The sequence below is a fragment of the Trachypithecus francoisi genome, unplaced genomic scaffold, assembly GCF_009764315.1.
Source record: "Trachypithecus francoisi isolate TF-2019V2 unplaced genomic scaffold, Tfra_2.0 Contig00295, whole genome shotgun sequence".
NCBI lineage: Eukaryota > Metazoa > Chordata > Mammalia > Primates > Cercopithecidae > Trachypithecus > Trachypithecus francoisi.
This window is the reverse complement of record NW_022680551.1, coordinates 18,198-90,286: the sequence shown is the minus strand read 5'-3', so window position 1 is coordinate 90,286 and position 72,089 is coordinate 18,198. Positions and strand designations below refer to the sequence as shown.

Here is a 72,089-nt window from a genome sequence, read left to right as displayed (position 1 = left end):
TTTGTATCATGTCATTCATAGGTTATGGTGTCCTCATGGTCGTATATGTCTTTGAGTTTTTTCATTCGTGTTAAACAGAGACCATTTGACATTCTACAGATGAATGCATTCAAACACTTGTAACTTTTGAGAGAATAGAGTTCAGTGACAATCTACTATTTTTACTATAAAGAGGATAACACCAAGAGTTTGAAGTATGCTTTTTAACCAGGGTCCCCATGAACAAACCAACTAAAACTAAATAGATCAAATAGTTAGATAAATGTTCTACTCTTTTCAACAAGGCAGCTTGTTTATTATTCCTCTGCAATTTAATCAATATAGTACCTGATGTATTTCTGCATGTGCAACTACAAGTATTAGTAACTGCCATAGCCATTACAGTAAAATCTGCTATAGAGCTCATTATGGAAAATACATTTCTAATCATTGCCTCATTTGCTCTACTCCATGTGGGGTAGGGGGTGGAACCTAACACATAATGCCCATTTAGAAGTCGAATGGCCTCTTGGCAATGTTCTTTAACCTATTCTGAAGAAGTTCTCTTTAAGTTATGAAATAGGTTAAGAGCAGTAGACCAATATTCTGTTTCTGATATTATGAGGCAGCAAATGCCCCATTAAAATTTCTTTCTTAATGTGGGCAAGAAACCTCATGTATAAGGTTGGCTTCAAAATTCTCTACATATAAAAGAATACCCCCATGAGTGCACAGAAGAGATTTCTTTTTGATATCTGTTGTTTGTGGAGCCATAAGAAAAAAAAAAAAAACTTGTCAACTAAGAGTACCATAATAGCAGAGATGTCTTCATTTTTGATCTTGTAAAAAAAAAAGCTATCTAAATCAAAGTTGCCATTTGTTTTTGAGGAGAAACTTCTCTGGTTAGCTTTGCCTTAAGATCTCCAAAGGGTATACAATTGCAAGAGTTTAGAGGAGTTCTTCTGAGTTGTGAGGTTGTAGACCCAAAATTCAAGGGCCCACAGTCTTGCTGCAGTGTAGGTGGCAAGTAGACTCAATCTCTTGGTTTCAGATTATAAAAAGTTTTACTATCCTCAGTAAGTCGACTATTAAAAACTTTCTTGGTCCAGTGTAGTGGCTCATGATTAGAATCCCTGCACTTTTGGTGGCCAAGTTGGGTGGATCACTGGAGGCCAGGAGTTTGAATCCAGCCTAGCCTGGCCAACATGGTGAAACTGTGTCTCTACTAAAAATACAAAAAATAGACAGGAGTGGTGGTGCATGAATGTAATCCCAGCTACTCTGGAGGCTGAGGAATGAGAATCCTTGAACTGGGAGGTGGAAGATGCAGTTAGTCCAGATCATGCCACTGCACCTGGGTGAGAGAGTGAGACTGTAAAAAAAAAAAAAAAAAAAAAAAAAAAAAAAGCAAACCAAAACTTTATTTACCTTGTGAAAATATACTTTGTCATAATGAATTAGAGACTTGCTGCATTTAGTAATATTAGACTTCAGTAGCAGAAGATACATGAGGTTCTATTATTACATTTATATGTCTTCCAATTACTATTTTATAAAGGTCAACACATTTTTTCCACTCTTAATAGATCTGATTGTCATCAATCTGCAACCACAAAGGCAATCCAGTCAATTTAGTTTTGTTCAATAATATTGTATCTATAATGCCTTATTTAACAGTTTTATGACTTGTCTAGTGAAATAAGTATCTTTACCCTATGAGATGTTTTCAGAAATGTTCCATGAGGAAAATGAATTTTCTAATATCCTTTTAGCTACTGTTGTAACACCAAACTTCTTGCATGAGAAAGCTTTTAACAATTGACCAGGTACGGTGGCTAATGCCTGTAATCCCAGCATTTTGGGAGGCCAAGGTGGGTGGATCAGCTGAGGTCAGGAGTTCAAGACCAGACTGGCCAAGATGGTGAAATCCTGCCTCTACTAAAAATACAAAAATTAGCTGGAATGGTAGCATGCACTAGTAATCTCAGCTACTGAGGAAGCTGAGACAGGAGAATCGCTAGAACCTGGGATGCAGAGGTTGCAGTGAGCTGAGATTGCACCACTGCACTCTAGCCTGGGCGACAGAGCAAGACTCTATCTCAAAATAAAAAACAAAAACAAAATAGTGACAATTAACTAAATGTTTCTGTATAAATGTTTAGATGGCCCTTCAGTTGCAGAAATGTACATAAAGTTTTCATTGTCTTCTCAGGATTATATGTTGTACAAAAAAAAAGTTCTTAATCTATTTTAGTAATTTATATTAGTCACTGTAAAAGTTAAAGAAAGAGGAAAGAAGCATGAAAAGCCTCTCAACAGTCAAAGACAGGTCTATTTTGGATAAATAAACCTGAGAGCAGTTTCTGGCTGATTTTGGTCAGGAGCACTTTCTCTTACAGACTAATATTATTTAAGGGTTCAAGGTGAGAGCTTATCACACGCTTGCAGTGTTTCTGTGTAGGGGAGAAGTTTATGGCAAGGTTAGAATGTCTCTGGTCAGAGGGGAGGTTATTTTGGGGCTGATATCTCTCTAGCCAGAGAGGAGGTTATCTCAGGGCTGGCCTGTTTCTGGTTAGAGAGGGATTTGGAGTTTATCTGGTCAGAGATGTTATTTGTGGTTCATAGTCATGCTGACCTTAACCATTAGGCTGATTTTGATCAAGGTGAAAAATGGCAGTACTTGTCCAAAATGATGATGCTCCTACTCTGTCAATCCAGACCCCATAGTTATAAAAAAGGTGAGGAGCAGTATGTTCTTTCCGGCTACTTCTTGCTGACAAGGGGACCAGAAGTTTTCAAGTCTCAGATAGACTGCAGGAGTAATGCTGTCTGTAGATGTTTTTGGGTAGTTGTCTGTCAAATGGCCATGATCCTGTCAGTTAAAAATCTTTGAAAAAGGTTAATTAGGCAGGGTAAGAACATGAGTCCTAGGCATAATATTAGGAGGGGGCCCAGGAAGTGGATGACCCATGCTATGATTTTGTTCCCAAACCAAGACTCTATTTGGTTGTTTTGGTATTCCCTTAGCTTTTTGGTCCTTTAAGTTTTCAGCAGCATCTCTTACTAGGCAAGATTGGTTGAGATAGAAACAACATTCGATACCTAATGAGAGGCAGAGGCACATGTTTGGTAAGACCCTTGTGTTGTTTTCTGTTAGTAACCATTATTCCTGCTATGAGGATAATAATTAAGCAAAATGCTATGGTAATTTATATTCTCTGTCCAATATTCCACCCTGAGGGTGCTACAGCATGTAGTCATACTGCAAATAATAGAGTAAAGCAATTTGCACAAGGTGGCATAGTAAATAATTTTCATGGCCAGGCACAATGACTCATGTCTGTAATCCCAGCACTTTGGGAGGCTGAGGTGGGTGGATCACCTGAGGTAGGGAGTTCGAGACCAGACTGACCAACATGGAGAAACCCCCTTGAATCTGGGAGGTGGAGGTTGTGATAAGCTGAGATCATGATATTGCACTCCAGCCTGGGCAGCAAGAATGAAACTCCATCTCAAAAGAAAATAATAATAATAATTTTCATTAATAAGTTTTAATGTTGTCATAAACTGAGGAATGGAGAGACCAATATGGAATACGGAGGATTGTTGTTTATTTTAGGTATGCACTGGCTCAGTGGACTCAAATCCAAAAAGCTGAGCATTGAACAAAGACAAAGTGGGGTTTTTATAAGCGGCCTTACAGAAGCAACACAAAAGCAGTTCATTATACAGTGACAGGTCACGTAATCTACAGCATAACGAAACTTGTGACCTTGCATAGCCAGTGGCCTTGTAGCTGCATTGAAAGAAAAACAAGAACTGGCTAAAGACAGACAGTTGTAAAACATAATAATGTTAAGAAGCCTGGGAAAAGAGTAACAGTAAAAGAATGTGTCTTTCTTTTTTCCCCTTCAACCTTGCTCTGGAAGGGCGTGAGGGGGTGTCTGGAGCCCATTGCTTTGGCCCTGGCTATTCAGACAGCGTTATCTTCTAACTGTTCTTGAAGCGAGCTTGCTAGTCAGAGGCAAATTTGTTCTTTTTCTTTTTAATCCTTGCCTTGCCACATTCTGAGATTTAGCTTTTACTTTTCTTGGAGTGAATAAATGCAGTAATTATTGCTATTTTTTAAAATTTCTGCTTCATTAATATTTGAAGTAGGAATGACAAAAAGTATTCGGTGAAGTAGGGGTGAGACTAAGATGAGTAGTTCTCACTCAGTTACTTATTTTTTTATGATTTTCAGCTTAAGATTTCCTATGTCTTTACGTTGATATTTAGGACATTCCTTTGGACTATCAGGGTTTGCTTCCTCATCTTTCCAGGCTTTGACTTACATGTGATGTATACAGGAGTTGATTCCTTTAACAGATACTCTGAATTATCCTGCGCTCTCTGGACTCATTACTTGCGGGGGAGAGGGATTCTGGGCATACTCAGTTATTAATAGTCAGTGCTAGCAGTGAAGAGATTTCCTCCTGTGATGATCCGGGGACTTAGAGGCAGCACCTGCTGAAACATTTAGTTTTCAGTTCATAGGGCTTTAAGAAAAACAGCTTATTTTGGAAACTTGTAGCCAGAAAAATTAGAATTTAATTTAAACTGCAGAAAATAACAAAAATTGAAAAACATTAGGCAAGACTAGAATTTAACAACAGGCATGTTATAGGTTTTGAAACAATTTTCTCTCTCCAGTTTCCCATTTTTATTAGAAGACAAATCATGATAGGACTGGTTTGCTTTATTATACTTGGCTTAGTTATTTGCATACAGTGCAGCAAGTATAATTATTTGTTACACAGGCCTTTTAAACTGACTTTGATGGAACTTTGTTTTGTAGAGGGAATCTGAGATAAGACCTTTTTACAGCTAAGCCCAGCCATGGATTCATACCATCAAATACCTGTGAGTTGATGAATTTCTCTCTTCTAGAGGTTCTAAGATAACTTGGGCTACCTGGCCTTCTAGAAAGTGACATTCTTTACTCACCACAGATCAGAAACCCTGTACTGGGACTGTGTACACAAAATATGAGGCCAGTTTCCAAGAGATTCATTGGTTTCACAAGTCAAGTTTGATTCCTTAAAAGAAAGCACATTCCAGTCAAAGCCTTGGTAAAAAACCAGGTTTTCCAACTATGTAACGTCACAAAAGAAAACAGATTCTTAGACTGGGCATGGTGGTTCATGCCTGTGATCCCAGCACTTTGGGAGGCTGAGGCTCGTGGATCACAAGGTCAGGAGTTCGAGACCAGCCTGGCCAAGATGGTGAAACCCCATCTCCACTAAAAATAAAGAAAAATTAGCGAGGTGTGATGGTGGGCACCTGTAATCCCAGCTACTCAGGAGGCTGAGCCAGGAGAATCACTGGAACCCGGGGGGCGGAGGTTGCAGTGAGCCGAGATCACGCCACTGCACTACAGCCTGGGTGACAGAGTGAGACTCCATCTGAAAAAAAAAAAAAGAAAAAGAAAAAGAAAAAGAAAAAGAAAAGAAATAGAAAACATATTCTTATGCACTTATGCAAATAATTATACTGACATAACTTAAGAATACTCACAGATGGTTTCCAAATTCTGGAGAAAATCAAGTAGAGAGAAACAAGTGTGCTTCAAATTTTGTTCATGGAAGTAAATTGTTATAAGCTGTCAATCACTCAAAAGAAAAGTTTCTTTGATTTTGAAAACCAAAACAAAGGTTTAACAATATTTTAAGGAAAATGTCAGAAAGATCACTCCAGTATCCTATTAGTTCAGTTCATGAGGTTAATTTCTGTCCTGCTGAATATTAATTAACATTTTAGCTTTTCAAGATTAAAAAAGAAGAGCAGCGCTGGGTGCAGTGGTGCATGCCTGTAATCCCAGCACTTTGGGAGGCCGAAGCAGGTGGATCACGAGGTCAGGAGATCAAGACCATCCTGGCTAGTATGGTGAAACCTAAAATCTGAAGGAGGAGATTTTACTCTGCGAAAAATACAAAAAATTAGCTGGGCGTGGTGGCAGGTGCCTATAGTCCCAGCTACTCAGGAAGCTGAGGCAGGATAATGGTGTGGTCCCGGAAGCTTGCAGTGAGCCAAGATTGTGCCCCTGCACTACAGCCTGGGTGACAGTGAAATACTCCATCTCAAAAAAAAAAAGCAGGCTGCTGCTGAAAAGGCTGTGACCAAGGAGAAATTTCAGGGTGAATGGACTTCTCCAGCTCCTGAGTTCACTGCTACTCAGCCTGAGGTTGCAGACTGGTCTGAAGGCATGCAGGTGCCCTCTGTGCCTATCCAGCAGTTCCCTACTGAAGACAGAAGCACTCAGCCTGCAATGGAAGACTGGTCTGCAGCTCTCACTGCTCAGACCACTGAATGGGCAGGAGCAACCACTGGATGGCCCTAAGCTGCTTTTGCACAGGCTCTTAAGCAGCATGGAAATAAAGTTGTTTGAAAATAAACATCAGTTTCTAAAAGTTGGTATTTTGGCTTCATATTCCAGATAAAAAATACCTAGGGTTATATACCAAAGGATAATAATAAATACATGTCTTGACATGAGTTGTACTTCTAAAGCCCACTGTAGATAAATAATATTGCTTTTCAAAAAAAAAAAAAAAAAAGGCGCTGAGCAGAAGTTCACCACGTTGCACATAAATGCTTTCCACATGCACCTATTAGAATGTTGACTTAATTGAGCTGTCATTTGCGTGGCTAGATACTTATCAAATCTAGGCATACTATTTTTTTTTTGTCAGTTAATGACATCATTTTGTTACCTATTAGTTTTATACAATTATTTGCTTGACTAAAATACAAAACTTTTTATTAATTTACTCTAAATTGAGAGTAGATTTGCAATCTTCAATCTTTTAATGTTAAAGCAAATCAGAGAAGAGCAATGTGCGTATATAAAATGCATTTTCCTGCCTATCAAAATTCTTGTATTGCCTTGTAACCCTAAGAAGTCACCTAAATCCATTAGCCAGAATTTTAGATTTTAAGTGGTCAAGAACTTAATCATTTGGCAAAGCCACAATTTTGTCTTTGCTTCTTGTTAGTAATCTAGCCATTTCAAAAAGTATGACAATTATGCCAAGCCATTGAAAAAATGTGGTTTTGATAAATTTTATTCCATTCTAAATGTTTTCTCTAATTGCTATTTTATCATGTTAATCTAAGAGAAACTATCTGCCTAACTGTTCATGAATTCAAGACACATTCATATTAAGGTGTTTAAAGTTCAGTATTGTATGACAATATAGTAGAATCTTCTAAAATTAGCATTTATTGTTATAAACACCTGTATTAATAAATTTTTTGTATAAATTCATCATGTTTTCAAGGTTTTTCAGTTGTGAAAACAAACAATAAGATATTCTTTTTCACAATCAGCTTAATTCTAGGAGGTTACCCACTGGTCTTCATGTTATTTCTGTAATGTGTAGGGTAAAACTGGGCCTTCCGAATGGTGCAGATATGCTCATTTAATCAGTATAAGAAAGAGTGTAGACTTCCTGGCAGGCTATTGCTATCCCAGAGGCTAATCATTTGCTATGACTTAGTAAACGTTGCTCCATCATGTCAGTGAGCCTTTCAACCAGGTTGCCTTTTTCCTCTCATTGATGTGCTCATGTTGTGGTCTCCTCTGTTTATATTAAGCTTTCCCAGATTGGAGGTGATTATTTTTTCCATAAAAGAGACCCCCCCCCTTTTTTTTTAACCTGTCATGGTATCCTTTTTCTCTTCCTACTGGAAACATCATATGAAAGGCAGGACTTCTGGCAATATACAAATAGATTTCCCGCCATGGGGTCACCATAAGCAGTTTACAGATTGATCGACCTAGAAGTCACTTACTTCCAGGTCAGCAGGGGTGTTTTTCTATCACGTGTGTTTTTCTCTTAAAGGCACGTCTGATTAAGTTTAGTCCAATCAGGATTATCTCCTATTGATGAACACAGAGTCAACACATTAGTAACCTAATTTCATAAGTAATTTTCCACCGCAGTGAGACACTTGTTTTTTACACTTCAGAGGTGAAGATTACACAGCAGGTGTGCAACAGACTGAAAAACCAGGTGATCATCTTGGAATTTTGCCTACCCACCTGAATAGACATTTAAAGTAGTCTTGTAGTTTCTTTTGTTATCTAAGTAAACAAAGATATCATCTAAAAATAATAATTGACTATCTTTCCATTTTATTCATAATAATTATTAACATCTTTAGCTTAAATTATTTCTATTTTATGTACCATTTTATACATTTACACACATGTAACAATGAAAATGTATCCAATTATTCAATTTGTATTAGTTTTTATGAAAAGTAAGTGTTGAAAGTAATTTTGTCTTATCCGTTTGAAAGATTTTTATGGTTGTACTCAAAAGAGTTATCTCTGGAGACAAAGTTGCCTATATTTTATATGGTCTCTGCTATTGTGAGTGAGTCATTTCTCTCAGTGTCTCTGTTTCTTCCACTGTGAAATAAAGATTATTAATATACTTATGTTATTGAACTACTGTCATAATTAAATTTATTAACACATACAATGTTATGGTTAGTGCTTGGTACAAATAAGCTATAATTAACAAAATATTTATATGCTAAATTACAATGATACATGCTTTAACAGAGAAATATTTTCTCATAACACATTAGTTTTTTAACCAAGGGATAAATATATATTTATAAAAATACTAAATTAATATTAGTTATCAATTAATATACATACATTTAATTTTTTAAAGTTTTGATATAGATACACCATGGAACACTAGTTAACCATAACAATGTATAAATCCCATCATTTAAAACAATCTAGTTAAATTTTGAAGACATTATACTAGATGAAAAAAGCCTGACACAAAAAGACAAATACTGCATGATCTTATTTATTTGTAGAATCTAATAAAGTTTAACTCAAAAAAGTAGAAAATGAACTAATGGTTATGAGAGGTTAGGTGTGGTGGGAAGTAAATAGGAAGTTGTTTATCAAATGGTACAAAGTTTCAAAAAGGCAGGATAAGTAGTTTTGAGATCTACTGCACAGCAGGATGATGATAGTAAATTATAAAGTACTATATTTTTTAAAAAACTAAATTTCAAATGTATCATAAGAAATGATTAATAAGTGAGGTGATAGGTATGTTATAAAACTTGACTTAATCATATTATATGATATGCACATGTTAAAACCACATTTTACCCCATACATTTATACAACTCTTATTTGCCAATCAAAAATACTATTAATACTTAAAAAAAAAAGAGAAGCCTGGGTGTGATGGCTCACGTTTGTAATCCCAGCACTTTGGGAGCCAAAGGCAGGTGGATCACCTGAGGTCAGTAGTTGGAGACCAGACTGGCCAACATTGCAAAACCCCTCTCTTCTAAAAATGCAAACATTAGCCTGTTGTGGTGGCAGACCTAAAAGCCCAGCTGCTCCAGAGGCTGAGTCAGGACAATCACTTGAATCTGGGAGAAAGAGGTTGCAGTGAACTGAGATTGTGCCATTGCAGTCCACCTGGGAGATAGAGTGAGATTCCATCTCAGAAAAAAAAAAGAGAGAGAGAGAGGCTGAGTGTGGTGGCTCATGCCTGTAATCCCAGCAATTTGGGAGGCTGAAGTGAGCAGATCACCTGAGGTCAGGAGTTCAAGACCAGCCTGGCCAACATGGTGAAATCCTGTTTCTACTGAAAATACAAAAATTAGCTGGGTGTAGTAGTGGGAGCCTGTAATCCCAGCTACTCAGGAGGCTGAGGCAGGGAGAATTGCTTGAATATGGGAGGTGGAGGTTGCAGTGAACTGAGATCACGCCACTGCACTCCAACCTGGGTGACAGAGCAAGACTCTATCAAAAAAAAATTTTTTTTCTTAAGAACTTGGACCAAAGAATAAAGTGTTTGCTCATTTTTAAATTTCAGGAAACATTTACATTTTTTTTTTCATGTGGCTTGCTCATGTAGTGATGTAAGTAAACTGTTAATATCATGATTAGTCTGAACCTAACACTCAGAAATAAAGCATGCTGATTTTTAATGATCCAAATAATACCTTAAAAAACAGAATCTAAAGCAATGGTTTAGAGTAAAATTCTCTCTAAATTTCTAAATAAATGATTTTCTTCATTTGTTAGAGAAAAACTTTATTTGAATATATATTTTCAAACTACATTTAAATGTATCAAATAAAAATGAATAAGATATATATTAAACAAGTACATAAAGAAACAATTTGCCTCATTCTCTAATGAATAAAACTGACAAACACTCACCATTTAAGTGCTTCTTTATCCATTTTCTGGAGTGCTAAAGAGCAGTACTCAATGATAAAACTTTTAAAAATATTTATATCCATGCTCTATGTGAATATATGGGAATTTGTCAAGAATAGTATTAAAAAACATTCAACTACTATTATATCACCAGATGGACAAATTAGAAGGAAGATGGGTTAAAAACCAGTGGTATGGCCATCTTGTTTTCAGGCTTAACATTTGTCATGATCTAACAGAATCAACAAATAAGAGCTACTAAATTTCCTGTACACTTACAATGTGCTGGGCATTTTTCAGATACCTTTATTTGCATTAATTGCTTTAATTTAACCAAAACCTTAGGATTTAGGCACTATTATTCTCACAGTACTGCTTTAGGGTCAAGCACAGAGAAGCAAGAAACTGTATTTAGGTCATACAGCCCATAAGTGGGAGACTGGCACCAAGGGAGGAGACGACTCCCCATATTGTCTTATGTCCAATTTCTGCCTCCAAAGAAAGAAGTAAAAACTAAAAGGCAGAAATGAAATCCACAGGCAGACAGCCCAGTGCCGTGCCCTGGGCCTGGTTAAAAATCAATCCCTGACCTAACCAGTCATGTTAGCTATAGATTCCAGACATTGTATGTAAAAGCATTGTGAAAATCCCTGTCCTGTTATGTTCCATTCTTCTGATTACCGGTGCATGCAGCCCCCAGTCATGTACCCTCTGCTTGCTCAATGGATCACAACTCTCTCATGCGGATCCCCTTAGAGTTGTAAGCCCTTAAAAGGGACAGGAATTGCTCACTTGTGGAGCTCAGTTGTTGGAGATGTGAGTCTTGCCAAAGCTCCTGGCCGAATAAAGCCCTTCCTTCTTTAACTCGGTGTCTGAGGGGTTTTGTCTGTGGTTCATTCTGCTACATTTCTTGGTTCTCTGACTGGGGAGTGAAGTGATTAATGGATGGTCAAGGCAGCCCCTTAGGCAGCTGAGGCCTGCCCTGTGGAGCGTCCCTGCGGGGGACTCCGGCAAGCTTGAGTGACATGGATCCTGAGAGTGCTCCCAGGTAGGTAATTGCTCTGGTGGAATGCCTCACCAGAGCAGTGTGTGGCAGGCCCCCATGGAGGATCAATGCAGTGGCTGCACATTGGGAAGGAACAGGCACTTGGAGTCCAGATATCTGAAACTTGGTAAGAGCAGTCTTTGGAACTTGCCTACTCCATTTGTGTGGAAGCATGGCCTGATCACCCATGATGTGCCTGTACCAGCACTTTGGTTTTTGTTTTTCATTTGATTTGTATTGCTTGATGCTTTGTTTTTGGTTTTGACCTGGCTTGGATTTCTGGATACTCTGATTTTGGTTTTGATTCTGGTTTCGTGTAAACTTTAAAAGTGTGTGTGTGCCCTTTTTAACTGTTCTTTGTTTTGTGGTGTGCATGTGGTGTGAGAGTGGTGTTTTGTCTCGAAGAAGCATGGGTCAAGCACAAAGTAAGCCCACCCTACTAGAACTATGTTGAAAAATTTCAAGAAAGCATGTAAGGGAGATTACAGTGTTACTATGACACCAGGAAAACTTAGAACTTTGTGTGAAATAGACTGGTCAGTGATTTGCTTTATGTGACCACTAGAGCCGGCATCAGAGGAAAAAGGCAAGTAGGCAAGATAAAAAGGAAACCTTATCACGTAGCCAATGTAAAGAAAGAGGAGGCAAGGTTCACCAGTCTCCGGTGGCAGAGGCCGAGGAAGTCGCTCTGGCGTTTTCGGGCGAGGTTCCTGGGTCCGCATATGAGGAGGGGCTGAGGAAGTTCACGCCACGCCACGCGCCTGCTGGGAGCGGCTTTTCTGGGAGTGGGAGGGCAATAGGCGGGACACGGGCGTGTCGGGGGGTGTTCCGTAGGTGCGGCCAGGTAAGTCTTGGTCTCTTTGGATTGATGTCAACTGGCGCATGCTCAGTTGATCTGCACCTTCCCGGGCACCAGCTACATTTTTGCATGCGTGGGAAAAGTTGGTGATGAAGAACCCGGAAGTACGCCATCTTAGTCACCTTTGTTCTTTGTTTCCCTCTCCCTCCATCCAGACAGTCCAACCTTTTATTGATTATGATGATTGGGGGCGTTGTTGTCTGCCTGACTACTTCCTGCTGTCAGGGGGCATTGTCATGAGGGTCCATGGTTGGTACCTGGACGTAGGGATGTAGGAGCATCTGGTTGAAGGCGACATGGGTGATCTCTTGAATTTTGGCTTGGAGAAATTTGATTAAAATGGGGGCAAAACATAGGATAAGACAGAGAATTAGTATAGGGATGAGGAATGAGAGCATCTGTTGCATTACCAGTAATAACCATATAGGTGGACCAGGGGTTAAGGGAGTGTTGTAGTTCTTTAGTTCTGTTTTAATCCGGTTTAGGGTTTGGATATTAGTGTCAACTAGACTTGATTCGTTTATGTAATAGCAACATTCTTCTCCTAAGAAAAGACATGTTCCTCCTTTTTCTGCTGTGAGAAGATCTAGTGCTCTTCTGTTTTGTGCTGCCACCTGAGCCACTGAAGTGATTTGACGTTGTAAAGAGGCTAGACTTTCAGCCGACGCCTCTATAGCTTCTTGAATTTGGGCAGTTAGAGATTGAGTAGATTGTACAGAGTAGGCAAGAGCCTTAGTTCCAAGTCCTGACGCCACTAAGGAGGAGGCTAGGGAAATCCCGATGACTAAGGGAAGGAAGACGGCAAGTTTTTGGAGATTATTAGGAGGAGAGTTAAATTGTAAGGTGAGTTCAGCCATTTCTGCTTTGCTATATAGGGTTAAACTAGGTACTAAGGACACTGGGACACAGAGGGATTGGCTAATGGATGTATGGTTAAGGACCTTGAAGAGGGTTTTATTACACCAGAAATAACCTCCAACAGGGGCTCTCTGGGTTTTCTTGGGCGGTTGGGTGTAATTACACCAGGAGGAGTTTGGGGCAGAGAAGCAGAAAGGAAGGATGGATCTTCTGGGTTTTGGTATAGTGGGACTTGGAGCAAAAACGGTTTTTGGGAGGTGCTTGTAGAGCCAGTTGTAGCCTTGAAAGCAGTAGGTAAAGGGACTGCCACTAAGGGAGCTTCTTTAAGGGCTGCACAGAGGAAACAGTGGGGGAGATGTGTTATGTTAGCTGCCTGTGTTAAGTTTAACCCTTGATGGACTAGCTTTAACCATGAGAAGGGGTCTGTGTTGGAGGAGTGTAGTTGATCCTGTATGGAGGAGTGTAGTTGGTCTTCTATGGAGGAGTGTAGTTGATCTTGTAGGGCCTGTTCTTGTGATTGTATGGCTAAGGTTAAATTTTGTAGGTGTTTTATATTTTTAGGGAGGGAGTTTTCTTTTTGGACTAATGTCCTTTTGATTAAGAGGGTGGCAGTCGGATATGAAGTTGACCATCTAGCGTAGAGTCCTCCTTTTACCCCGTCTGCCCATCAGGGGTCCTATGGGTCTTGAATATTTAGTTGATATTGATAGGGTACAGACTGTACATTTTGGGTGAAGAAGTGATCTCTGTCATATGCATAGTGGATTTTACAATATTGATAGGGGCATCCTAGGTTTGTTTTTTGCTAGTAGTTTTTACAGTTATATTCTGTTTGGTCATATAGAAAGCAGAGAAACGGGTTAGGCCATCTATCTTTGCAAGAAGCGAGGGTGAAATTTATGGTGAGGAGGGACTGACAGCCTTGGGTTGGGCAGTCTGCAGTGCCTCGTAGCTGTGAATGTTGTTTGTTGTTGGTTTTTCATGTCTCAACTATAGAGAATCTCCATACAAAAGTGGGGTTAGTAATGGACGTTGAAGTGTATGAGAAGAATAGTAATGTAAGTATAAAGTAGGACTTCATTTTGGTGTTTTTAAGGGGGGTGGGGGAGAAGGACGTTGACTTAGTCAACAGCGGAGAGTTTTGTAGCCGATATAGAAGAAGCAGAAGTATAAAGAGAAAAGAATTTAGATAACAGTAATTGTCTTACCTGGTATTAGATAGGCAACAGTGGTGACGTAGTGGAGGTAGTTGCTAGGAGACGGTATTGTCTGCTGCCGTTTAGATATAAGGACACCGGTTTGCCTAATGTCTGGAGTATTGTTTGGTTTTAGTTAAGACTAGGCCGGAGATCAGACACTGATTTGCCTAGTGCCTTGGGTGCCTAAAGATCTAAAACAATTATTAGAGGAGATATAAGAAGCAGGTAATAGAATGATGACAGAATAGTTAGGAAGGAGCCGAGGAAGAGGAGGGCAGGAAGAGACTGAAGAAGGCAGAATGAGAGTAAGGGAGAGCTACTGATAAGGCAAGAATGAGAGGGAGTGTGGAAGGTGGGTAGGCGGAAGTGCTGAGGGATGGAAGGAGGGGCAGCCTTAACAATGGTAGGCAGGACCGAGGAGGAGGGCGGAACTACAGCGGAAGTGGGAGGGGGAGGTGGAGCAGAAAGGGAAGGTGGGGCCGAAGCGGGAGGGGGAGGTGGAGTATATGGTGGGAGTGGAAGGGAGGGGAAGCTGACACAGGCGATTCAGACAGGAAAGATGACTTTTTTCTGACTTTGCTAGATCCGTGCCTTAGCCAACTTGACTTGGGCAAAGGAACACTGGCTACACAAGTCTGGTCGAGAACGCAAGTCTCAAAACTTTTGTATATAATTTATTTTAGACTACTTGCTTAAGCACTGGCAGAAATTACTGAGGTCAATTAAAATGTTACAGTCTAGAGTGCCTTCAGGCGGCCATTGAGACTGGCTGTCTAATTTATATTGTGGCCACGCCACAGTGGAGAGGAACACCCGTTGCCTTCGCCTAAGATCTTGTTCTAATTGTAAAGTTTTGAGATTTTTTAGAAGACACCCTAAAGGGGAGTCTCTAGGTATTTTGGATTGGGGGTTTCCCATTGTCTTCCTCTTGCCTATGGGCAGAAACGGAAACCGAACTCTACCTGGCTACAAAGCGTCCTTTGGAGCAACTAGACACCTGTGGGAGGCTCCTGGAGCCTGAATGGAGATTACCTCCAGGCGGACGTCTCCGTCCTGGATGGGTCTCCCACGGAACAGAATGGAGTTCCTTTGGGCAGACGTCTCTGCCTTTGGGAACTCCCCTGTGGGTCACCTGGTGACTGGAAAAAACCTTGGGCCTGCGCAGGACTTCTGGCCAAGGAGTATGAGAGGGAGGCAAGAGGTACTCACCCCTAGGAGACTTAGAGGTGCAGAAAGCGATGTCTAGGTCCTGGTCCGTCCACAGCGTGGAAGGAGGAGGCTCCTCGGACCTTGGGGGCCCTGAGGAGGGATCTCCTCCCGGGTTTGGCACCACCTGATTTGCTTTATGTGACCACCAGAGCTGGCACCAGAGGAAAAAGGCAAGTAGGCAAGATAAAAAGGAAACTTTATTACGTAGCCAATGTAAAGAAAGAGGAGGCGAGGTTCACCAGTCTCCAGCGGCAGAGGCTGAGGAAGTCGTTCCGGCATTCTTGGGCGAGGTTCCTGGGTCCGCGTATGAGGAGGGGCTGAGGAAGTTCGTGCTGTGCGCCTGCCAGGAGCGGCTTTTCTGGGAGTGGGAGGGCAATAGGCAGGACACGGGCGTGTTGGGGGGCATTCCATAGGTGCGGCCAGGTAAGTCTCAGTCTCTTCGGATTGACGTCACCTGGCGCATGCTCGGTTGATCTGAACCTTCCCGGGCACCAGCTACATTTTCGCGCGTGCGGGAAAAGTTGGTGATGAAGAACCCGGAAGTATGCCATCTTAGTCACCTTTGTTCTTTGTTTCCCTCTCCCTCCTTCCAGACAGTCAGCATTAGAGGTGTGTTGGCCATCAGAAGGAAGCCTGGACAGGTCCATTGTTTCAAAGGTATGGCACAAGGTATCCTGTAAGCCAGGCCACCCAGACCAGTTCCTGTACATAGACACTTGCTCACAGATGATTTTAGACCCCCCTCCCCAAAGTGGTTGAGAGAACTGCAGCATAAGTGGCTGGCAGAGGCAAGGAGAGACCAGCAGAGAAAGAGGAAGGGTGAGAGACAAAGAGGGAGTAAAGGAAAGAGAGAGAGAGAGAGAGGCAAAGAGAAAGAAAGAGACAGAGACAAAAGGAAAGTCAGAGAAAAAGAGACAGAAAATCAAAGAGAAAGAAAGAGCCATATACAAGTAGTTAAGAAAAAAACCCAGTGTACCGTATTCCTTTAAAAACCAAGGTAAATTTACAACCTATAATTGATAATTAAAGGTATTCTCTGTGACCCTATAACACTCCAATTTCACTTTGTTGTCATTGTAAACAAGGGAGTATCCTGAAAGAACTGAGGTCACTGACAACCTGTGTAGACTTCCTATCAAAAAACCTTAATCTACTAATCTGTGGATGGCCCAAATGCATTCAATCTGTAGGCAACTGCTTTGCTAACAGAAGAAAGTAGAAAAATAACTTTTAGAGGAAACCTCATTGTGAGCACACCTCACCAGTTCAGAAGTACGTTAAAAGAAACAAACAAACAAAAAAGATGATTTAACATTAACCACTGAAAACTCCCTTAACTCAGCAGGTTTCCTAACAGTGGTCTAAATCTTAATTACCATTCAAAGGTCCGACCAGACCTAGGAGGAACTCCCTTCAGGACAGAAAAATATATAGTTCCTCCCAGGTAATTAAAGAAAAAAAAAAAAAAAGCCGTCTATACCAATTCTAAGTTAACTTGGACTTAATAAGGTCTTATTAATAGCAAAGGATAATTGAAATCCCAAACTTACAAGGTTTTCAACAAAAGCAAAGTTTGCTAAAAGTTAACAGTGTAACATATATTATAGTAACTTCTAATCTTGTGGCCTTAGACAGTCTAGTCCACAGAAATAAAAGTTCATTTTGGAAAAGAATGGTTATCATCTTTGAAAAAAAAAAGGTGGGGGGCAGAATTTATGTAAAAATAATGTTATATGGTAAACTCTTGTCCTGAAACAAATTAACTGGTTGTTTAAAGAAAGAAATGTTTGTAATAAGTCAGAAAGTTGAGGCATGTGGAAGAATTGTCTGCAAAAGTCGTGAAAGAGAAAAACGTTTTAAAAAATTTTATGCAAGAAATGTATAATTTAAAAGTAATAAGGCCTCCTAAGTACTATTGAAGAAACAGTTTATGTGCAAGGTGTATAGGGAAAGTAAAATATACCTGTGGTAAAAGAATTATAAGGAGGAATAAGCATATGGAGTTTTACCTACATTAAAAGCCTAAAAATTGTTTTGAAGGTTTAAACAAGTTTTGAAATGTTAATTGTAAAGAAAATTCTGTGTGTAAACATATTAGCTAAAGATAAAGTGATGTTTTTCTGTGAACTGGACATTAAAATATAAACACAACGAGTTTTTCTTAAAGCACTAACCTATTCTTTAACAAAAATTATAAAAGGTTAAAAAGAGTCTATAAAAATCTTACTTGGTGGTCTGACATTAAAAATTGAATAAATATGTCAACGAAGTTTTATTAAAACTAAGTTTAACATTAATAGCACACTAATATAAAGGTGAAATTTAGCTTATCTGGTATAAAAATCATACAGGAAGCAAGCATTGTCAAATATAAAATGATGTTTGGCTTCTTTGGTCTAAAATCTAACTAAAAAACTGGGTGCTAAAGAAAATTTCTCAGTAGAAAGGCACCAAGGACCATAAAGTCCACTGCTGATGTCCTCACATTTAAAACAAAAGGTCAATTTCTTAAAAATTATATACCTGGTTTATCTTCCACTTTCCTTTCCCTCAAAACTAAAAGTCTTTTAGCACATATACCATCTCTAGAATTTCCAATAAACTAGCATGAGCCTGAAGATCACATTCTTATCAAAAGGTGAAAAAAAAAAAAAAGGAAACTCAAACCAGCCTAGGAAGGACCCTACCTTGTGCTGCTAACCACTGAGACTGCTGTTCGTACAGTGAAAGAAGGATGGGCTCATCACATCCAACTCAAGAAAGCACCACCCCCTCCAGAGTCATGGGCCATAGTCCCAAGGGAAAACCCTACCAAACTAAAGCTAAGAAACATTTAACACTTTCACCTATTCTATTACTTTCTTCTTTCCTCGCTCTATTGCTGACCATCTAGTTATTAACATAACCAAGTCAATTTTGCCTCAAACTACTGCATTTCATGCTTGCCTTGTTATACAATGTGGGGACTTGCCAAGTCAAACACAGATCTCTACTTGAGAAAAGTACGTCTGTCCCTCCTGACTCTCCTCAGATTGGGCATTAGTAAATACTGAACATTTAATCTGGGGAAATTTCGATAAAGACTCCAGCGTCAACCAGGATTCTTGTCCCCCATTGTAGAGCTTTTATGCCATAGTTGAACCAACATTCTGTGGACCACTAAAGAGCAAGGATGGAATGCCCTAACTAGTTTTCATAATTTCCTAAAATCATACATTTATTTTACTAGAAGATCATGGAAGTTAAAGATTTAAAACAAACTTTGGCAATTAAGAGAGGATACCAAGATGCAAATGACTGGTTGGAATGGATTAAGTATTCCATCTGCATGTCAAACTAAAGCAATTGTTATGCTTCTGTGCATGGCAGGCCAGAGGCCCAGACTGTCCCCTTTCCACTAGGGTGGTCCTCCAGCCGACCAGGCATGGGCTGCATGGTAGCTCTTTTCCAGGATTCTACAGCCTGGAGCAACAACTCATGCTAAGCTCTCTCTCTGCTATATCCCAAAATACAGTACCCTGCAGGTCAACCCCCGAGGGCCATCTAGCTTCTGTCTCCCAACACTAAGTTCACTTTGTGTCTCTCATGACAGTGAGGAAACTTAGCTTTCCTTGGAGACCTGAAGGAATGCAGTGTGCCTAAGAATTTTCAAGAGCTTATCAATCAGTCAGCCCTTGTTCATCTCTGAGTGGATGTGTGGTGGTATTGTGGTGGACCTTTACTGGGCACTCTGACGAATAACTGGAGTGGCACTTATACTTTAGTCCAATTGGCTATCCCATTCACCCTGGCATTTCATCAACCAGAAGGAGGAAAAACAAGACATCATAAGGCAAGAAAAGCCCGTTATGGGTCTTTTGACTCTCACATCCATTTAGATGCAATTGGAGTCCCACAGGGAATACTGGATCAATTTAAAGCTTAAAATCAAATAGCTGCAGGATTTGCATCAATATTTTGGTGGGTGACAGCTAATAAAAATGTAGATTGAATAAACTACATATATTACAGGCAACAGCAACAAGCTTTTCATGAGTTAAAAGAAAAATTCATGTCAACCCCAGCCCTGGGGTGACCTGACCTGACAAAACCCTTTATACCCTATGTGTCAGAAAGAGAAAAAAATGACAGTTGGAGTTTTAAACCAGACTGTGGGGCCCTGGCCAAGGCCAGTGGCCTATCTCTCAAAACAACTAGACGGAGTTTCCAAAGGCTGGCCCCCATGTCTGAGGGCTCTGACAGAAACACCCATTAGCACAAGAAGCAGATAAACTAACCCTTGGGCAAAACCTGAATATAAAGGCCCCCCCATGCTGTGGTAACTTTAATAACTACCACAGGACATCATTGGTTAACAAATGGTAGATTAGCTGAGTACCAAACTTGTTATGTGAAAATTCCTGCATAATTATTGAAGTTTGCAACACCCTAAACACTGCCCCCTTGCTCCCAGTATCAGAGAGCTCAGTTGAACATAACTATGTAGACATGTTGGATTCAGTTAATTCTAGCATGCCCAACCTCCGAGACCATCCTGAACATCAGTAGACTGACGGGAGTAGCTTCTCCAACCCCTGCAAAGTGACTCTGAAGAAGACGAGAAGCCCTGCTCCAGTCACACCCAGAAGCTGACTGGTCCATGCACAACTGAAGCATGAGAAAACTCATCACAGGACTGATTTTCCTTAAAATTTGCACTTTTACGGTAAGGACTTCAACTGACCTTCCTCATACTGAGGACTCTTCCCAGTGTGTACATCAAGTCACTTAGGTAGGACAAAAGGTTGCTATGATCCTATTATTTTATGGTGTTATAAGTGTACTGGAACTCTAAAAAGAACTTGTTTGTATAATGTTATTCTATACAAGGTATGCAGCCCAGGAAATGACCAACCTGATGTATATTATGACCCATCTGAGCCTCCCATGACCGGTTTTAAAAATAAGATTAAGGACTGAGGACTGGTGGGGGCTCATGAATGATACAAGGAAAGTCTTAGCCAAAACAGAAGGAAAAGGGGTGCCCAAACAAGTCACCTTGAAACTTGATGTCTATGCTGTCATTAATAGTAATCTTAGGAAAAGGATACGGTTTTCTTAATTTTAAAAAGTGACCATATGGCAGAAAATAAGTACATTTGCCATGAATTAGGACTGTGTGGAAATAAACGTGGATACTGGTCTTGTGTCATTTAGGCTACTTGGGTAAAAAATGAAAAGAATCCTGTCCACCTTCAGAAAGGGAAAAGTGTCCCTTCCTGTACCAGTGGTCAGTGTAACCCCTTAAAACTAGTAATAAACAACCCCCTTAATCCTCGCTGGTAAAAAGAGGAATGTGTAACCCTAGAAATTGATGGAGTTGAACTGGATCCTCAAGTAAATATCTTGGTTTGAGGAGTTTATAAACACTCTCCTGAGCCAGTATTTCAAACCTTCTATGATGAACTGAATGTGCCAGCACCAGATATTCCAGGAAAAACAAGAATTTTGTTTTTGCAATTAGCCGAGCATGTAGCCCAGTCTCTCAATGTCACTTCATGTTACATATGTGGAGGAACTGTAATGGGAGATCAATGGCCATGGGAAGCCCCAGAATTGGTACCCTCAGACCCAGTTCCTGATAAATTCCCGGCTCAAAAGAATCACCCTGATAACTTCTGGTTCCTAAACACCTCAATCATTAGACAATACTGTATAGCAAGAGTGAGGAAGGACTTCACCCTTCCTGTGGGAAGACTCAGTTGCCTTGGGCAAAAACTGTATAATAGTACTACAAAAAGAGTCACCTAGTATAGTTCAAACCATATTAAGAAAAATCCATTTAATAAATTCCCAAAGTTACAAACTGTGTGGACCCACCTGGATTCCCACCGGGACTGGATAGCCCCCACTGGATTACACTGGATGTGTGGGCATAGACCTTATACAAAATTATCCAACCAGTGGGCAGGTAGTTGTGTTATTGGCACTATTAAACCATCTTTATTCCTACCGCCCATAAAGACAGGTGAACTCCTGGGCTTCCCTGTCTATGCTTCCCACCAAAAGAAGTACAGCTATAGAAAATAGGAAAGACAAAGAATGGCCCCCTGAGATAATCATACAATATCATGGGCCTGGTACTTGGGCACAAGATGGCTTGTAGGGATACCCGACCCCCATTTACATGCTCAACCAAATCATAGTTACAAGCTGTCTTAAAAACAATCACTAATAAGACCAGCAGAGCCTTGACTATTCTGGCCTGGCAAGAAACTTGATGAGAAATGCTATCTATCAAAATAGATTGGCTCTCGACTACTTGCTAGCAGCTGAAGGAGGGGGTCTGTAGAAAATTTAACCTTACTAATTGCTGTCTACACATAGATGATCAAGGGCAAGTAGTTGAAGACATAGTTAGAAATACGACAAAACTGGCACATGTGCCTGTGCAAGTGCAGCATGGATTTAGTCCTGGGGCCATGTTTGGAAAGTGGTTCCCAGCACTAAAAAGATTTAAAACTCTTATAATATGAGTTATAACAGTAATGGAAACTAGCTTACTGCTCCCTTGTTTGCTACCTGTACTTCTTCAAATGTTGGAAAGCTTCATCGCTAACTTAGTTCACCAAAATGCTTCAGCACAAGTGTGCTATATGAATCACTATTGACCTGTCTTGCAAGAAGACATGGGTGGTCAGAATAAAAGTGAGAACCCCCACTATTGAGAGATATTCTCAAAGGGGAGAAGTAAGGGAGGAGACCACCTCTTATATTGTCTTATGCCCAATTTCTGCCTCCAAAAAAAGAAGTAAAAACTAAAAGGCAGAAATGAAATCCACAGGCAGACAACCCAGCACCATGCCCTGGGCCTGGTTGAAGAACAACCCCTGACCTAACTGGTTATGTTAGCTATAGATTCCAGACATTGTATGGAGAAGCATTGTGAAAATCCCTGTCCTGTTCCATTCCATTCTGATTATGGGTGCATGCAGCCCCCAGTCATGTGCCCCCTGCTTGCTCAATGGATCACGACCCTCTAATGTGGATCCCCTTAGAGTTGTAAGCCCTTAAGAGGGACAGGAACTGCTCACTCAGGGAGCTCAGTTGTTGGAGACATGAGTCTTGCCAAAGCTCCTGGCCCAATACAGCACTTCCTTCTTTAACTCGATGTCTGAGGGGTTTTGTCTGCAGCTTGTCCTACTATAGCACCACCTAATATTGAGTTTCAATTTTAATCATTACGCTTAACACCATTTCATGCAATGTTTGTTTTTATTCCTAACATTTTGGCTTTTAATTTTTTAATGTAGTAGAAATACATAGGAATTTTAAAACTACTTCTTTTTTACCCTTACATAGTAGATAGAACTTAACTTTTGGTTTAAAGTACTTACTACTAAGTGTAACACACTTTGGTAAATGGATTCTAACAATGGTATTCCTCTCATGACTTAAAAGAGCCAGACACCAGTTTTACTTTTGAAATATGTTGCATTTTTTATATTAAAATCTAGAATGGGCCAGGCGTGGTGGCTAACGCCTTTAATCCCAACACTTTGCAAGGCTGATGGGGGTGGATCATGAAGTCAGGAGTTTGAGACCAGCCTGACCAACATGGTGAAACCCCGTCTCTACTAAAAATACAAAAAAACTAGCTGGGTATGGTGGCATGCGCCTGTAGTTCCAGCTACGTGGGAGACTGGGCAGGAAAATCACTTGAACCCAGGAGGCAGAAGTTGCAGTGAGTTGAGATTGTGCCACTGCACAACAGCCTGGGCAAAAAAAAGAGAGCAAGAATGAGCCTATTATTATATAGAATATTTGTGGTCCTCATGTACATTATCATCCATTGAGTTGTCTAGTTTCTGAAAATTTCAGAAAGAGTAATATAAGAATACTTATTTTGATTAAATAATTTGTCTTCTCAGTTAATAAAATGAAATAGATTGAAATTATCGATCAGTCACTTAAAATGTTGGTTTCAGAAAAAAAACCTATTAACATTTATCTTACTTACAAACCTATGAATTTTATTCAAATCTACACATGCTAATCTTAAAAGATCTGTATGATTAGGATTATAGAAAGTCTTTTCTCTATTTACATGTAGAAGCTAAATAACTGCTTTCCAGGAAGCCCAAAGCAGCAAATGTGATATACAATTATAAGCTATTAAATAGTAATACTATCATCTAAATGAATCTTTTAGGTATCTGCATGTTCAAGTTGTTTAACATATAATTTAGAAACTATAAATTTTTATCAACTAAATGATAAACTAAAAATATAAAGTTATCAACTTCTTTTTCTCAGTTTTGAAATGCTACATTATTCATAGTTGACATTATACTAAATTTCAGAGGCTGTGGCTGTTGAAACTAGAAAACTCATGGTTGACTCTGCTTTACTTGCAGAGTCAGACTTGAATAAGTCTTCTTATTTTAGACAAACATAGCAGCACAAGGAGGATAATCAATGCTCCACATTTATTGTAAACACAGCAGTATCTTTCTAGGGAGAATATATGTGTGAGCATATTAGCTAGAAATTCATGGCATCTTTTGCTGAAGTACAGACTTCTATATAGCAAATAAAGACAAATAAAAATTTAACACTGAGATAGAATTTTTAAAAAGTATTCTAAAAATTCCTTCTGACTCATTATTATTACTTTGTTTTTACCAGAATGAGTGTGATGAAATGGTTGCAGCAGTGTGGTCTTAATCCACACTCTGTTTCATCATTCTTGGGGTTTGGCTGTAAGACTTTTATGCTTACGAAAAATGCTTTATTTTCCTTATTCAGTAATTTAACATGATTTTCACAGCCTCATGTTTTTAGAAAATGATTCATTCTAAAAATAAAAGTGATTAAACCACATACCATTTTTCCCCAAAAAGAGTGGAGTAACTAACTATATATTCTTGTCTACACTTAATACATAAAAAAATAGAGATAGTCATTTACTTCGGCTGCACACTTGAGAATAAAACACTTCTTGGGCTATAGGCAAAGAGCTTTCAGAGAGGATATCTTACAAAATATGGGAGATCTGGTACAAAAACATTTACCCCTATGCCGTAAGAGGTAAATACTTCTAACACTGCTGATTCCAACCATTAACTTGGAGCTAAAGAAACATAATATTATACCACAAAACATCTTATTTCTGTTTTAGATTCAGGGAGTACACATGCAGATTTGTAGCATAGGTATATTGCATGGTATTGAGGTTTGGATACTTAATAATCCCATTGCCCAAGTAGTGTACATCACACCAGAAAGTAGTTTTTTCATGCTTGTCTCCCTTTCTTCTTCCATCTTTTTAGAATTCCCAGTGTTTATTGAATTTTTCTGTGTTTCCACGTGCATCCAATGTTCACCTTCCACATCTAAGTGAGAGCATACGGTATTTGTTTTACTGATCTATGTTAATTTGCTTAGATTAATGGCCATCTGCTGCATTCATGTTGCTGCAAAGGACATTACTTCATTCATTTCTGTGGCTGCATAGTATTGCAGGGTGTATAAGTACCTCATTTTTGTTATTCAATCTACGGTTTATAGGTACCTGGTTTAATTCTACGTCTTTGCTACTGTGAATCATGCTAGAATAAATATGTGAGTGCAGGTGTCTTTTTGGCAAAGAAAATTTATTCTTTTTGGGAATAATGGCACTGATGCGTCAAATGGCAATTCTATTTATAGTTCTTTGAGAACTCTCCAAAATACTTTCCACAGTGGTTAAATTTTATTGCATTCCCACCAACAATCTATAAAGATAGGTATTTCTCCATGACTTCAAATCTGTTATTTTCTAGCTTTTAATAACAGCTATTCTAACTGGTGTGAAATGGTATCACATTTTCATTTTGACTTACATCTCTAAGATGATTAGGAGTGTTGAACATTTTGGGCATGTTTACTGGAAACACTTATGTCTTCCTTAGAGAAGTATCTATTCACATCATTTCTTTTTACATTAATTTTTAAATAAATTCTATATATTATTTGTTGTATGCAGTTTGCAAATATTTTACTTCATCTTGTAGAGTGTCTATTTACTTTGTTGAGTTATTTCTGCTGTGCTGAAGGTCTTTAATTAGATGCCATTTTTTATTTTTATTTGTTTTTTGAGATGGAGTATTGCTCTGTTGCCCAGGCTGGAGGGCAGTGGTTCAATCTCAGCTCACCACAACCTCTGTCTACCCGGCTCAAGAGATTCTCCTGCCTCAGCCTCCTGAGTAGCTGGGATTACAGGTACAAGGCACCATGCCTGGCTAATTTTTTCTATTTTTAGTAGAGATAGGATTTCACCATGTGAGCCAGGCTGGTCTTGAACACCTGACCTCAGGTGATCCGCCTGCCTTGGCCTCCCAAAGTGCTAGGATTACGAGCATGAGCCACTGTGCACAGACGTTTGATTTTTATTTGTACTCACTTTTAAGGTGTTATTCATAAATTTTTACCAGAGGCCAGTGTCTAAGAGTATTTTCTACATGTTCTTCTAGAATTTTTGTAGCTCCAAGACTCACAGATAAGTCTTTAATCCATCTTGAGTTATAATTTTTATATTTGAAGAGACAGGGATCCACTTTTTTTCTGCACGACTAACTAGTTTTTCCAGTACAATTTATTGAATAGGTGTTAGTTCTCCTTTATTTCTGTTGACTTTGTAAAAAATAAGTTGATTGTAAAAGTGTAGCTTTTTTTCAGGGCTCTCTCTTCTTTTCCATTGGTCTATATGTATATTTTTGTACCAGAAACATGTTCTACTGTTGCAGTAGCTTGTAGCACAGTTTAAAGTCAGGTAATGGGAGGCCTCCAGGGTTTCTTTCTTTTTTTAATGTCTAAAGTTGCCTTGGCTATTTGAGCTTTCTTATTCTTCCCTATGAATTTTACTCACTTTGTCACCCAGGCTGGAGTGCAGTAGCACGATTTCAGCTCACTGCTACCTACTCCTCCCAGGTTCAAGCATTTCCCCTTCTCAGTCTCCCAAATACCTGGGACTACAGGCATGCACCACCACACCCAGCTAAGTTTTGTATTTTTAGTAGAGACAGGGTTTCAACATGTTGGCTAGCCTGGTATTGAACTCCTGACCTTAGGTGACCTGCCCAACTTGGCCTCCCAAAGTGTTGGGATTACAGGCAAGAGCCATCACACCCGGCCTAGAACTTTAAGAACTATGTTTAATAGAACTATTTAGAGTGGAAATTCTTGTCTTATGTTTATTTTTATGGAGAATATATCCAGATTTTGCTTGTTCAGTATGATGTGGTTTGAAGATTTGTGATGGATGGCTTTTATTATTTTGAGGTATGTTTCACCAATGTCTCGTTTGTTCAGAGTATTTTCATGAATCAATATTAAATTTTCTTGAAAGTTTTTTCTGCATCTACTGTGTTAATTTTTGACTTATCTTTACATGGTGAAGAAAAGTTAATGACTTGTATGTGAAAAAACATCCTTACATGGAATGAAGCTCACGTTTCTGGCAAAATAACTTTTGGATTTACTTATAATCTCAGTTTACTATTATTTCACGAATATTTTTTCAACATTTATAAAAATACTGGCTTGTCGCTTTTTCTGTCTTCACTATATTTTGCTATCAAGATGATACTGATTTTATTTAACAAGTTAGGGTGGAATCCCATCTTGATATTTTGGAATACATTTAGTAGGCTTAGTACCAACTCATCATTGTATATATGGTAAAATTTGGCTATAATTTTATATCACACAGGGCTTTTTATGATTTTTTATTATTCAATGTCATATATTTTATATATTTTTGCTCTGGTCAAGGCTTCTGTTTTTTACTGGATCAATGTTAGCAAGGTCTGCATAGTTAAAACTTTATAAGTTTTCTCTAAATTTTTTAGTTTGCATATATAGAGATGTTCATAGTCTTTGAAAATTTTTGAATTTATGTAGAATTCATTGTGATTTTACATTTATAAAATTAAATAGATGCAGAATAAAAGCTTGATAAAATTCAATATTTCCTCATGATAAATCTCTGAAAAATTTAGGTATAGGAAAAAGGCACCTCAAGTCAATAAATGTCACATATAACAAAATATGCAGAGCTAATAACATATTAAACAGGAAAATGTAAGATTTTACTCTAAGATCTAAAACGAGTCAACAATGTGCCATTTCTTCAGCCTTACTAAACATAGTACTAAATGTCCAAGAAAGACACATTGAAGAATATAATTGAAAACAGCAGTTGAGAAGAAAAAGTTAAATTATTCTTATATAATATTTTATCTCTATACATAATCAGAAGCTTAAGAGTTTACTAAACCCTATTTGAATGAATAAACAAATTTATTAAACTTGCAGAATACAAAAGCAACATCCAAACGTCAGAATTTCTATGCACTGACAACTATCACAAAATGAATTTAAAAACAATTCCATCTACAATAATAACTACATTTTGAAATAAATTTAACCAAAAAATTGAAACTCCTTATATCATACTCTAAAGAACATTAAAGAAATTAATACATGAATAAAATAGATTACTTATTCATGAATTGGCATTAATACTGCTAAATATTTGTATTACAGAAAATAATCTACAGATATAATGCAATCTCAATGAAAATACCACTGACATATTTAAAAATACATCTACAATTTATGTAGTACAAAAGACCCTGAATAGCCAAGTAAAACAACAACAACAACAACAACAACAAAAACCCACACTACCTGTCTTTGGAACATACTATAAAGCTATGTAACAAAAACAGTATGGTACTTGAATAAAAACAGACACATAGGGCAATGGAGCAGGAAAAAAAAAAAAAAAAAAAAGACCAGAAATATATCCATTTACTTACAGCTAACTGATTTTAAATAATGGTGACTATTTCTTAGAGACAGGAGAGTATCTTCAATAAATGGCATGGAGAAAATGTTATAGCCACAGGTAGTGTAATAAAATGAGACTATCATCTCACACCATATATAAAAACCAACTTATAAAACTCATAAGTTATTATTATTATTTGAGACAGAGTCTCACTCTGTCATCCAGGCTGGAGTGCAGTGGCACAATTTCAGCTCACTCCAATCTCTGCCTCCTAGGTTCATGTGATTCTCCTGCCTCAGCCTCCTTAGTAGCTGGGATTAAAGATGGGTGCCACCATGCCTGGTTAATCTTTGTATTTTTCATAGAAAAGGGGTTTCATCATATTGGCAAGGCTAGTCTCGAGCTCCTGGCCTAAGGTAATCTGCCTGCCTTGGCCTCCCAAAGTGCTGGGATTAGAGTCATCAACCGCCATGCCTGGCCACTCAAAATAAATTACTTAAATGAAAGGCCTGAAAACTGGAAACTACTACAAAAAATAGAGTAAAACCCACATAACATTTGTTGGGCAGTGACTTTTAAAATCTAACCTCAAAATCCCAGGGAAGAAAAGGAAAAACAAATGAGTCAGATTACTACAAATTAAAATGCTGTTGCACAGAATCTGACACAATCAAGTCCACTAAAAATTGGAACGAAATATTTGTAAATCATACATGCGTCAAGGGGTTAATATCAAAAACACATAAGAAACTTAAATGACTGCACAATAAACAACAAATAACTTACAAATGCATAAATATTTTTCACAAAAGTACATACATATGACCAACAGACACATTAAGAAATTATCAATGTCGATTATTATTACAGAGATGAAAACCTCTGCCTCCCAAGGTGCTGGGATTACAGGTGTGAGCCACTGTGCCTGGTCTTACATAGACTTAATTTTGGATTAAATTTCTTTTCTATTTATTGCATCTGCAAAAATATATTTTAGTATAAACTCTCTGAAGTTTTCTAAGCTGTAGTTTTTGAAAACAAAAAAAAAAAGTGTTTTCCAAAACTATTTCATTTGGAGAATTTTTCATTAATATAAATTCTCTAATGTTGAACAAAGTTGGAGCAATGGCTTCAGGGTTTCCCTCTAGTACAAAATGAGTACAGTAAGATTGTGACACAAGTAAAGTTACTATAACTCTATATTTTAATGTTTGTCTTCAAAAGAAATCATCTTCTGAAGTTTAAAGGCTTACGTTTTCTGAAAAATCTTTGAACAGTGATTGAACTTTTAATGATTTTATTAAGTATGAACTCTGATGTTGAGTCAATGTGAGCAGATGTTAATAGGGTTTTCACTTTCTTTATATTTGTATATTTGTTCTCATGTATAAATGTCCTGTGCAAAATGTGAGCATTGGTTAAAAGTTTTGCCACTTTGTTCACACTAGTAGTTTTCTCCAGTATGAATCACCTAACCTACAATTAAATGTGACAACAATTTAATGGCTTTGTCACATTCTTCATATTTCTAGAATTTCTCACCAGCATTTCTTCTATATTTGGAAAAGTTTTAGGTGTTGTCAAAGGCATTGTTACAACTTTCAGGTTTTTAGTTTCTCTTTAGTATGAACCATCTTATGTCTGTTAAGAATATAGGATTTGTTAAAGGCTTTGCCACATTCTTAACACTTGTAGGGATTCTCTCCAGTATGAATTACCTTATGTGTAGTAAGGTGTGAAGACTGGTTAAAGGCTTTGCCACATTGTTCGTATTTGTCGGTTTTTCTCCAGTACGAATTACCTTATGTTTAGTAAGATTTGAGGATTGGTTAAAAGCTTTGCCACGTTCTTCACATTTGTAGGGTTTCTCTTCAGCATGAATCATCTTACATGTAGTAAGGTATAAAGATTGTTTAAAAGCTTTGCCACAGTCTTTACAATTTTATGTATGAATTGTCTTATGCTTAGTAAGGTGTGAGAACTGCCCAAAGGCCTTACCACAATCTTCACGTTTGTAGACTTTTTTTCCCCAGAATGAATTATTTTAAGTGTAGTGAGGATTGAGGACCGGTTAAAAGTTTTGCCACATTCATCACATTTGTAGGGTTTCTCTCCAGTATGAATTCTTTTATGTGTAGTAAGGTTTGAGGACTGGTTGAAAGCTTTGCCACATTCTTCACATTTGTAGGGTTTCTCTCCAGTATGAATTCTCTTATGTGTATTAAGGTGTGATACCTGGCTAAAGGCTTTGCCACACTCTTCACATTTGTAAAATTTCTCTACAGTACGAATTATCTTATGTGTAGTAACAGTTGGGAATTGGTTAAAAGCTTTACCACATTCTTTGTATTTGTAGGGTTTCTCTCTAGTGTGAGTTATCTTATGTATATGAAGGTTTGAGGATCGGTTAAAAGCTTTGCCACATTCTTCACATTTGTAGGGTTTCTCTCCAGTATGAATTATTTTGTGTTTAGTAAGGGTTGAGGACCACTTAAAAGCTTTGCCACATTTTTCGCATTTGAATGGTTGCTCCTTAGCATGAATATTCTTATGTTCAGTAAGGTTTAAGGACTGGTTAAAGGATCTGCCACATTCTTCACATTTATAGGGTTTCTCTCCAGTATGAATTCTTTTATGTGTAGTAAGGTTTGCAGATTGGTTAAAAGATTTGCCACATTTCTCACACTGGTAGGGTTTTTCTCCAGTATGAATTCTCTTATGTGTAGTAAAATGTGAAAACCAGTTAAAGGCTTTGCCACATTCTTTACATTTGTAGGGTTTTTTCTCAGTAATTCTCTTATGTGTAGTACATTTTGAGGACTCACTAAAGGCTTTGTCACATTCTTCACATTTGTAGGGTTTCCCTCCAGTATGAATTTCTTTACTTTGAGCTAAGTATGAAAGAATGCAAAATAATTTTCCACATTCTATACATTTGAAAGGTTTCTTTGAAGTATGGCTTATCTTCTGTCTGTTTGAATTTGAAATTTTATGAAAGACTTTCACATATTGAAATATTTTGCTATGGGTAGTTGCCAAACACTGGTTATGTCTATTATAACCTTTTTTGCGCATCTTAAACTCATCTACACTTTTACAGCCTTTTCTTAACAGTAAATTCTCATGTCCACATTTTTTATATTGTCTCAGTATGACTTCTTGGAAATAATCTTTTATGCCTTGCTCTGGCCAAAGTTCTTGGGCAATATGAGAACATATAACTGAAAGAAATAAAAATCACAAATTACTCCATGTACTAGACTGAGTATAGTTTATAAACCTAACCTACAAAGTTACACAAACTACATAACAAGATGGCATAGCAAAATACCACAGGCCCTAATTTCTTCATAAATATATAAATATAACAAAAATCCAACGTACATTTGTAAAAAAGTAAGTTGACTGTGTACGGTGCCCCAGGTGAGCACAATGCAAAGAGCAATAAAGAGGAAAAGAAAGTCTGTCACATTTTACCCAACAGAGCTCTTTCTCCTCTCCATTTTAACATAGTGACTTTCGAAGTAAACTGCCAACTCCTGGTTTCTTTTTTAAAAGACAAGTAAAATGCTGGCACATACATCTTTATTTCTGGCTTACAGGGGCTTTTCCAGACCCTGGTTTCTGTCTCTTACAACAAAAGGTTCTGAAAGAAATGGTGGTATACTTTAAAATGACAGTTTGAGCCTGCTGAGACAAAAAAGAAGTTTTACAGTATCAGAGAGACTGTTGTATCACAGAGAAGAAATGTAGCAAGTGATTACCAATAGTTTGTTTGGTTTTTTTGAGACAGAGTCTTGCTGTGTCACCCAGGCTGGAGTGCAGTGGTGCAATCTCAGCTCACTGAAACCTCTGCCTCCCGGGTTCAGGTGATTCTCCTGCCTCAGGCTCATAAGTAGGTGGGACTACAGGCACATGCCACCATGCCCAGCTAATTTATTGTATTGTTAGTAGAGATGGGATTTCACCATGTTGACCAGGATGGTCTCGATCTCTTGACTTCGTGATCCGCCCACCTCAGCCTCCCAAAGTGCTGGGATTACAGACACGAGCCACCACACCTGGTTTACTGATTTTTAAGAAGAAACACAAATAAACTCCTCTAACTAAAAGCAAACAAAAAATTTTAGACAAGACATATTTTAAGAACATGTTTGAGAGACTCCTAGAATGTCTAGTCAAAGTGATTGTTTTTAGACTATGTCAGGACAGAACTACATTATAAAGATTATGATGGGTAGCTTTTCTAAATGTCCAAATCTCAATTAAAGATTACAATGTATACAAAACAGGGCAATGTAATTCCATCAAAAATACAAAATTTTCAGAAGGAAACCACAGAAAAGATGTACACATTAATTTTAAAAATTGATTAAAAATTGAATATTCAATGAATGAAACAGGAACACAGACAACTACAGAAAATCAAAAATGAAGATAAGAACAAAAATATTGAAAATTAAAAAAAATTGAAATTATGGGGGTAAAAAATACAAGAAGAAATAATAACTGAAAAATCCCTCAGTAAGGAAAATAATGTAAACACGAAGAAGCTTAACAAACAAACTAGGATACATACAAAGATATTTATAACAAATACATGTATAAGCACAATTTCAAAACTCACAGACAGAAAGAGCATTTTGGAAGTTGCAAGATAAAAGTGATATGTCATATAAAAACATGGTCTTATGATATAACCAGTGAATTGTCAACAAAAATTTTGCAGGCCAGAAAGAAACTGTGAGATGTAGTCAAATTACTGGAAAAAAAAATAGTTTTCAAGGAATACCATCAGCAAATCTGTTCTGAAAAATGAAAAAACGATGTTCCAAAATAGCCAAATTCTGAAAAGGTATATCGGCACTGCATAAACTTACAAAACTGCATAAACATATAACAGATGCTGAAAGCAGTTCCTTAAATGGAAAATAAAAGTATTCAAGAAAATACCACATAATCTAATAAAAATAAATTATTTTTTGAGAAACATATGCACATACATAAAAAAAGGATTTTGTAGCATTATCATAACAGTGCAGAAAACATTTTAAATTATTCTGTAAAATCTGAAAGACAAAAGCATAGCAATTATTATAAACATCTGTTAATGAATACACCACATAAAAAGATATGATTAGTAACATCATTTACAAATTTCAGGGCAGATGTAATAAGGAAGAATTTTTTATTCAGTTGAAGTTAATTTTTTACCAAACCAAATATATATATATATATATATATACACACACATATATATGTATATATATGTGTATATATATATATATTTGTCTTTTTTGAGACGGAGTCTTGCTCTGTCACCCAGGCTGGAGTGCTGTGGCACTATTTCAGCTTACTGCAAACTCTGCCTTCCGGGGTTCACACCATTCTCCTGCCTCAGACTCCTGAGTAGCTGGGACGAGTGCAGTGGCATGATTCTGGCTGGCTGCAAGCTCCACCTTCCGGGTTCATGCCATTCTCCCGCCTCAGCCTCCTGAGTAGCTGGGACTACAGGCGCCCACCACCACGCCTGGCTAATTTTTTGTTTTTCTATTTTTAGTAAAGACGGGGTTTCTCCGTGTTAGCCAGGATGGTCTTGATCTCCTGACCTTGTGATCCGCCTGCCTCGGCCTCCTAAAGTGCTGGGATTATAGGTGTGAGCCACCGCTCCCAGCCAAGAGACATACTCATACTTTCAATAAATAGATTTATTAAACATTTTAAAAACCAAGATCCTACTTGCCTTTCTACAAGAGTCGGTTGAGATCTAATGATAAAAAGAGACTGAAAGTGGCAAAATGGAAGTAGAGGTTTCATGCAAATATTAATCAAATGAGAGCAGAAGAGGCCAAAATAATAATATGCAAGCTACATCTTAAGTCAAAAACTGTCATATTTTATAAAATGGACTTGAAGTCAAAACTCTAAAGAGACAAAATAAGACCTTAAAAAAATTATAGATTTATTTACTGGGAACCTATGACACATTTGTATATAAATGTGTGTTTCTGTGTGTGTGTGTGGGTGTGTGTGTACATATATCTCACATTAGGGCTCCAAACATATGAAGCAAATATTGACAGAATAAAAGAAACACACAGAGAGCAATATAATTATAGTATATTTTAATATTGTGCTTTCTGTAATAAAAATAAAGACAGAATATTAGTAAGAAAACAGACAACTTGAAGGCAGTATAAAACAATTATTCCTAACAAAGGTATAGAGGGCACCCCTCAACAACCTTAGGATACACATTTTTATCAATAGCTCATAGAACACTTTCCTTGATAGACAACTTCCTAGGCCAAAAAAAAATTTACCACATTTTTAAACTAAAATTTTATAAATTACTTTATATGACCAAAATGGAATGAGACTATAAATAATAAGAGGAAAAAAATGAAAAAATTCACAAATATATATAAAAATTAAACAACACACTCTTGAGCGTGCTCTTGTGGAAAGGCTGAAATAGTTAATATTGTAAATATGTCCATCCTGCTCAATGTAATCTACAGATTTAATGCAATGTTTTTCAAATTTCTCATTGTATTTTTGAACAGCAACCCCTCGAGTATATAGAATCTCAACAGACAATAAAGTACTTCACAATCTTCAAAAAAAAAGGGAACAATGTCGGAGGCTTTATAGTTTCTGATTTAAACACACATCACAAAGCTACAGAATTAAAAAAATTGCTGGGCACGGTGGCTCATACCCGTAATCCCAGCATTTTGGGAGGCTGAGGCAGGTCGCTTGAGCCCTGGAGTTCTAGACCAGCGTGGGCCACATGATGAAACCCTGTCTCTACTAAAATCACAAGCTGGGTGTGGTGGCAGGTACCTGTAATTCTAGCTACTCAGGAAACCATCCAAAACTCTTCCCAACCAAGGTCTGGAAGAGGTCCTGCCTTTTCAGAGGCCTGGAGAAAGACACTCATTTATAGCCAGACAGACAAGACTGCAGACCTTGGTCGTTACTGTCTTCTCGGAAGCACTTCCATGACTCAGTTCCAGCTCTTTGAGCCACAGTTCATGGTCAGTTCTACCTACATGGAAATCCACACAGAGACTTGGGGAAATCCTTTCTGGTACCCAGTGAAAGCCATTTTCATCTACATTTTGATATAAAGTCCACCATAGATATATAACCAACTGCAGAAATCTGCCCTAGTATCTACCTTACAGAACAAAGTCCTAAAGGATATTCACTCTGCCAAAAATATAATGGGAATTACAACTACCCAAACCCCTTGTAACAAGTCAAATAAAGTTGAACCCTAGTGAAGACCCAGCAGCCTTGTAACCAAGCTACAACCCCTCTCCACTACAAGCCCAGAGGGCATTCTATCACCCTGGGCACACAACAAAATAATATCTTTACATCTTGAAGCCAGTTTATAAAAACTTGAAGAGGTGTTTGCTTCTTAAAATTCACAGAGAACAATTCAAAACTATATTGTGCCCACTCTCAATACTTAAACATAGCACTGAAGGTATGTGGCAGAAAAATTAGTCAAAATAAAGTTTTAAAGTCACTGAAATTGAAGACAAGTAAGAAGTTGCTGTTGGCCGGGCGCGGTGGCTCAAGCCTGTAATCCCAGCACTTTGGGAGGCCGAGACGGGCGGATCGCGAGGTCAGGAGATGGAGACCATCCTGGCTAACACGGTGAAACCCCGTCTCTACTAAAAATACAAAAAAAACTAGCCGGGCGAGATGGCGGGCGCCTGTAGTCCCAGCTACTCGGGAGGCTGAGGCAGGAGAATGGCGTGAACCCGGGAGGCGGAGCTTGCAGTGAGCTGAGATCCGCCACTGCACTCCAGTCCGGGCAACAGAGGGAGACTCCGCCTCAAAAAAAAAAAAAAAAAAAAAAAAGAAAGAAGTTGCTGTTTATAGAGCATTTGACTTTATATATAAAAAACCACAAACAGTACATTAAAACCTGATTAAACTAATAATTACACTCAATAAATTAGCAAATAGAAAATTAACATACAATTATACATTATGGTTTCATACACTTAAACTATCCGATAAAATATAGAAAGAAAGCAATCTTATTTACACTAGCACTAAAATAAATTTCTAAGAACAAATTTAATCAAGCAACTAAAAAAATACTTTAAATGAAAGATACATCAATTAAAAAAATTAGAGAAGACGCAAGTAAATTTAAAAATATTTTGTCTATTAATTGAAAGAATAAATATTGCTAAAGTGCCTTATTTTTTATTTTTATTTCTTTGACAGAGTCTTGCTCTCTTGCCCAGGATCAAGTGCAGTGGCACAGTCTCGGCTCACTGCCACCTCCATTTCCCAGATTCAAGCAATTCTCCTCTCTCATCCTCCTAAGTAGCTGGGATTAGAAACGCCTCCCATGACGTCTGGCTAATTTTTTGTAGTTTTAGTAGAGACAGGGTTTCACTATGTTGGCCAGGCTGGGCTCGAACTCCTGACCTCATGATCTGCCCACCTTGGCCTCCCAAAGTGTTGGGATTACAGGTGTGAGCCACCGTGCCCAGGCTAAAGTGCTTTGTTATCTAAGGTGTCTCTAGATTCAATAAACTCCCATCAGAATTCCAGTTACTTAAGGTAATAGAAAATATGGTTTTAAAATTTACATAAAACTACAATAAACTTTGAATAGCCAAAGCAATCTTGAAAGAAAAAAAAGGGCCAGGCATGGTGGCTCAAGCCTGTAATCCCACCACTTTGGGAGGCCAAGACGGGTGGATCACGAGGTCAGGTGATCGAGACCATCCTGGCTAACACGGTGAAACCCCGTCTCTACTAAAAAATACAAAAAACTAGCCAGGCGAGGTGGCAGGTGCCTGTAGTCCCAGCTACTCGGGAGGCCGAGGCAGGAGAATGGCGTGAACCTGGGAGGCGGAGCTTGCAGTGAGCTGAGATCCGGCCACTGCACTCCAGCCTGGGCGACAGAGCGAGACTCCATCTCAAAAAAAAAAAAAAAAAAAAGAAAGAAAGAAAACAAAAAAGCAGGATATCATACTGTATAATTTCAAACTATATTTCAAAACCATAGTAATAAAACAGCATGGAATGTGCAGAAAATTAGCAATAAATAAATAACAAATGAAACAGAAACTACTACTCCCACATATTCCAGCCATAATGCAAAAAGAGAAGTTAAAAAATAGTTTAATTAGCTGGGTGTGGTGGTGCATGCCTGTAATCCCAGCTACTCAGGAGGCTGAGGCAGGAGAATCACATGAATCTGGGAGGCACAGGTTGCTGTGAGCCAAGATTGCACCACTGCACTCTAGCCCTGGCGATAGTGTGAGATTCCATCTCAAAAAAAATAAATAAAATAAAAATAGTTTGACATAAAGTTTCTCAAAATTATGCAAATATCTGTGTGCTTCCAGAAACAATGGAAAGGCAGTCAGATTGTACAGTCTATTATATGCCACGTAAAGGACTTTGGTTCTCACTGTAAACTTAAAGTAATATTACCAAAGGGAAAGAAGAATTTTTAGAGATTTAATGAAGATAAAACAAAAGATGCTTCTATGTGAGAGGAAAAAAAATTTAAAAAAAGCAAAATAAATAAAAAGAAACAGACACAATTTCCTTTGTAAAACAGCTTCCCAAATTACTTTAAAAACTGGCTTTTTTTTTTTTTTTAACTATAGATCTCTTATCAGTCTTGTCTATTGTATTTACTCTCACCTACCTGGGGGTTTGGCTACCATATCATGCGTCCTCACATTCCAAGGCTCTTTTTCTTGCTCCAGACAGGTGATCAGGTCTGGCTTTGAGACAGCAATACCTGTTTTATGAAAAATAACATGAATTTTGCTCATATTCTCCAATTACCAACTTAGTAATACTCTCAGTAAAGAGAATGTAATGGAATATTCTAGTAAATTAACCCCAAAATAATAATTTATAACAAATTTCTGAATATATTGGGAACAGTGGCTCATGCTTTTAATCCCAGCACTTTGGGAGGCTGAGGCAGGAGGATCACAGCGAGGTCAGGGGTTCGAGACCAGCCTGTCCAACATAGTGAAACTCTGTCTCTACTAAAAATACAAAAAAATTAGCCAGGTGCGGTGGCACATGCCTGTAGTCTCAGCTACTGAAGAGGCCGAGGCAGGAGAATCACTTGAACTCAGGAGGCGGAGGTTGTAGTCAGCTGAGACTGTGCCATTGCACTCCAGCCTGGGTGACACAGTGAGACTCTGTCTCCAAAAAAATAAAGAAAATTAAAAAAACAAAGAAAAATTTCTAAATATTTAAAAATATTTTAATTTTATAGGTTCTTAATTTAACTACCTTGTACTAATTCAAAAATTGGTGGTGGTAATGAAATTTTAAGATGTGGGCAATAATAAGTTGCAACTAAATTTCTAAAACTAACCCTAATCTAGAGTGAAGGAAACAAAACAGCTCAGAAAAGTGGAAAATAAACGTCAAAATAAAACATTTTGAAATTCTTTTCTACATGGACAAATCCTGAAGACAAACAAACAAACAAACAAAAAACCCATGATCTGAAAGTATAACATTTTTACAAAAATAAATAAAACCTATAGGGTATATCAGGAATTATGTATGAAGGTTATCCTCACCCAGGAAGACCAGGTTTCTGTAGTTATCTAACATCACATGTCTATATAAATTCCGCTGTTCAATGTCCAGACATTGGAACTCCTCCAGAGAAAATTCTATGGCCACATCTCTAAATGTCAATGCTTCCTGAAAAACACAAACACACATATTTACCAAGTGGCCATGGGCAGAATTTTAAATTTGACTCAAGGTGAAATAAGAGTAAAGATAACTGGGTCTTACTTATAGGGGTGACTGAAATTATCTAATAACTTTCAACACAGAAATATTCTCTCATGTATACTCTAACTCCGAGAAAAGAGAGTGGCATAAGATCCAAAATATCAGTGTGCATATACTTTTTCCAGATGATGAAGTAGGACATGAACAGTAACATGTACATTTTTGAGTGCTGTATTTACATAATACAGAAAGAGTTGTGCAAACTTTTCAGATGGAAAAGTCATACTGAGTTAGAAGGTACTGCACAAATTTTAATGTGTATAATAAACTAAAGATCTTGTTAATGCAGTCTGTGACAGAAGGTCTGGAATAAAGCCTGAGTTTCTGGATCTTGGTGCGGTGGCTCATGCCTGTAATCCTAGCACTTTGGGAGGCTGAGGCAGGTGGATCACCTGAGGTCGGGAGTTCAGGACCAGCCTGACCAACATGGAGAAACCCCGTCTCTACTAAAAACACAAAATTAGCCAGGCATGGTGGAGCATGCCTGTAATTCCAGGTACTCAGGAAGGCTGAGGCAGGCAAATCACTTGAATGTGGGAAGCAGAGGTTGTGGTGAGCCAAGATTGTGCCCTTGTACTACAGCCTGGGCAACAAGTGTGAAACTCTGTCTGAAAAACAAACAAACAAAAAACAAGATCACCAGGGATGCCAATATTTATGGCCTAAGAAGGCTATTTTTTCAAACATGGAGTAATTGGAAGAGTCTATGGTCTTTTTCTCCAGTTTTTCTGGCCTGCAACAAACATTAGAGCTTTCATTTTCTAAGGCAGATAAAGGCAAAGGAAACATGAGAAAGAAGGGCAGCTGCCAGATTAAATGCGATGGTACATCACATCAGCTGCATAAAGAAACTTACTAATGAAGAGAGAAATAATTAATTCCATATTGAAGAAATCTGTCAGAGAGCTTCATTAATCAAGTGAGTTATTAATATCAACTGGACTAAGACAATTTTTATGATGTGCTGATGCACACAGGACACAGCATCACTGTGGTAATACTGGCCCTCCAAAAGTAAATTACAGCCTGAATTTAACTATAAAGAAACATCAGTTTATGCAAAGTTCAAAATACAGATATCTCCCATGTTCTATAATTGTTAATAGTTAATAGTTATTTTAAATAGTCTTTCTTTAGCACCCTGGAGAACAAGTATCTCCTAATAATTTTTTTCAGAACTTACTGGGTAATAAATGCCATCCTGTTTAAATAAGCATTTTCTTCATCCTTTTCTACACAGAACTGATGGAGAACAGAGACAGAAGCTCAACATTAAATGGTCTTTATTTTTATGAAGAACCCAGCCTTTCCCCAATAGGAATCTTGAGCATCCACACCGTCCCATGTTCAACAGCCACAAAGGGAACATTTTTAATGATGCAGATTATAAATTCATGGTGAGAATACTGCATGGCATATAAGAAGCCATGATGTACAGAATGTAGAGAAGGCTCTGGTACATAGGAAAGAAATATTTTTCAGAGATCCTTGACAATTATAAGAATTTAAAATGTAGCTACAACAAACTCATTTAAGAGGAAAAGCACAAGTAGAGAATTAAAGTTTTTTAAGTACTAAAGGCATGGCATTCTAGCAGGCAGAATGGACAGAACTCTTACTCCGAGGCATGTTTAGCTGAAAAAAAATCCATTCTTTATCTTCTCCTCTTTCTCTGGAATTTCTTCTCAGATGAGATTTCTGAAAAAAATTACATCTGCATCTGGAGAATATGCCTTGAAAGATGTAAGCACCACATCTTTACCTGCTACCACCACACTCGTAGGCAGGACCAATACAGAAAAATTCTACCCATTTCTGTCCTTTATAACAGAAGATAATCAGGAACAACAAGCTGCTCCACAGATGTAAAAATACAAGTTTCTCCTTTCCTGTCCTCAGGTGTCCTCCCCTGACAAAGACAACAGCAATTTCTGCTACAGTAATAAAAATGTGGGCCACACTGCCCGGTTCCTAAGAAACCCAAACAGAACAGGTTCTGGGACCACCTGTTAATGCAAAGGTGAGAATTAATTATCATAAATGTATCTTGAACCCTCATATTTGATTCTGGCCTCAACTTTGAGTCACATGATTCTAATTAGAAGCCTGGGATTATAACCATTTAAGCATTGCCTCCCCAGCTTTAACAAGATTACAAATCACTTGGTAACTTTGACCCTATTCTATGAAATGTGATTCTGCAGGTTTTGAAAGGGTACATGAATGGGTGTTATAAACAAGTTTTCTATCAATGCTGATGTTTCTCCACCTGGGGTCATTATTAGCATTAGTTAGAGCAAGCAGGCACAGCTCCAAGTTCCTTACACTTAGCAGTCTTGTGACAACACAAATACTTTTGGTATAAATAAGGACAACCAATCTCCACCTTAAAGTATTATAATCTTTGCCAGCTTTAAGTTTACAGAAGAAACAAAGCAACAATGTTTTTTGTTTGTTTTTTTGTTTTTGAATTTAGAAAGCAACAATGTTTAAATCTGCATTTAGAAAACAACATGTACACATGTAGTAATGCAATGTTTATTATTCAAGTACTACATGCTCAATAAGATGCTGCAGGGCACTGTGATAGCACATTACAGGATTTAATCTTAATAACACACTGTGTATTGATACCAAGTGTTCAATAATTCCCAGTATTTAGAAAAATGACCCAGATTTTTTTTCTGTTTCACTGTCATTGACCTTTTTAAAAAATGTGTAGAATAAAAGCTAAACATAAACAGATGAGAGGAATAGAGAAATGAAGAGTATAATATAACTTACAGGAATTTTTATTGTGTTTATATTTACTTCTTGTGGCTTGGGGAGCAACTACTAGCTCTGCAGGAATGGAAAACAAGTTGCTAAATAAAATGTCTCTGCAAGCACTGGTTTTTTATTTGTTTATTTTTTATTTTTTATTTTTTATTTTTTGAGACAGAGTCTCGCTCTGTTGCCCAGGATGGACTGCAGTGGCGCGATCTGGGCTCACTGCAAGCTCCACCTCCCGGGTTCACGCCATTCTCCTGCCTCAGCCTCCCGAGTAGCTGGGACTACAGGCGTCCGCCACCTCGCCCGGCTAGTTTTTTTGTTTTTAGTAGAGATGGGGTTTCACCGTGTTAGCCAGGATGGTCTCGATCTGCTGACCTCGTGATCCGCCCGTCTCGGCCTCCCAAAGTGCTGGGATTACAGGCTTGAGCCACCGCGCCCGGCCCAGCACTGGTTTTAATAATTTTAGAAAGACCCTAAAATTCATGCTTTATATTTCTCATGTATCTGCTTTTCTGTTTCAGAAAATTGTGAGCACCAGCTCTAAAAGTGGAACAGGATTCATCACCCAAAACTGATTTTTTCTAATCAGTTCTGTGAGGTGAGACTCCAGGGTAGGGCCAGACCTAAATAGGGCCTTCAAAAGGGGTGAATCTGAACAGGACTGGGACAGGGAGTGGACCCTAGTGAGAATTTGGTTCTCTATGCCAATGGGGGTATTTCCAGTTTTGTTTCTCCTAAGCTTACCTAAGAGAAATTTGTATGTCAGAGTTTGAGTAATTTAAACCTTTTATAGCCACTTCCCTGTCAATTTTACATCATATACTAATAGCCATTTAAACAAATCATTTAAGATTTCCTAAGATAATTTTATTAAAATATGAATATGTATTTTTAGCAAGGTAAAAGAAATACAAATAATAATAACAACCCTTCTGTTCATAAATAGTCTTTCAGGTAAAAACACCAAAAGTCACAACAATATAAAGAACGTGGCCAAAATAAAGCCTAAGTTTTTTTTGCACACATTTATTTACCTACCATATGATGCATAATTCAACCTTTTATTCAGTTGCTAGTTTTATTAGTCTGTTCTCACGCTGCTGATAAAGACATACTGGAGACTGGGAAGAGAAAGAGATTTATGAACTTACAGTTTATGTGGCTGGGGAGGCCTCACAATCATGGCAAAAGACAAGGAAAAGCAAGTCACATTTTACATGGATAGCGGGAGGCAAAGAGAGAGCTTGTGCAGGAAAACTCCCATTTTTACAACCATCATATATTCTGAAATCCATTCACAATCAGAAGAACAATGCAGGGAAGACCCACTCCCATAATTGAAACATCTCCCACTGTGTTTTTACCATGGCTTGTGAGAATTACAATTCAAGATGAGATTTGGGTGGGGACACAGCCAAACCATATCATTCCACCCCGGACCCTCCCAAATCTAATGTCTTTACATTGCAAAACCAATCATACCTTCCCAACAGTCCCCCAAAGTTTTAACTCATTTCAGCATCAACTCAGTCCACAGTTCAACATCTTTTTTTTTTTTTTGAGATGGAGTCTCACTCTGTCACCCAGGCTGGAGTGCAGTGGTCGGATCTCAGCTCACTGCAAGCTCCGCCCCCCGGGTTTACGCCATTCTCCGGCCTCAGCCTCCCGAGTAGCTGGGACTACAGGCGCCCGCCACCTTGCCCGGCTCGTTTTTTGTTTTTTTTTTTTTTTTTTTTTAGTAGAAATGGGGTTTCACCGTGTTAGCCAGGATGGTCTCGATCTCCTGACCTCGTGATCCGCCCGTCTTGGCCTCCCAAAGTGCTGGGATTACAGGCTTGAGCCACCGCACCCGGCCAACACAGTTCAACATCTTATCTGAAACAAGGTAAGTCCCTTCTGCCTATGAGCTGGTAAAATTAAAAGCAAGTTAGTCATTTCCCTGATAAAATGGGGGTACAAGCATTGGGTAAATACAGTCATTCCATAGGGGAGAAATTGGCCAAAACAAAAAAAGTGGCTACTGGCCCCATGCAAGTCCAAAATCAAGCAAGGCAGTCAAATCTTAAAGCTCCTTTGACTCCATGTCTCGCATTCGGTCATGATGATGCAAAAGCTAGGTTCCCATCATCTTGAGCAGCTTCACCCCTGTGGTTCTGCAGGGTACAGACTCTCTCCTGGCTGCCTTCATGGGCTGGTGTTGAGTGTCTGTGGCTTCTCTGGGCACATGAAGCAAGCTGTCAGTGGATCTACCATTCTGAAATCTGGAGGACAATGGCCCTCTTCTCACAGCTCCACTAGGCAGTGCCCCAGTAAGGACTCTGTGTGGGGGCTCCAACACCACATTTTTTTCTGTACAACCCTAGCAGATAGTTCTCATGAGGACTTCACCCCTGCAGCAACCTTCTGCTTGGACATCCAGGGGTTTCTGTATATCTCTGAAATCTAGGTGGAGGGTGCCAAACCTAAATTCTTGACTTCCACGAACCCACAGGCTCAATACCATATGGAAGATGCCAAGGCTTGGGGCTTCCATCCTCTAAAGCATTTATGCTTCCTGGGAACAAATAAAAAACAGCTGACAAATGGATCTACTCTTTTTCTGAGAAAAATGGAGCAGCGCCACATACAGGCAATGCCAGTCTGTGTGGTGTAATGCCATACTGTGTTCCCCAAGATAGTGGTCCATTATTGTGCACTCACCATACTCGGAAGTCCAAATTTTATTCTTCTTTAAAGTAGCCTCGGCCGGGCGCGGTGGCTCAAGCCTGTAATCCCAGCACTTTGGGAGGCCGAGACGGGCGGATCACGAGGTCAGGAGATCGAGACCATCCTGGCTAACATGGTGAAACCCCGTCTCTACTAAAAATACAAAAAACTAGCCGGGCGAGGTGGCGGGCGCCTGTAGTCCCAGCTACTGGGGAGGCTGAGGCAGGAGAATGGCGTGAACCCAGGAGGCGGAGCTTGCAGTGAGCCGAGATTGCGCCACTGCACTCCAGTCTGGGCGACAGAGCGAGACTCTGCCTCAAAAAAAAAAAAAAAAAAAAAAAAAAAAAAAAAAAGTAGCCTCTATAACTGCATTTAGTTTATAAATAGTATTCCAATCTTATTTACCTTTAAATAATTTCTGAAGTTTAACCTTTTCAGAATGCATTATTCAAACAAGATAAAGATTGCCTTTATTGAATTTTTTAAAATTTTGTTTTAAAAAAGCATTATACACCACCTTAGTTCATTCATGTATAACAGTAAAGCATCTTAATCAGACTTATTTTTAACTACTGAATATTTCTTAGAAGTTTTGGGATAGATTTTATGTAATCTTTGTGAATTCTGAAGGAAAGCAAATGCATTAGTATGTCTGCCTTAAACTTGTAGACTAATTATTGTCAAATAAACAGCAATAACAGTGAGAGTTTTTAACTCTGTGGTCATTGTATCACTCTTTAACATTTGGAGTAGCTATAATAAATCTACTCCTGTATTATGCTTTAAAAAACCCAACTAACAAAAAAACTATCATCTTGTATTTGGGTGTGTTGTATTTATTTTTATCCTGTATCACCAAGCATTTCCAAGAATAATAATTAGTTCTACCCTCTTGTCCTCTAAATTTCATTTGGTATCTCTTAAAAGAGGCATTATTCTTAACAACTTTAACAAAACCTATCCTGCAGAACACAGACTGGCATCCCTGGCTCAACAGAGACCTGTCTTGCTTAGAAATTTCTTCTGCCAGATAACCTAAATCATCTCTCTCAAGTTTGAAGTTTCACAAATCTCTAGGGAAGGGGCAAAATAACACCAGTCTCTTTGCTAAAACATAGGAAAAGTCACCTTTGCTCCAATTCTCAGTGAGTTCCTCATGTCCATCTGAAACCATTTCAGCCTGGATTTTATTTTCCATATCATTATCAGCATTTTGGTCAAAGCCATTCAACAAGTCTCTAGGGAGTTCCACACTTTCACACATTTTCCTGTCCTCTGAGACCTCTGAACTGCTCCAATCTCTGCCCGTTACCCAGTTCCAAAGTCACATGCACATTTTCAGGTATCTTTTCATCAATGTCCCACTCTACTGGTAAAAATTTTTTGCACCAGTCTGTTCTCACACTGTTGATATAAACACACCAGAGACTGGGAGGAAAAGAGATTTAATGGACTTAAACAATACCACATGGCTGGGGAGGCCTCACAATCATGGCAGAAGGCAAGGAGAAGCAAGTCATATCTTACATGGATGGTGGCAAGCAAAATCAGAGCTTGTACAGGGAAACTCCCATTTTCAAAATCATCAGATCTTGTGAAACTCATTCACTGTCATGAGAACAGTGCAGGAAAGACCTGCTGTCATAATTTAATCACCTCCCTCTGGGTTCCTACCACAACATGTAGAAACTGTGGGAGTTACAATTTAAGATGAGGTTTGGGTGGTGACACAGCCAAGCCATATCACTAGCCTAGACTAAAAGTTTCTGTATGGTAAGAACCCCATAACTGCTCTACCTATTTTTCTAATGATAATATGAAATGAAAGCAATCAGTTTCTCTGTTTTGGTTTCCAGACCTCTTTTTCACCCAAGTACAAGAAAACTGGGGAAACTGTCATTTGAGTACCAGCAAAAATTATCTCTTGTATGAGGGAGGAACAAATATAGAATGACTTATTTCTTTTACACTGAGAAACAAGTAGAATGAACCACTCTTGTCAGCCTGATAAAATTCTGCTTTGGATATTCTCAAATGTTTCAAAGATGGCTAGGTAATCGTGAGAGGGTTCCCAGTTACCCCAGGTTGACTGCCCAATGATAAGCCAGGCAGAAGAGACAGGTTGATTCTAAATAAAAAATGGAACTGCTTTGGTGGAGCTCCAGAACCTGGATCACCTGTCCAGATTCTAGCTCTTGAGTAACAGGAAGGACAAGAATACTCTACTCAAGTCTTGCATTTTACCGGTAGGTATAGTTGTGGTTATGGCTCTGGATACTTTCTGGCCTTGATCTTTCACTCCTAAGATGCTTGTTTACATTTACAGATTTGGCCATCAGATTCTATTTACTCTCGGAACCTCTCACAGGATGTAGAACATGTAGCAGGTCACTGAAGTAGTTATGAAGAGCTCAAAAAGCCACACTCTCAAAGGGAAGCTTCAAGATGTCTGTGTTGACATTTCACAATGCAGAAAATGCCTCCAATTAGTTTTCTGTACATATTCAATCCAAAGTCTTGGCCTGTCTTGTAACTACCAGGCAGAGGACAGAACTTATGTGCAGATTCTGGGTTGGATTAACCTCACTCTGCATTTTTGGGTGTTACAGCAAGTAAAGTTCAATTGAAAGAGAGGTCCCCTCACAGAAGCTACTCTTCTAAATAATATTTTACAGAAATGGAAAAACAGATGACACAACATGAATATAAGTAGACAGTTTATTTGGACCAAGCTTGAGGATTTTAACCTGGGACCAAAGATTCTAGTTGTCTGAAATCTACACTTTGATTAGCAACAGGTACAAGTAAATTTTTATGGCTGGGGTGATGGCTCATACCTGTAATCCCAGCACTTTAGGAGGCTGAGGCAGGTGGATCACTTGAGGTCACAAGTTCAAAACCAGCCTGGTCAATGTGGTGAAATTATGCTAATTCTAGACAGTGTTTGGGAAATAATAAAATAAAAATTTTCTCCAGTCCCAGAGAAACTCCACAATGATAGAACAGAAAGTAAACTGTTTTATTTCAAAATTAAACCAGAATGTGACACGCATCACAGAGAATCTGCTTAAAAGATTGGACAGACAGAGAGAGAATCACCATAACTAGTCCAAAAGTAGAAGAATTGACACACGATGTCATGTATGGTTCATCCTAAATTCACTGCTAATTAGGGAGGCCATCCATGTATGTTAATTGGTTATGCAATGACAAAATAAACTTTTTACATTTTCATGACAGGAGGCAATTTTGCAACTTGAAGACAGGTCCCTGCTGATAAGATAGGCTCTCACTCTCCTACAGAAATTGTTGAATAGGGTGCTATGGTTTTGGCTATTTTCATATTAAAGCAATGGCTCTTTACTCCCCGAGGACTGGGATCGAGCACCCCGCTTGCGTTCTCCTGATGGTCAGTGCCCTCTCTTTATGCCTAGCAACTTCTACTGAAACACAGCCTACAACACACAGCTCAAAGCTGCTAGCTCACATCTTGCAATGAACGCCAATGCCACAGCAGCATTCTAGTGTCACATCAGAGAGTGAAGCTTGGGTTGCAGGGAAAACAGCCTGCAGGGCTCCTTCACAATTTACTCTCAGAAAAACTGCACCTTCACAATAATGGGAATGGGAGCAGTATTTCAGCTTCAGTTTCTATTTATAATGGTGACATTAAAAAAAAATACTGCTAGATTTCCAGCATGAATCCAGATAGAGATAGCTCCAAGAATTCTCCCTGTGACAACCCATCTCATTCACAGAGACCATGGGATACTAACAGGGCTTCTGAAACAGACACTCAAAGCACTGGAGAGAAAAACAGCTCTCAATCTAGCAAGATTACATTGAAAGAAAAAATAAGTTACAAGCATCTTCAAGAAAAACTCAGATCAGATGTAAGACTAATAAACTTGGTCAGAAGATAGTCCCCCAAAAGGAATTTTTTTTGAAACTCTCAAAATGCACAGCTACTCTCAGCATGTCAGCATGAGAATCATAAGCCTTATGAAAAAAAAAGGCATGCTCTCAGCAGAATTTTACAAGGGTTCTTTTTCATGTCTTCTGCCCTCCCATCTCCTAACCAGTGAATTGGGATCTATACTGGAATACATCTGACAATTTTCACCAGCAATTTTTATGAAAAACTGGAATCTGACTTTGTAATACAGTGGAATATATTTGAGCTTACAACATAGCTAACTGAAGAGTTATTATGGTTTTGGGTCATCACATCACCCATCATGTTTATTTGTCCTGTAATAGCAGCATTTGAATTTAGTGAAATGAAAGACACAAACCATGTTTACCTATAATTATCCCTAGTGGATAAATTAATAAGAAAGTCAAACTAATATCTGCTGTAACAATTTTGTAGTGAATTTTCTTTGGATATTAGCTATAAATATCTAAGTATAAATAATTTTAGCTGGGCACAGTGGCTCAAGCCTGTAATCCCAGCACTTTGGGAGGCTGAGACGGGCGGATCACGAAGTCAGGAGATCGAGACCACCCTGGCTAACACGGTGAAACCCCGTCTCTACTAAAAATGCAAAAAATTAGCTGGGTGTGGTGGCAGGCACCTGTAGTCCCAGCTACTTGGGAGGCTGAGGCAGGAGAATGGCGTAAACCCGGGAGGCGCAGCTTGCAGTGAGCCTGGGTGACTGAGTGAGACTCCGTCTCAAAAAAAAAAAAAAAAAAAAACTAGCCAGGTGAGGTGGTGGGCGCTTGTAGTCCCAGCTACTCAGGAGGCTGAGGCAGGAGAATGGCCTCAACCCGGGAGGTGGAGCTTGCAGTAAGCTGAGATCTGGCCACTGCACTCCAGCCTGGGCGACAGAGCGAGACTCCATCTCAAAAATAATAATAATAATAATAATAATACTTTTAAAGTACTTGTCATAATGTATGTAGAACTTTAAAAATATCTATAACCATAATTCAGTTAAAACACTTTATATTTCAAGAGTATAAATAACAATATTAAAATGACTAATTAAGGGATTTATTCAAATATTGTGGCCTTCTATTCATACTATTGTACAAAATGTTTTTAATTTATGTGAATGCAAGTTGTCTACAAACACTACACCTAACTATACTAATTGTACTGAAGTAACAGAAACCAAGGTACACCTACAGACTCCACTATTTAGTGAATAAACTGAACTGTTCTTGCCTTTGCAGTGTAAGTATTTCAGTCTGCAAATATGAGATAATTACCTTGGATAATCAGTTTTGCGTCAAAAAAATTTACTCAGTATCCTTTTTATTCTTTATCATTCTGTGTTGCAAAATTTAATCTTATCTTTGTGCTCAACTTTTGTATGCTCTTAAAGTAAGCTTTAAACAGCCAGGTGTGGTGGCTCATGCTTGTAATCTCAGCACTTTGGGAGGCCAAGGCGGGTGGATTACCTGAGGTCAGGAGTTCGGGACTAGCCTGGCCAGCATGGAAAAACCCCATCTCTACTAAAAATACAAAATATTAGTCGAGAGTGGTGGCAGGAGCCTCTAATCCCAGCTACTTGAATGGCTGAGGCAGGAAAATCACTTGAACTGAGAGGTTGCAGGGAGCTCAGATTGTGCCATTTTATTTCAGCCTGGGTGACAAAAGTGAAACTCTGTCTAAAAAAAAAAGCTTTAAACAAATTTGTGTCTATTTTAAAAGACTAAAAAACAAACAAACAAAAAACAAAAGAAACAAACAAAAAAACCTTTGCCAAAGCAAAAACAAACCAATGGTTCTGAGATCCTAGATGAAGACAATTCTGAGTCAGAAAGAATAACAAAATGTTCATATAGCTGTTACTATGATTTACATATATTTCTAAAAAGCAGAGAAAACTATCTACATGTAATCTAAATGTTTTAAAAAAAAGAGAGATGAATGAAATATCCTCCCTTACTTTCAGGTAAGAGAATAAAGCTTCTTATCTTTAATTTATAATTTATTCTAAAACAGCCAAGCCTCTGGACATGTTCTTGAACACTTGACATCTGAATTTCAGTAGACACTGGATGCAGACATCTAAGATGTAGCCTTGGGCATACTGTGTGCACTTGAAAGAATGTTTATGAAAAAAAGCAGACAGAAAAAATGTTATTAAAAATCCATGCATGCAAATGAATAAAACGAGTTCTGCTGGGCATGGCAGCTCATGCCTGTAATCCCAGCACTTTGAGAGGCTGAAGCAGGTGGATCATGAGGTCAGGAGTTCAAGACCAGCCTGACCAACATGATGAAACCTGGTCTCTACTAAAAATACAAAAATTAGCCGGGCATGGTGGCACGTTCCTGTCATCCCAGCAGCCCAGGGGGCTGAAGCAGCAGGAGAATCTCTTGAACTCAGGAGGCAGAGGTTGCAGTGAGCTGAAATCACGCCACTACACTTTAGCCTGGGTGACAGAGTGAGACTGTCACAAACACACACAAAAAAAGTTATTAGAGAACTATGAAGAGACGTAGATTCTGACTCCTATGACACCCCACATATACTATTAGACAGATCATCGAGGCAGAAAATTAACAGAAATATCAGAACTAAACCCTTGACCAAACAGTCCTAATAGACATCTACAACACTCTCCATCTGAAATCAACACAGTATACATTCTTCTCACCACCACGTGTCAAATACTCTAAAACTGACCACACAATCAGAAATAAAACAATTATCAGCAAATTTAATAATCCCCATATCATACCAAACATATTGTTAGGCCACAGCTTGATAAATATATAATTCAACACCAAGAAAACTGCTTGAAATTATACAATTACATGGAAGTTAAACAATCTGCATGTGAATGACTTTTGAATAAATAATGAAATTAAGGTAGAAATTAAGAAGTTTTTTGAAACAAATGGGAACAAAGATACAACATACTAGAATCTTTGCAACACAGCTAAGGCAGTGGTAAGAGGGAAATCTATAGCACTTTTTGATGCTCACATCAGAAAGTTAGAAAGATGTCAATATAATGACCTAACATCATAAATAAAAGAATGAAAGAAACAAGAGAAAACCAATTCCTAAGCTAGCAGAAGACAAGAAGATCTGAACTGAAGGAGATTTAGACATGAAAAGTCATACAAATAAGAAATCTATTGAGTTAAATCTTTTGAAAAAGTTAGTAAGATAAATCACTAATAAGATTAGTGAAAAAATAAGATCCAAATAAACACAATTAGAAATGACAAAAGGGACATTACCACTGACCCCACAAAAATATGAATAAGTATTGAAGTCTACTATAAACATCTCTATGCAAACTAGAAAATTAAAAAAAAAAAAAAAAGGATAAATTTCTGGAAAAATCCATCTTCCCATAACTGAACAAAAACAACAAAACACATCAGTGAGTAGACCAATAACAAGCTCTAAAATTGAAATAGTAGTAAACAGCCTACCAACCAAAAGAAAGCCCAGGACTGGCCAGGTATGCTGGCTCACGCCTGTAATCCCAGCACTTTGGGAAGCAGAGGTGGTAGGATCACCTGAGGTTAGGAGTTCGAGACCAGCCTGGCCAATGTTGTGAAATACTGTCTCTACTACAAATACAAAACTTAGCCAGGCATGGTGGCACTGGCCTGCAGTCCTGGCTACTCAGGAGGTTGAGGCAGGAGAACTGCTTGAACCTGGGAGGCAGAGGCTGCAGTGAGCTGAAATCCCACCACTGCACTTCAGCCTGGGCAACAGAGCGAGACTCCATCTGGGAAAAAAAGAAAGTCCAGGACCAGACAGATTCACAGCGGAATTCTAACAAATGTACAAAGAAAAACCAGTATTATATCTTAGAAAACTATTTTAAAAAATTGAGAAGGGACTCCTCCCCAACTCATTATATAAAAACAGCATCATTTTATTTATTTATTTATTTATTTATTTATTGAAATGGAGTCTCATTCTGTTGCCAGGCTGGAGTGCAGTGGCATGATCTCGGCTCACTGCAACCTCCACCTCCAAGGTTCAAGCAATTCACCCGCCTCAGCCTCCTGAGTAGCTGGGATTATAGGCATGTGCCATCACACCCAGCTACTTTTTGTATTTTTAGTAGAGACAGGGTTTCACCATGTTGGTCAAGATAGTCTGCATCTCTTGACCTCGTGATCCATGCACCTCAGCCTCCCAAAGTGCTGGGATTACATGCGTGAGTCACTGCTCCCAGGAACAGCATCATTCTAATACCAAAATCTGGCAGAGATAAAACAAAAAAAGAAAACTTCAGGCTAATATCTTTGATGAACAATGATATAAAAATCTTCAACAAAATACTAGCAAACCAAATCCAGCAGCACATTAAAAAGCTAATCCACTACGATCAAGTAGATTGTATACCTGGGATACAAGGTTTGTTCAACATACACAAATCATATGTGTGATTAATCAGATAAACAAACTACAGATAAAAACTACAAAATTATTTCAATAGATACAGAAAAAGAGTTCAATAAAAGTTAATATCCTTCATGTTTAAAACCCTTAACAAACGTGGCATTGAAAATAAATAGTTCAAAATAATGAGTTATCTATGACAAACCCACAGCCAACATACTGAATGGACACAAGCTGGAAGCATTCCTTCTTGAAAACTGGCACAAGACAAGAATGCCTTCTCTCACCCCTACTACTCAACATAAAATTGGAAGTCCTGGCCAGAGCATTTAGGCAAGGGAAAGAAATAAAATACATCCAAACAGGAAGAGAGGAAATCAAACAATCTCTGTTTGCAGGTGATTCTTTTTCTTTTTATAAAATTTAGCATTAAACTCAGAAATTAAGGTAACAGGATATAGAACAGAGATACTGACTGTCACAAATTTACCCTGCAAAAATAACAACTGATGTTTTCATACATCTTGTAACTCACCCATTATCTACAATATTTTCTTATAAAAATGTATGCCCTTTCTTTTTTTTTTGAGACAGAGTCTTGCTCTGTCGCCCAGGCTAGAGTGCAGTGGCGCGATCTGGGCTCACTGCAAGCACCGCCTCCCGGGTTCATGCCATTCTCCTGCCTCAGCCTCCTGAGTAGCTGGGACTACAGGCACCCACCACTAAGCCCGGCTAATTTTTTTGTAATCTTAGTAGAGAGGGGGTTTCACTGTGTTAGCCAGGATGCTCTCGATCTCTTGACCTCGTGATCTGCCCGCCTCAGCCTCCCAAAGTGCTGGGATTACAGATGTGAGCCACTGCTCCCAGCAAAATGTATGCACTTTCTACAGCCAAAATGGCATAGAGATTTTACCTATTCTTTTATTTGGTAGCATTCTAAAGCTAAGTCTTGAAATTCTATTTGAAACCACCCAGCCCACCCCTCCAACAAAAAAAAAAAAAAAAGAAAAAGAAAAACCCTACAGAAAAGAGAAACGTAAACAAGAATTTCAAACAAACAAATGGACTGGATGATGAATTATTTTCGAAACTCACCTCTTTTGTGCCCTCTCAGGAGACACTGCAGTATGTCCCCCTAAGTGCCCCAAGTGCATTTTACTTTGCAAGTTTTTTTGCTCCATCTCACTAGGGTCAGGTTGTTCTTGTTTTTTATTTTTTGTCTTTTAGGATACTATTTTTTTCAGGAATCTCAGAGAATCCAAGGGGCAGAAATCATTTCTGTTTTTCCCTCAATACCAGCATAAGATTGGCTGACCTACAATGTGTCTCTAAGAAAGGGAAGCTAGGTTGGGTGAAGAAAATCTTAATGTCTCAAGTGGTTAGCTTTTCTTTTTTTTTTTTGAGACGGAGTCTCCCTCTGTTGCCCAGGCTGGAGTGCAGTGGCGGGATCCCAGCTCACTGCAAGCTCCGCCTCCCGGGTTTACGCCATTCTCCTGCCTCAGCCTCCCGAGTAGCTGGGACTACAGGTGCCCGCCACCTCGCCCGGCTAGTTTTTTGTATTTTTTAGTAGAGACGGGGTTTCACCATGTTAGCCGGGATGGTCTCGATCTCACCTCGTGATCCGCCCGTCTCGGCCTCCCAAAGTGCTGGGATTACAGGCTTGAGCCACCGCGCCCGGCAGTGGTTAGCTTTTCAAAGCAAGAGTACACCAGGAGATTCCTCTTAGCCCCAGGGCATCCATCTGCTCTCCTGAGAGACTGCACTTCATACCTCTTGTTGTCCTGTGGGAGAAAATGACCCAGAAGCTAATAATCATCAAACACTCTAGCAGACATAGTCATGGTGTGTACCCTGGTTTGTTCACAGCCAGTACTGAAAACCAGGACCAGGAAAAACCTAAAGGGTGGCTGAGGATACATCATCCCATAAAGATTAAAAAACAAAAACAAAAAAAAACTTGACCCCTAAACATTTTCATAAGATCTCTGTGCAGGAAGACAAAAGAAAAAGGCACAGAGATTTTTTTACGATACAGTTTCAGGGAATTATTTTTTGGTTTATTTTCAACGGCAATATTTTCAAACAGAAAGCAAATCTTTTTAAATGTCCCACCCAATGGTTTGTCAAAAAAAATATATAGTATTAAAAACGTACACAAAGGGTAAATAGCTAACAATGTGAATTAGAGACGGAAAGTGGGCATTTGGGACAATCAGAAGAAAGTGGAAATCTAGTATTTTACTGCAAGCCAGAGTTAGGCTGGAGGAATGGGGGTTGAGTGGTAGACTTGGGTACCCTCATGTTTTTTTCATGTTGAGAAGCATGAAAAAAAAATGCAGAAGTTCAGTACCCTGTAGAGTGTGAAAATAGTTAAGTAACAGGCAATTTGAGGTATGTGGCTGCGATGCCTGGATTCCTACTTTAAAAAATATATATAAAACTCAAATGTATTTTTTTGTAAATTACTACATTGGGGGAAACAAAATTTAGGCGTAACAAACTATAAACTGCCTATTAAGCTCTGATTACATAATCAGAAAATGTGTACCCCATAAGGTGCAAATTTAGAAACTATGTAACTGTAACTAACCGATTTTTGAATTTGGGTTTCCGCATTATGCATCTTCTAAGTCTTTCCTTCAAGCCCGTCCCATGGATAACAACCACACCCCATAGCTGAGTGCTCTACAATTTTAGAATCATTCTTAATTAAATTCGTTAACATTTTGGCGGTGACTCCCATAAATTTTTAACAGAAGGAAAGAGGAATTGGCAACGCCTTGGATCAAAGCTCTTCCTTCATGAACCCGCTTCCCGAGTCAGGATTCTGCCCTGACGATCCTTCCTGGTCCCTGCACAATCTGAGAGAGACGCGGTGCTGCGGGTGCAGAGCTGCCCAGAGAGGGCTCCAGGCCAGGGCACACATTGCAGGAAAGAGACAGGACGCCCGGGCCTGGCCGTCACCGTAGCCGCCATCTTATGGCTGAAGGGGACTGAGGTCGAGCTGGGCAAGAACTCCGGGCGCCGATTGTGAAGCTGACTGCGGGGAGGCCTGAGTCCCAACACAGCCACTTCCCACCGGTTCCAACCAGCCCCGTTCCCAATCTCAGGATGTCGGATCCGCATTCTTACCATTTCTAGGCCTCCAGGGTCCCCTGACATCTTCGCTGTGGATCTCCCAATACCCGCAGTTCGCAGGGCCACAGAGGCTGGACCTCTAGCAGCAGACAACATAAAGCAGAGGGACTAGACCTGCAGCTTCCGCGGAAGCGAGAGCCGCGCCAAATCCCGGAAGCCGCCCTGTCTGCTCCAGCTGCGTGCCTGATTGGATGGTCCCCAGCCCAGCGCCCCTGATTGGATAACGTTCAAGGCCCCGCCCCCTCCAGCCCTGAGTGACAGAAGATGTGACCAGATGCTGGGCTGAATGAAGAGCGAGAGGGTAGGCTGCCCCCTTCCAGGCAGAGCTTCCTCCCTGAACTGAGCCAGGCCCACTCCATTTCTTCTGGGATGAATACTTCTGGGGATGCGCTTCTGCTTCTGGGGCTGTCAACAGAGGCACTTTGCCTCTCTCTCCCACTCACCCATGTTATGTTATCCTCCAGCTGGCTAACATGTGCTTTGTTCGTGGAGATGGCAGCATTCTGAAAGAAAAACAGAAGCATTCAAGATCATTTGAGCCTAGGCCCAAAACTGGCACACGGTCATGTTCACAGGTTTCTACTGTCCTGAGGAAACACGGACAGCCCGTATCTAGGGTTTGGAAAACAGACTCCATATCTCAATGGGAGCAGCTGTAAAAGCACCCGGCAAAGGATATAGGAGGGATGAAAAATTGCTACAATTTCTGCAATTAGTATGATTCTGCCTTTTTTGCATATGCGGTTTATACAACTCTTTCACATCAAGGAACTTGTCCAAAGACCCAAAAATACTAATTGGCTGGGCTGAACCTCAGGATAAATTCTGACTCCAAAGCTCACCCACCTCCACAGATCAAACTATATTACTAGAGTAACTGCCACAGACCCTTGAAATTCTGGAAAGTGACACTTCTGCAATAGAAGACAGATTTTTTTTATTTTTTAAGATTTGTGCCCACATAGTACTGTTTATTATTGGAAATAATCCTGTCAAGAAATTGCAGAAGCACATGGTGGCTCACACCTGTAATTTTAGCACTTTGGGATGCTGAGATGGGAGAATAACTTGAGCTGAGCAGTTCAACTGCAGCCTGAGCGACATAGTAAGATCCTGTCTTCATGAAAAAAAAATCAGCCAAGCATGACATTGTATGCCTGTAGTCTGAGGTACTCAGTGACTAGAGCAGGAGGATGGCTTGAGTATGGAAGGCAAAAGCTGCAGTAAGCCATAACTGATTACACCACTACACTCCAGCCTGGGTGACAGAGTGAGACCCCATCTCAAAAACATTGTAGAAACATTTTTGAAAGGACATAGAATAATTTGGAAAAATAGCTGAGGGATGAGTTTCGAAAATCAAAGCCCAACAACAGATTATTCATTTTTGATTAGAGAATAAATCTGAAAACTTCTAAAAGAAAAACAGCTTAAGATTAAATTGAAGAGAGTTTTATTGGGCAAAGAGGGATTTGCAAATTGAGTAGCCTGTGGATCCAAAGTAGGCTCTGAAAGACTCCAGCATGGCCACATGATGGTGAAAGATTTATGGACAGAAGAAGCCACGTGACATCAGAAAATGGAAATGAAATACAGGAACAGCTAGATTGATTATAGCTTGGGATTTTCCTTATTTAAACATGGTTTGAACATTTGACATCCTTTTGTTGGTCAAAACACAGTGGTTGGTACAAAAATGAGCACAGTCTATTTACACATTCAGTTAAGTTTCAGTTTACTATGTAAACAAAACAAAACAATGAAATATATTGACCAAACTTAAACATGAAAGGGGGTAGCTAATTTAGAGTATAATTAAACAGCTTCTCCTTTTTTGGTCATCTTCTCAATTTTGGTAGACCAAAACTTTAGACATTGATAACACTGTGTCAAAATCAAAAATGCACCTGGTCTCAGATTCCACCGTGAAACAGCAGAACTGTGGGTTTTGTAAAGTGGAATCAAGAAATTCAGGTTATTATTTTATTATTATTTTTAAAGGTTTGAGCAGAGGGAAACTCCTTATGTTGAAATCTGCTGTTCACAGAAGAAAAACAAAACCTGGCCTGTATTAGAATCTACTTATTTCCTTAAATCTTTGGTTTGATTTTGTCACAGTTAGCATGAGTGACTCATTTTGGTTTGTTTTTTTCTGTTTGGACCTAGTGCACAAGCTCAGTCCAGAATAATGGCCTCTAATAATTTTGTTCAAAAAATTGTCAACAGTGCACAGTGTAACCAAAACTCAGGGCCTTAGTATCACTCTGTTTGCATTATTTAGGGTCTTTGTTCTTATATCATTCACAGGTTATAGTTTCATCATAGTCACATATGTCTTCGAGTTTCTGTCATTCCAGTTAAGGAGCAACAATTTGATATTCTACAGGTGACTGTATGCAAACATTTACAACTTTTGAGAGAATACAGTGCAGCAGAGAGACTACTCTTTTGACTATCAGGAGGATAATCCCAAGTTTGAAAGATGCTTTTTAGCAAGGGTTCTCATGAACCATTAACATTAAATAGATCAAATAATTAGTTATAGTCTACTTATTTTAATCAAACAGCCTGTTCATTAATCCCCTGCAACTGTATCTCTGTAATACCCAATATATTTCTCCATGTGCAACTACCAGTATTAGCAAATGTAGACACTTCTCTGTTTATACAGTAAGTAATCCAAAGAAGTTCTATTATTCAGCACAACTTTAGTAAAAAACGTAAAGTCTGTTGTGTAACCATAGCCTTTACAGTGTAATCTGCTATAAAGTCCTATGATAGGGGATAAATTTCTAACCAGTGCCTCATTTACTCTAAACCAGGGGGAAAAAAAGACCTATCAAAGGATGCCCATTTAGAAAAGTAACGGCATCCAGACAAAGCTCTTTAACCTATTTTGAGTAAGTTCTCTTTAACTTGTGAAACAGGTTAAGAGCATTGGACATACATTCTGGTTCTGATATTATGAGACAACAAATGTCCCATTAAAATTTCTCATCCACATTGACCTTCCATTTTTTAATTTAATTTAATTTTATTTTATTTTTGAGACAAAGTCTCACTCTGTAGCCCAGGCTAGAGTGTGCTGGTGTGATTTCAGCTCACTGCAACTTCCAGCTCCCAGGTTAAAATGATTCTCATGCCTCAGCCTCCTCAATAGGTGGGATTACAGGAGTGCACCACCACACTAGCTAATTTTTTGTATTTTTAGTAAAGACGGGGTTTCACTATGTTGGTTAGGCTGGTCTCAAACTCCTGATCCCATGATCTGCCCGTCTCAGCCTCCCAAAGTGCTGGGATTACAGGCAGGAGCCACCGTGCCTGGCCTGCCTTTCATTTTTTTTTTTTTTTACCTATAAAAGATGTTATGTTTTTTCATATACGTTGGCTGCAAAATTCTTTACATATAAGTATAGCCAAAGAGTGCACACAAAAGATGCTTTTTATATTTCTATTGCTTGCAGAGCCATAAACAGACTTAACTAAGAGTATTATGATAGCAGATGTGTCTTGATTTTTGATCTTATAAAAAAAGCTATCTACGTAAAAGTGTCCATCTCCATTTTAGGAGAAACCTTTCTGGTTAGCTTTACTTTAAGATCTCCTATCGGTTTAAAATTAAAAAGTTTAGAGGGGCCTTTCTAAGTTGTGAGATTATCAACCCAATGTTCAAAGTCTTGAAATCTTGCTTCAGTGTAGATGACAGGCAGATTCAATCTCTGGGTTCTAGATATTAAAGGGTTTTAGTGTCCTCAGTCGGTAGACTGTTAAGGTTTTCTTCACCTTAAGGCTTTCATATGCTTTGTCATAATGCATTAAAGCCTTGTTGAATTTAGCAATATTAGACTTCAGTAGCAGAAGATACATGAGGTTCTCTTAGCTGCACAGGCCTTCCAATGACTGTTTTAAAATGGTCAACATATTTTTTCCACTCTAAATGGATCTGATATGTCATCAATCTGCAATTACAAAAACAATCCAGTCAATGTAGTTGGCTTTGCTCAATACTACTGTATCTATAATATCTTCTTTTTTTTGAGACAGAGTCTTGTTCTGTTGCCAGGCTGGAGTGCAGTGGCACAATGTCAGCTCACTGAAACCTCCACCTCCTGGGTTCCAGCAATTCTCCTGCCTCAGCCTCCCAAATAGCTGGGACTACAAGCATGCGCCACCATGCCCAGCTAATTTTTTGTATTTTTTAGTAGAGACGGGGTTTTACCATGTTGGTCAGGCTGGTCTCGAACTCCCGACCTCAAGTGTTCCACCCACCTCAGCCTCCCAAAGTGCTGGGATTACAGCCGTGAGCCACCACGCCCAGACTAATATCTTGTTTAACAGTTTTAGAACTTGTCTATAGAAATAAGTATCTTTATCATTGAAGATATTTTCAGAAATGTTCCATGAGAAAACAGGTATCCTAATATCCTTTTAGTTACTGTTATAACATCAATCCTCTTGCATGAGAAAATTTATACAAGAAAACATGCATTAAAAATGGCAAAAAAAAAATTCTGTATAAATGTTTAAATGGCTCATCAGGTAACAGAAATGTGGGATTATGTTTCACAAAAAAAATTGGTATTAACCTATTTTAGTAATTTAGAAGGGTCACCACACACAAACAGACACACACTTAATTTATATTTAATTTAGATTATTTTATCTCTTCTGTAGTGAGTAATGGAATGCAGAGCTGTTAATAATGGAAGCTTTAAGAACTCAGGAATGACCAAGTGGCTGTTGGCTGTCTGGATTCTCCAAGAGTCCACACTTAACAATAAATCCGTCCTCTTAAATACCAGATTTGTTTCTTCAATTTAGGTGCATAGCACTGATGACTGAGGGGTTTTCATAGGTAATTTGACTTAGGCCACAGAGTTAATTAAAACAACATGTCTAAAAAGTTTCAGTACTGGCTGATTTAACATAATATGTGGCATAATATTTTTCTAATATTTAATTAATCTTTGTTTTGCTTGGGTTAGCAGTTTTTTTTTTTTTTTTTTTTTTTTTTTTTTTTGAGACAGAGTCTCGCTTTATCGCCCAGGCTGGAGTGCAGGGGCCGGATCTCAGCTCATTGCAAGCTCTGCCTTCCCCGTTTACGCCATTCTCCCGCCTCAGCCTCCGAGTAGCTGGGACTACAGGCACCCACCACCACGCCGGGCTAGGTTTTTTTTTTTTAGTAGAGACGGGGTTTCACCGTGTTAGCCAGGATGGTCTCGATCTCCTGACCTCGTGATCCGCCCATCTCAGCCTCCCAAAGTGCTGGGATTACAGGCTTGAGCCACCGGGCCCGGCCGGATTAGCAGTTTTATAATAATCAATCTCTTCATTAGGATTCTCACAATCCTTACCCAGTCCAAACAATAAAATCCCAAACTGATCAGAAACTTATACTTGACATTACTCACATTTTCATAAACCTCCTTAAAGACACAATATTTTACAATTTTGCAAGCTTTTGGAGTTTTGAGAAACTACATTAGAATTAGACCATTAACTATGGAAATGACTAAAACGGCTATAAAGAGGCTGGGCACAGTGGCTCATGCCTGTAATCCCAGCACTTTGGGAAGCCAAGGTGGGTGGCTCACCCTAGGTCAGAAGTTCGAGACCATCCAGCCTAATCAACATGGTGAAACCTCTTATCTATTAAAAATACGAAAATTAGCCAGGCATGGTGGTGCATCCTTGTAATCTCAGCTACTTGGGAGGCTGAGGCAGAAGAATCACTTGAACATGGGAGGCGGAGGTTGCACTGAGCCAAGATCACACCATTGCACTCTAGACTGGCAACAACAGTGAAACTCCATCTTAAAAAAAAAAAAGTATAAAGAAATAAATAAAAATAAATGGATTATATCTTCAGCCTACAATAATTTATCATAATAACCATAATTATGACAATTAGCATATACTCACATATATTAGAGTTTTAGAAATTTCTTACATTGGCCAGGCGCAGTGGCTCACGTCTATAATCCTAGCACTTTGGGAGGCCAAGGCGGGTGGATCACAAGGTCAAAATATTAAGACCATCCTGGCCAACATGGTGAAACCCAATCTCCACTAAAAATACAAATATTAGGCTGGATGCGGTGGCTCACACCTGTAATCACAGGACTTGGGGAGCCCGAGGCGGGCTCAGGAGTTCAAAACTAGGTCAGAACAGGAGTTCATCAGCCTGACCAACATGGTGAAACCCCATCTCTACTAAAAATACAAAAATTATCTGGATGTGAAACCATGCACCTGTAATCCCAGCTACTCAGGAGGCTGAGGCAAGAGAATCGCTTGAATCCTGGAGGCGGAGGTTGCAGTGAGCCAAGATCTTGCAACTGCACTCCAGCCTGGGTGACAGATGGAGACTCTGTCTCAAAAAAAAAAGAAAAAAATTATCTGGGTGTGGTGGCGTGTGCCTGTAGTCCCAGCTACTTGGGAGACGGAGGCAGGAGAATCACTTGAACTCGGGAGGCAGAGGTGAGCCAAGATTGCACCACTGCACTCCAGCCTGGTGACAGAGCAAGACTCTGTCTCAAAAAAAAAAAAAAAAAAAAAAAAAGAAAGAAAAGAAATTTCGTACATTTTGAAATAAACATTAATAACATGTATTAAAATATTAAGTTGTAGATCAAACATTTTTGACAATGCTTTCCATGTAATTCAACTCAACAAATAACTCTGCTTATTATTCTTTTATGTGCTGCATTTGTATTGGCGCTGTATAGCATCCAAAAGCTGAAAAAAAGACACAATTTTTCAGCTGGGTGCTGTGGCTCATGCCTATAATCCCAGCACTTAATGGGAGGCAGAGACAGGTAGATCACCTGAAGTCAGGAGTTCGAGACCAGCCTGGCCAACATGGCAAAACCCCTTCTCTACTAAAAATATGAAAATTAGCCAGGCATGGTGGTGCACACCTGTAATCCCAGCTACTTGGGAGGCTGAGACAGGAGAATTGCTTGAACCTGGGAGGCAGAGGTTGCAGTGAGCCAAGATCGCACCATGTGCTCCAGCCAGGGCAATAGAAAAAAAAGAGAGAGAGACAATTTGTAAGCTAAAATTTGATTTAGAAAAGCCTGTCAAATATGTCAAAGGATTAAAATAGTTTGTTGATATGTGTAGGCTATTTATGATTTTCAACACTTACTAAAACTACTGTGCCTGAAACAATCTCTTACCTTGAATTCAAGTGACTATAGATGGATCTGCTAAGAAGACATTTTATTCTGTTGGAATTTAGCAAAGTATTTGAGTACATCTTCAAATTGTCTTTTGATTTTTACAATGGCAGTGATGTTTTTCAAGATCCCAAAGTCAGAAGCAGCCATGGGGCAAATCTCAGCAGCACATATGGAAATCACATACAGTGAATCCATCCCTCACCCTGAACACATAGTTTTCATCCCAGACTGCATGTAAAAATCACTAGCGATAGGGTGAAGAGGGGTGGGGTGGTGTTAAAAAATCCCCTAAACACTGGTTGCCACACCCTAATTAAATCAGAATTGCTTGAGTTGAACCTGAGCAACAGTGTGATTTTAAACTGTATAGGTGATGACAGAGTGCAGCCAAGCTTAAATGCCACCACTGTAAATTAACATTTTTTGGTGATCTAATTGTAAATTATTTCTCAAAAGAATGTAAAAATGTTTGCTGCTAAGTCATGGCCTTTTAGTCTAACCAGTATTACTAAACTATTCTTCACTGAACCAATCTTGCTATTGGTTTTGTGCCTTAATCAACCCAGTTCCTTATACTGAGTACCCACTGAGGAAGGCACTGTGCTAGGTGCCTCGGCATTGGCAATCATTGCTGTGAGGGAAATTTTTCTGGAAAAAACAAACAACAACAACAAAAATTGCATTCTCTTAAAATAAAAAACATACCATGAACCAGACTGAGGTAAAAATAAAAAGACCTACAGTTTCACCCAAGGGGTAGGGCTGTAATACTCCCCTTGGAATATTACAATCTGCATGATCATGTCCTGTGTTCCACCATAAACAAACCAAAAAATGCTGCCATTATTCTGAGGTAGAGTTAGCATTTTGGGCAAATAGGTACTATGTACTTTTTGTTGATATAAAACATGCATACAAGGAAGGCGGAGCAAGATCGCCAAATAGGAACAGCTCCAGTCTCCAGCACCCAGCGCGAGCAACACAGAAGACAGATGATTTCTGCATTTTTAACTGAGGTACTGTGTTCATCTCACTGGGGAGTGCCGGACAATCGGTGCTGGTCAGCTGTTGCAGCCCCACCAGCGAGAGCTGAAGCAAGGCGAGACATCGCCTCACCTGGGAAGCACAAGGGGGAAGGGAATCCCTTTCCTAGCCAGGGGAACTGAGACACACAACACCTGGAAAATTGGGTAACTCCCACCCCAATACTCTGCTTTAAGCAAATGGGCACACCAGGAGATTATATCCCACACCTGGCCAGGAGGGTCCCACGCCCACGGAGCCTTCCTCATTGCTAGCACAGCAGTCTGCGATCTAACCGCAAGGCAGCAGCGAGGCTGGGGGAGGGGCGCCCGCCATTGCTGAGGCTTAAGTAGGTAAACAAAGCCCTAGGAAGATTGAACTGGATGGAGCTCACAGCAGCTCAAGGGGGCCTGCCAGTCTCTGAAGACGCCACCTCTGGGGACAAGGCACAGCTAAACAACAACAACAACAATAAAAAAGCAACAGAAACCTCTGCAGATGCTAGAGACTCTGACAGCTTTGAAGAGAGCAGTGGATCTCCCAACATGGAGGTTGAGATCTGAGAATGGTCAGACTGCCTGCTCAAGTGCCTGAGTAGCCTAACTAGGAGACATCCTCCACTAGGGGCAGATCAACACCCCACACCTCACACGGTGGAATACACCACTGAGAGGAAGCTTCCAAAGCAAGAATCAGACAGGTACACTCACTGTTCAGCAATATTCTATCTTCTGCAGCCTCTGCTGCTGACACCCAGGCAAACAGGGTTTGGAGTGGACCTCAAGCAATCTCCAACAGACCTACAGCTGAGGATCCTGACTGTTAGAAGGAAAACTAACAAACAGGAATGACACCTACACCAAAACCCCATCAGTGCGTCACCATCATCAAAGACCAGAGGCAGATAAAACCACAAAGATGGGGGAAAAGCAGGGCAGAAAAGCTGGAAATTCAAAAAATAAGAGTGCATCTCCCCCTGCAAAGGAACACAGCTCATCGCAAGCAACAGATCAAAGCTGGACGGAGAATGACTTTGATGAGATGAGAGAAGAAGCCTTCAGTCCACCAAACTTCTCAGAGCTAAAGGAGGAATTATGTACCCAGCACAAAGAAACTAAAAATATTGAAAAAAGAGTGGAAGAATTGATAACTAGAATAATTAATGCAGAGAAGGCCATAAATGAACTGACAGAGATGAAAACCATGACAGGAGAAATACGTGACAAATGCACAAGCTTCAGTAACCTACTCAATCAACTGGAAGAAAGAGTATTAGCGATTGAGGATCAAATGAATGAAATGAAGTGAGAAGAGAAATCTAAAGAAAAAAGAAGAAAAAGAAATGAACAAAGTCTGCAAGAAATATGGGATTATGTAAAAAGACCAAACCTACATCTGATTGGGGTGCCTGAGAGTGAGGGGGAAAATGGAACCAAGTTGGAAAACACTCTTCAGGATATCATCCAGGAGAACTTCCACAACCTAGTAGGGCAGGCCAACATTCAAATTCAGGAATTACAGAGAATGCCACAAAGATACTCCTCGAGAAGAGCAACTCCAAGACACATAATTGCCAGATTCACCAAAGTTGAAATGAAGGAAAATGTCTTAAGGGCAGCCAGAGAGAAAGGTCGGGTTACCCACAAAGGGAAGCCCATCAGACCAACAGCAGATCTCTCAGCAGAAACCCTACAAGCCAGAAGAGAGTGGGGGCCAATATTCAACATTCTTAAAGAAAAGAATTTTCAATGCAAAATTTCATATACAGCCAAACTAAGTTTCATAAGTGAAGGAAAAATAAAATCCTTACAGATAAGCAAATGCTTAGAGATTTTTTCAACACCAGGCCTGCCTTACAAGAGGCCCTGAAGGAAGCACTAAACATGGAAAGGAACAACTGGTACCAGCCATTGCAAAAACATGCCAAAATGTAAAGACCATCGAGGCTAGGAAGAAACTGCATCAACTAATGAGCAAAATAACCAGTTAATATCATAATGGCAGGATCAAGTTCACACATAACAATTTTAACCTTAAATGTAAATAGACTAAATGGTCCAATTAAAAGACACAGACTGGCAAACTGGATAAAGAGTCAAGACCCATCAGTCTGCTGTATCCAGAGACCCATCTCACATGCAGAGACATACATAGGCTCAAAATAAAGGGATGGAGGAAGATCTACCAAGCAAATGGAGAACAAAAAAAAGCAGGGGTTGCAATCCTAGTCTCTGATAAAACAGACTTTAAACCATCAAAGATCAAAAGAGACAATGAAGGCCATTACATAATGGTAAAGGGATCAATTCAACAGGAAGAGCTAACTCTCCTAAATATATATGCACCCAATACAGGAGCACCCAGATTCATAAAGCAAGGCCTTAGAGACCTACAAAGAGACTTAGACTCCCATACAATAATAATGGGAGACTTCAACACCCCACTGTCAACATTAGACAGATCAATGAGACAGAAAGTTAACAAGGACATCCAGGAATCGAACTCATCTCTGCAGCAAGCAGACCTAATAGACATCTACAGAACTCTCCACCCCAAATCAACAGAATATACATTCTTCTCAGTACCACATCACACTTATTCTAAAATTGACCACATAATTGGAAGTAAAGCACTCTTCAGCAAATGTAAAAGAACAGAAATTATAACAAACTGTCTCTCAGACCACAGTGCAATCAAACTAGAACTCAGGACTAAGAAACTCAATCAAACCACTCAACTACATGGAAACTGAATAACCTGCTCCTGAATGACTACAGGGTACATAACGAAATGAAGGCAGAAATAAAGATGTTCTTTGAAACCAATGAGAACAAAGATATAACTTATCAGAATCTTTGGGACACATTTAAAGCAGTATGTAGAGGGAAATTTATAGCACTAAATGCCCACAAGAGAAAGCTGGAAAGATCTAAAATTGACACTCTAACATCACAATTAAAAGAACTAGAGAGGCAAGAGCAAATACATTCAAAAGCTAGCAGAAGGCAAGAAATAACTAAGATCAGAGCAGAACTGAAGGAGATAGAGACGCAAAAAGCCCTCCAAAAATTAATGAATCCAGGAGTTGGTTTTTTGAAAAGATCAACAAAATTGACAGACCGCTAGCAAGACTAATAAAGAAGAAAAGAGAGAAGGATCAAAGAGATGCAATAAAAAATGATAAAGGGGATATCACCACCGACCCCAGAGAAATACAAACTAACATGAGAGAATACTATAAACACCTCTATGCAAATCAACTAGAAAATCTAGAAGAAATGGATAATTTCCTGGACACTTACACTCTCCCAAGACTAAACCAGGAAGAAGCTGAATCCCTGAATAGACCAATAGCAGGCTCTGAAATTGAGGCAATAATTAATAGCCTACCACCAAAAAAAGCCCAGGACCAGATGGATTCACAGCTGAATTCTACCAGAGGTACAAGGAGGAGCTGGTACCATTCCTTCTGAAACTATTCCAATCAATAGAAAAAGAGGGAATCCTCCCTACCTCATTTTATGAGGCCAACCTCACCCTGATACCAAAGCCTGGCAGAGACACAACAAAAAAAGAGAATTTTAGACCAATATCCCTGATGAACATCGATGCAAAAATCCTCAATAAAATACTCTCAAACCGGATCCAGCAGCACATCAAAAAGCTTATCCACCATGATCAAGTTGGCTTCATCCCTGGGATGCAAGGCTGGTTCAACATACACAAATCAATAAACATAATACAGCATATAAACAGAACCAAAGACAAAAACCACATGATTATCTCAATAGATGCAGAAAAGGCCTTTGACAAAACTCAACAGCCCTTCATGATAAAAACTCTCAATAAATTCGGTATTGATGGAACGTATCTCAAAATCATAAGAGCTATTTACGACAAACCCACAGCCAATATACTGAATGGGCAAAAACTGGAAAAATTCCCTTTGAAAGGTGGCACAAGACACGGATGCCCTCCCTCACCACTCCTATTCAACATAGTGTTGAAGTTCTGGCTAGGGCAATCAGGCAAGAAAAAGAAATAAAGGGTATTCAGTTAGGAAAAGAAGAAGTGAAATTGTCCCTGTTTGCAGATGACATGATTGTATATTTAGAAAACCCCATTGTCTCAGCCCAAAATCACCTTAAGCTGATAAGCAACTTCAGCAAAGTCTCAGGATACAAAATTAATGTGCAAAAATCACAAGCATTCTTATACACCAGTAACAAACAGAGAGCCAAATCATGAATGAACTTCCATTCACAATTGCTTCAAAGAGAATAAAACACCTAGGAATCCAACTTACAAGGGATGTAAAGGACCTCTTCAAGGAGAACTACAACCACTGCTCAGTGAAATCAAAGAGGACATAAACAAATGGAAGAACATACCATGCTCATGGATAGGAAGAATCAATATCGTGAAAATGGCCATACTGCCCAAGATTATTTATAGATTCAATGCCATCCCCATCAAGCTATCAATGAGTTTCTTCACAGAATTGGAAAAAAATGCTTTAAAGTTCATATGGAACCAAAAAAGAGCCCACATCTCCAAGACAATCCTAAGTCAAAAGAACAAAGCTGGAGGCATCATGCTACCTGACTTCAAACTATACTACAAGGCTACAGTAACCGAAACAGCATGGTACTGGTACCAAAACAGAGATATAGATCAATGGAACAGAACAGAGTCCTCAGAAATAATTCCACACATCTACAGCCATCTGATCTTTGACAAACCTGAGAAAAACAAGAAATGGGGAAAGGATTCCCTATTTAATAAATGGTGCTGGGAAAATTGGCTAGCCATATGTAGAAAGCTGAAACTGGATCCTTTCCTTACCCCTTATACGAAAATTAATTCAAGATGGATTAGAGACTTAAATGTCAGACCTAATACCATAAAAACCCTAGAAGAAAACCTAGGGAATACCATTCAGGACATAGGCATGGGCAAGGACTTCATGTCTAAAACACCAAAAGCAATGGCAGCAAATGCCAAAATTGACAAATGGGATCTAATTAAACTAAAGAGCTTTTGCACAGCAAAAGAAACTACCATCAGAGTGAACAGGCAATCTTCAGAATGGGAGAAAATTTTTGCAATCTACTCATCAGACAAAGGGCTAATATCCAGAACCTACAAAGAACTCAAACAAATTACAAGGAGAAAACAAACAACCCCATCCAAAAGTGGGCAAAGGAGATGAACAGACATTTCTCAAAAGAAGACATTCATACAGCCAACAGACACATGAAAAAATCCTCATCATCACTGGCCATCAGAGAAATGCAAATCAAAACCACACTGAGATACCATCTCATACCAGTTAGAATGGCAATCATTAAAAAGTCAGGAAACAACAGGTGTTGGAGAGGATGTGGAGAAATAGGAACACTTTTACACTGTTGGTGGGATTGTAAACTAGTTCAACCATTATGGAAAACAGTATGGCGATTCCTCAAGGATCTAGAGCTAGAAGTACCATATGACCCAGCCATCCCATTACTGGGTATATACCCAAAGGATTATAAATAATGCTGCTATAAAGACACATGCACATGTACGTTTATTGCGGCATTATTCACAATGGCAAAGACTTGAAATCAACCCAAATGTCCATCAGTGACAGACTGGATTAAGAAAATGTGGCACATATACACCATGGAATACTACGCAGCCTTAAAAAAGGATGAGTTTGTGTCCTTTGTAGGGACATGGATGCAGCTGGAAACCATCATTCTTAGCAAACTATCACAAGAACAGAAAACCAAACACCACATGTTCTCACTCATAGGTGGGAACTGAACAATGAGATCACTTGGACTTGGGAAGGGGAACATCACACACCAGGGCCTATCATGGGGAGGGAGGAGGGGGAAGGGATTGCATTGGGAGTTATACCTGATGTAAATGACGAGTTGATGGGTGGTGACGAGTTGATGGGTGCAACACACCAACATGTCACAAGTATACATATGTAACAAACCTGCACATTATGCACATGTACCCTAGGACTTAAAGTATAATAAAAAAGAAAGAAAGAAAATGTGGCACATATACACCATGGAATACTATGCAGCCATAAAAATGGATGAGTTCATGTCCTTTGTAGGGACATGGATGAATTTGGAAGCCATCATTCTCAGCAAACTATCACAAGAACAGAAAACCAAACACTGCATGTTCTCACTCATAGGTGGGAACTGAACAATGAGATCACTTGGACTCGGGAAGGGGAACATCACACACTGGGGCCTATCATGGGGAAGGGGGAGGGGGGAGGGATTGCATTGGGAGTTATGGCTGTGTAAATGACGAGTTGATGGGTGCTGACGAGTTGATGGGTGCAGCACACCAACATGGCACAAGTATACATATGTAACAAACCTGCATGTTATGCACATGTACCTAGAACTTAAAGTATAATAATAATAAAATTAAATTTTAAAAAAACATGCATACAGAAATATATGTGGAAAGCATTCATTCATGCAAAGCTTAATGAATTCTTACCAAGTAATACACTGCCTGTAGTCCCAGCACTTTGGAAGGCCAAAAAGGGCAAATTGCTTGAGTTCAAGAATTCGAGACCAGCCTGGGCAACATGGTAAGACCCTGTCTCTACTTTAAAAAAATAACAAAAAACAGAGCTATGGTGGTTTTTGTTTTGTTTTGTTGTTGTTGTTGATGTTGTTTGGTATTTTTTAAAAGTAGAGAGAGGATCTCACCAGAGGGTCCAGGATACTTGGAAGTCTGAGGTGGGAGTCATAAGTCTTATTAAAAAAACAGGCCGGGTATGGTGGCTCACATCTGTAATCTCAGCACTGTGGAAGGTCAAGGCGGGCAGATCAAAAGGTCAGAGGTTTGAGACCAGCCTGGCCAACATGGTGAAACCCCATCTCTACTAAAAGTACAAAAATTAGCTGGGCATGGTGGCACACAACTGTGGTCCCATCTACTCAGGAGGCTGAGATAGGAGAATCACTTGAACCTAGGATGTGGAGGTTGTAGTAAGCCTAAGCTGTATTGTTGCACTCCAGCCTGGGCGACAGAGCATGATTCCGTCTCAAAAAAAAAAATATATATATATATATATACACACATATATTGAAAATGGTATTTATAAATATTTGGATGCAGATACTTTGAGGCTGTGTAAATACACTGTTTCTCATTTAACTTTAACCCATAATTTCTGCATTCCCCAACACATCTTGTCGACAGTAATTACTGTGGTGTCCTACTGATTTCCTATATTGCATTATTCATCTACATTGATTAGTACTTGGAATTTTGTAGTTTTTTTCTTTTTTCTTTCTATGTTTTCCTGTCCAATATTTTAAAAAATCAATATTTTTAATGGACTCATAGACATTTCTTTATTCAAAGAGTTATAATCCAAGGCTATGATTATTTATTTTGTTTCTCACATTGTTCCAGCTTGGGCTGCCAGAAAGTCTTTCAGATTGGCTTCATTTGACATGTCTTCTTCTGTTGTTCATAAAGTACTTTTAACTTTCTGGCTTCACAAAATACTCTACCTTAACTTGGATTTTCCATTTCAGTGCTAGACTTACCTATTTTTACAATAGTGTTATTCCCCTTATTGAGGAATAGTACTTAGAAACCATAATATGAAAGCTGGGTATGCTGGTTAATACTGGGGTGTCACAGCTTCTGAAACCTTTCAGCAGACAGAGTTTGACAATATACTTACCAACATACACTCATGTATGAATAAATCTCTTTTTCTCTGTCTCTCTCTAAATGAAGATATTATGAAACATGTATTTATCCAAATATTCCTAGTGGGGATGGTGGCTCATGCCTGTAATCCCAGCACTATGGGAGGCCAAAGCAGGTGGATTGTTTGAAGCCAGGATTTTGAAACCAGCCT

The 72,089-nt window shown here is 39.0% G+C and overlaps 1 protein-coding gene across 1 annotated transcript; it reads right to left on the bottom strand.

The window, feature by feature from the left end:
* Positions 1–29,495: 29,495 nt before the first annotated feature.
* Positions 29,496–56,116, bottom strand: LOC117083165 (putative zinc finger protein 730). The gene is made up of 4 exons (XM_033210495.1): positions 55,974–56,116; positions 38,814–38,940; positions 37,913–38,008; positions 29,496–31,436 (listed from the first exon to the last, which is right to left on the bottom strand). The coding sequence occupies exons 1-4, from the start codon at positions 56,073–56,075 to the stop codon at positions 30,097–30,099; spliced, it is 1,665 nt and encodes a 554-aa protein (XP_033066386.1). The 5' UTR covers positions 56,076–56,116; the 3' UTR covers positions 29,496–30,096.
* Positions 56,117–72,089: the final 15,973 nt, after the last annotated feature.

Excerpts from the sequence above, each read along its gene's own strand:
- LOC117083165 (XM_033210495.1), bottom strand. The coding sequence starts at position 56,075 with ATGTTGTCTGCTGCTAGAGGTCCAGCCTCTGTGGCCCTGCGAACTGCG. Across the intron at positions 38,941-55,973 it reads ACCCTGGAGGCCTAGAAATG|GAAGCATTGACATTTAGAGA; the intron begins GTAAGAATGCGG and ends TGTGTTTTTCAG. Across the intron at positions 38,009-38,813 it reads CAGAAACCTGGTCTTCCTGG|GTATTGCTGTCTCAAAGCCA; the intron begins GTGAGGATAACC and ends TTCATAAAACAG.